This window comes from Podarcis liolepis, assembly GCF_965112155.1.
Source record: "Podarcis liolepis genome assembly, chromosome: 15".
In the NCBI taxonomy this organism is placed as follows: Eukaryota; Metazoa; Chordata; class Lepidosauria; order Squamata; family Lacertidae; genus Podarcis; species Podarcis liolepis.
This window is the reverse complement of record NC_139566.1, coordinates 46,840,914-46,911,734: the sequence shown is the minus strand read 5'-3', so window position 1 is coordinate 46,911,734 and position 70,821 is coordinate 46,840,914.

The following is a 70,821-nucleotide window of genomic DNA, read 5'->3' as shown; positions in this document are numbered from 1 at the left end:
CCCTGGCTCCCTTCCTCTTCCCTGCTTCCTGGCGGTGACGCTGGTCCCGATTTCCAGCTGCTCTCCCCTGAGTCCCCTCTGGCTCTATCTTCCTGGGGTGCCCCCCTAGACTCCCCCCTTGCCCTGGCCACTGGTGCTCCTTTCTGTGAATCCTCTGATTCACTGGAAAGACTAGGAGATCTCGGGTCGTCGTCATCACTCATCTTTTCTTCTGCCTCCTCCCCTTCGCTCTCTGTTTCCTCCCTTGCCCGTGCCTCTGCTCCTAAACCCCTGACACACATTGACACAGAAATCGCAAATTGTGCGCAATGAGAACAAAATAACACAAGACCATCTTTTCGCTCCTATATGCGTAGAAAAAAGACCAATAAGCTTTGATTGGGCTTTTTTCAATTCGCATCGTGTTATTTGTGTGTGCGCCAGAATCACACCAAAACGAAAGCAAAAAGGTTTCTAGGGTTCCATCTACATAAAAAGAAGATAATAAAGCTCTGATTGGGCTTTTTTCAAGTTGGTGTTTTTGGGGTTAGAATGCACATTCAACCAAAAATCGCAGAATGACATGTTTGTTATCAGCCCAAATCAAGCAAAGGTGTCTTGGTTCCATCTCAATAGAAAAAGGATGTATAAGCTTCGATTTCTCTTTCGGTGTTCATTCACCCAGAAATAGCAAGGCGGTGGAACAAGACTAAACAAAGCCAAACAGGTTGTTTTCGTTTCGAACTACATAGATAAAAGAATCTTGGATTGCGCTTACTTCATGTCGTGTTCTTTGCTGTTAATGCACATTGACACTGAAATAGCAAATTGTGCGCAATGAGAACAAAATAACACAAGACCATCTTTTCGCTTCCATATGCGTAGAAAAAAGACCAATAAGCTTTGATTGCCCTTTCATTTGTTCAGCCACATAGCAAAGTAAAGTGTAAGAACCCTAAAGAAAGTCAAAAAGGTTGTTTTGGTTGCGAGCTACATAGAAAGAATAATCTTGGATTGCGCTTACTTCATGTCGTGTTCTTCGCTCTTAATGCACATTGAAACAGAAATCGCAAAGTGTGTGCAATGAGACCAAAATAACACAACACCATCTTTTCGCTTCCATATGCGTAGAAAGCAGACGAATAAGCTTTGATTGGGCTTTTTTCAATTCGCATGGTGTTATTTGGGTGTGCGCCAGAATCACACCAAAACAAAGCAAAAAGGTATTTTGGGTTCCATCTACATAAAAAGAAGATGATAAAGCTCTGATTGGGCTTATTTCAAGTTGGTGTTTTTGGGGTTAGAATGCACATTCAACCAAAAATCGCAGAATGACATGTTTGTTATCAGCCCAAATCAAGCAAAGGTGTCTTGGTTCCATCTCAATAGAAAAAGGATGAATAAGCTTCGATTTCTCTTTCGGTGTTCATTCACCCAGAAATAGCTAGGCGGTGTAACAAGACTAAACCAAGCCAAACAGGTTGTTTTCGTTTCGAACTACATAGATAAAAGAATCTTGGATTGCGCTTACTTCATGTCGTGTTCTTTGCTGTTAATGCACATTGACACAGAAATCTCAAAGTGTGTGCAATGAGACCAAAATAACACAACACCATGTTTTCGCTTCCATATGCGTAGAAAGCAGACGAATAAGCTTTGATTGGGCTTTTTTCAATTCGCATGGTGTTATTTGGGTGTGCGCCAGACTCACACAAACCAAAGCAAAAGATCTTTTGGGTTCCATCTACATAAAAAGAAGATGATAAAGCCCTGATTGTGCTTATTTCAAATTGGTGTTTTTGGTATTAGAATGTACATTCAACCAAAAATCGCAGACATGTTTCTTACCAGCCTAAATCAAGGACAGGTAAACATATGGTAACATCTCAATAAAAAAAGGACGAAGAAGCTTCGATTGCTCTTTCGGTGTTCATTCACCCACAAATATGAAAGCGAAGCGTACGAAACCTAAAAAAAAGGCAGAAACTTTGTTTTGGTTTTCAACTACGTAGAAAGAAGAATCTTGGATTGCACTTACTTCATGTGTTCTTTGCTGTTAATGCACATTGACACAGAAATCGCAAATTGTGCGCAATGAGAACAAAATAACACAAGACCATCTTTTCGCTCCTATATGCGTAGAAAAAAGACCAATAAGCTTTATTGGGCTTTTTTCAATTCGCATCGTGTTATTTGTGTGTGCGCCAGAATCACACCAAAACGAAAGTGTCAGGGGTTTAGGAGCAGAGGCAAGGGCAAGGGAGGAAACAGAGAGCGAAGGGGAGGAGGCAGAAGAAAAGATGAGTGATGACGACGACCCGAGATCTCCGAGTCTTTCTAGTGAATCAGAGGATTCACAGAAAGGAGCACCAGTGGCCAGGGCAAGGGGGGAGTCTAGGGGGGCACCCCAGGAAGATAGAGCCAGAGGGGACTCAGAGGAGAGCAGTTGGAAATCGGGACCAGCGTCACCGCCAGAGAGCAGGGAAGAGGAAAGGAGCTAGGGGGCAAGCGCTGGCAGCTCACCACAGGAGGGAGGGCACGAGTCAGGAGTGGCCACACCTCCATCGGGGAGCGAAGAAACGGTTGAGAGGAAAGTGGAAGGTTGGGCGCGCGCGCCAAGTTCAAATGCAGAGGAAGGTGACGCAGTAAGCAGCCCGGAAAGGGAGCCAGGTCCTAAAGCCCGGCGTAAGGAGACAGGAGGGTCCGGGGGGTCAGCGTCAGAAGAATCCCGGAAGGAAGAGACCCCGGGGGGTAGAGGGACCCAGAGGAGGACAGTCAGGCGGAAAAGGTGGAGCCGGGCTAGGATATTAAGTTGGTGCACACGGGGCGGAGACTCAGACGGAGCCTCGCCGATCTAGCTACTAGACGTAGAGTTGCGCGCAGCAGCGTGAGAATGGAAACTGTAACTCAATAAAGACTTTTACTTAATGATCGCTGGCTAGCGTGATCCTCTGTGAGCTAGGATCTTCAAGCAGCTCTGACAGTAGGCTCCGTCTCATAATTGTGGGCATCTACAGCCTCGAGGAGGGGAGAGAAGCAGGTGCCTACTAGCGAGCTCACGAACGGCAGCCGACATGACGGCTGAGCAGCAGATAGAGGAACTCAGAAAAGCAGTGTCACAACTGAATGCCGAGGCTATCGCATCCAGGAAGAGAGAGGAGGAGGCAGCTGCCGCCTGCAGGGATCTCCAGGTCAGGTTAGACGTGCTGACAAAGCAGACACCCCGGCAGGAGGGAATTGGGTTGGCGAGACGAACAGGCGGTCTGGTCTCTCACTTCGATGGGAACCTGCAACAGTATCCCAACTTTAGAGCCGACGTACTGTGCGCACTGCAACTGCTGAATAAAGACTTTAGAGATGAGCAAGAGAAAGTGGGATTCATCATGTCCCATTTGCATGGGGATGCCAAAGCATGGCTGCGCAATTTATGGAGAGATAAGGATCCGGCGCTCCAAAATGCGGATGCCTTTATTAAAGCGATGGATGGGTGTTTTTTATCAAGCATTGGCGTGGATCTTGCTCGGAAGGAGGTGCATGGACTAAGGCAAGGGAGGGCCAGCGTGAGGCAGTACCATGCCCGCTTTTTCGCTTTGGTCAGTGCCCTGGAATGGGACAGAGATTCGGCCCCTGTAAGAGACCTCTTTTGGGAGGGGCTGCACAGCTCGATTAAAGATGAGATCGCGAGGGGGGAGAGACCCCGGACCACCCAGGAGGTCGTTCAGAGGGCACTGGCAGTGGGGGTGCGGCTGGAAGAACGTCCGTGGAGCAGGGACGAAGGGCGTGGAGGGCGCGAACCAGCCAGGGGCTCCTCCTTCCTTCCCAGAGAAGCAGCGCGTGCGCAATCCACGCCTCCGCCAGGAGGAGGAGTGGAACCTATGGAGGTTGGAGGTGCAAGGGCTCAGTCAGCAACCAGAGCCCTAGCACCGGGAGCAGTGAAAGCGAAGCCTCCTAGAGGGAACAGGAAGTGTTACGTCTGTGAGGAGCCAGGGCATATGGCAAAAGAGTGTCCCCAGAGGCTCCACAAGCTCACTGCAGCCTCAGCAATGGTGCCTGCAGCAACGCAGCAAGGAGGACCACAGCAGGGAAACGACGCAGTCTGGCTGGAGGAAGAGGCCCTGGGGCCCAGCCAGACGTGTTAGTGACGCAGTCCCCAGAGATTTTACAGCCCGTGAACCCCCTCCCGCCCAAACCAGTAGTGAGGCTCACCGCATCTCTCCAGCTGCCCAATGGAATCACCATGGACGTGCCAATCACAGTTGACTCGGGCAGCAATGCGGACTTTATAGGGCAGGACTTTGTCGACAAACACGCTTGTCAGAGCTGCTTGAAGATCCTAGCTCACAGAGGATCACGCTAGCCAGCGATCATTAAGTAAAAGTCTTTATTGAATTACAGTTTCCATTCTCACGCTGCTGCGCGCAACTCTACGTCTAGTAGCTAGATCGGCGAAGCTCCGTCTGAGTCTCCGCCCCGTGTGCACCAACTTAATATCCTAGCCTTGCTCCACCTTTTCCGCCTGACTGTCCTCCTCTGGGTCCCTCTACCCCCCGGGGCTTCTTCCTTCCGGGATTCTTCTGACGCTGACCCGGACCCTCCTGCCTCCTTGCGCCGGGCTTTAGGACCTGGTTCCCTTTCGGGGCTGCTTACTGCGCCGCCTTCCTCTGCATTTGAACTTGGCGCGCGCGCCCAACCTTCCACTTTCCTCTTAACCGTTTCTTCGCTCCCCGATGGAGGTGTGGCCACTCCTGACTCATGCCCTCCCTCCTGTGGTGAGCTGCCAGCGCTTCCCCCCTGGCTCCTTTCCTCTTCCCTGCTTCCTGGCGGTGACGCTGGTCCCGATTTCCAGCTGCTCCCCCCTGAGTCCCCTCTGGCTCTATCTTCCTGGGGTGCCCCCCTAGACTCCCCCCTTGCCCTGGCCACTGGTGCTCCTTTCTGTGAATCCTCTGATTCACTGGAAAGACTAGGAGATCTCGGGTCGTCGTCATCACTCATCTTTTCTTCTGCCTCCTCCCCTTCGCTCTCTGTTTCCTCCCTTGCCCGTGCCTCTGCTCCTAAACCCCTGACATCCATCCCCCCCTCGAAGCCCCCCATTCCCCCCTCCCCTCCTTCCGGTGCTGGAGCTGGGGGCTGCTGTTGCAAAGGGACGAACGTCGGATATCGGTCGCTTCCCATGGCGGGTCTCCATCTGAAGTCTCGCGGGTCTTCCCCCCTGCTCTCGTCGACGACGGTCACCTCCGCTTCCATCTCTGTGCCGCCGTGCTCGAAACCAGGGTCATCCCCGAAAACGTCCATGTCCGTCTCTCCCTCACTTCCTCCTGGCGGCGTTGCTCGTCCTGGGCAGTCCAGCCACTTTCTGCGGAACTGCTCCTCTGGTCTATCGTCCCACCAATACGAGGGTTCTGAGGCAGATCCCGAGGGCGACCCCTCCGGGGAACGGACGTCTCGTGTCGGGTCGTCGTCCGAGTCGAACCCCCGGAACGTGCTGGCCGAAAGCGTGGGCGTGAAGAGCCAGTCGTCGAAAAAGTCTGCTGGCATTGGTCTATGTGGGAAGAGGGCATGAAACTCGTCTTTGAGCAGAGGTTCGTCCAAGGCGTAGCCCGGCACCCAGCTGTTCGCACTGGCCGGGGTGCCCTCCTTGGCGAGAAAGTATTCTACCCCTTCTTCCCCCCATCTGGAGTCCAAAATCTCCGTGACTTCGTTGATGCGCTCCTTCTGTGCCACTCCCGCTTGCCCTGTTCTGTCTCTGACCGGACTCGGCGCCGTTCCGGGTTCCTGGAACCTGTGCGGTGCCTTGTAGGGAGTGAGCACCGATCTGTGGAACACCGGATGCATCCTGGAACCCTCAGGAAGTGCCAGTCTGAAAGCTACCGGGTTGACCTGCTCTTCGACTTGGTAGGGCCCCAGTTGTTTATGCCCTAGTTTCTTCTTGGCCAACGACCTGGCCGGCACTGCGTGGGCTGCTAACCAGACCCAGTCTCCCACGTGGAGCTCTTCGCCAACCCTTCTGTGCTTGTCCGCTTGTACCTTGTATGCGTGCTTGGCCAGCTCCAGGTGGCGCCTCAGCTGATCGTGGACTTCCTGCAGCTCCGACGCGAACGCATCTGCTGTCTGCGGCTCCCCCTCCCCCATTCTTTCCAGTCCCGGGAAGGTTCTGGGGTGCCTCCCGTTGTTGGCGAAGAACGGCGTGACCCCCGTGGACACGTGCTTCGTGTTGTTGTAGGCGAACTCGGCAAGCGGCAGGTAATCCACCCACGTCGCAGGCTGTTGATTTGCATAACATCTCAGGTACTGCTGCATGATGGCATTGACCCGCTCCGCTTGCCCGTTGGTCTGCGGGTGTCTCGCCGACGCCAGGTTGATCTTGACGTTCAGGAAGCCCATCAGCTTCTGCCAGAAATTCGAGATGAACTGCCGCCCCCGGTCGGACAGAATAGACCGTGGCAGACCGTGAACCTTGAACACGTGGTCTATGAACAGTTTGGCGGTTTGCTCCGCCGTGGCCACCTTAGCACACGGAATGAAATGTGCCATCTTGGAAAACAGGTCCACCACCACCAGCACTGCCGTCTTGCCCCTCGAGCTGGGCAGATCCGTGACAAAGTCCAGGGCCACCCTTTCCCAAGGTTCGACCGGAGTTTGCAGCGGTTCCAACAGTCCGGCCGGCGGTCTGTGCAGTGGCTTGGCCCTCTGGCAGGTGTCACACCTCGCCACGTAGTCTGCGACCTCCCCTCTCATTCCAGGCCACCAGAAATCCCTGGCGACTAATTCCACCGTCTTCTCCTTGCCAAAGTGCCCGGCAGTGGGCGCGTCGTGCAGCTGCTGCAGCACCTTGGCGCGAAGGTCGTCTCCCGGCACGTAGATGGCCCCTTTACGGATGAGCAATCCATCTCTTAGCTGGAAACCGTCGGCCGCTGCCTTGCCCCTTTGCACCTCTGCCATCTTTGCTTGCGCGAAGGAGTCATCCTGCAACGCTCGTCGCACCGCCTCCAGGTCCACGGTTGCCGCGGCGCACGCCCACACTGTTGGTGCGAAGATGTGCATGGCGGCCGCTGGCGTTGCGTCCTCCAGATATTGTGGCTTACGGGAGAGAGCGTCCGCCATGATGTTAGTGTCCCCCGGGACATACTCTATGCGGAAGTCGAAGTTCGCAAAGAACTCAGCCCAACGTATCTGCCTCTGGTTTAGGAACTGTGCCGTGCGCCAGTGCTCCAGATTCTTGTGGTCCGTGCAAACCTGCACCGTGTGCTTGGCGCCGATCAGGAAGTGCCTCCACGCTTTGAACGCTGCATGAATGGCCAGCAACTCCCTGTCCCAGATGGTGTAGTTCTGCTCGGACTTGCTGAGCTTCCTGGAGTAAAACGCTCCCGGTCGCCACACCCCCTGCGGGTCCTTCTGCAGCAGGACCGCCCCCACGGCTCTGTCCGAGGCGTCTGTCTCCACCCTCATCGGCCTGCTGGGGTTGACATGAAGCAGCTGCTCTTCCGACGCGAAGAGGCGCTTGAGTGCCTGAAAGGACTGCTCCGCCTGCTCTGTCCAAATGAACTTCTTTTTCTTGGAGCTAAGCGTGTCCGTGATGGCCGCTGTCTGCATAGCGAAGCCCTTGATAAACTTGCGATAGAAGTTCGCAAAGCCGACAAACCGTTGGACCTCCTTCCGGTTGCGCGGGCTCTTCCAATCCAACACCGCTCGAACCTTGGCGCTGTCCATGGCGAGCCCCTTGTCGGACAGCTTGTAGCCCAGAAAATCCACCTCCGTCACGTCAAATTGGCACTTCTCCAGCTTGGCGTAGAGCCTATGTTGCTTTAGCCTGCTCAGCACTTCCTTGACGTGTTTGTCATGCTCCTGCTGCGACTCCGAAAAGATCAGGATGTCATCTAAGAAACAGACGCACGTCTTGTAGAGAAGTCCCGCCAACACGTGATGCATAAATGCTTGAAAAACGTGGGAGCCATTTTGCAATCCAAAAGGCATAACTCTATATTCGTAGGTCCCCAGTGGCGTGAACATGGCTGTCTTCCACTCATCACCCTCCCGCATGCGAATGAGGTTGTACGCCCCCCGCAGGTCCAACTTGGTGAACACTCTGCCCTTCCGTACCTTTGCGAGGAGGTCGTCAATTCGGGGCATGGGGAAGTCCGATGGTCTAGTCACACTGTTCAAAATCCTGTAATCCACTACGAGTCTCTTTTGGGGCGTGTCCCGCTTCTTAACAAAGAATACAGGACTGCCCCCCGCTGCCTTGGACTCCCGGATGAAACCGCGCTGCAAATTATGATCAATGAACTCCTTGAGTTCTTGCAATTCGTCCTCTGACATGGAATACAGTTTCCCTTTAGGCAGCGCCGCCCCCGGCAGCAGGTCAATTTTGCAGTCATATGGTCTGTGAGGGGGTAGCCCGTCTGCCTCCTTCTCGCAGAAAACTTCCAAAAATTCAGCGTACTTGTGGGGAATCGCTTGCAGCGTGCCTAGCAGCAGCTGTGACCCCTCTTCCTCTCCTTCCTGCCTGGGCACGATGCAGTGTTCAGCACAAAAGGAAGAGCCGAAGGTCAGCTGCCTCTGGTACCAAGCCATCGTTGGGCTGTGCTTGTCCAGCCAACTCATGCCCAATACAATGGGCGTGTCAGATAGTTGAGTGACGTTGAAGCTGATGATTTCTTTGTGATTCCCAAGTCGCATCACCATTGGTGGCATCTGCTTCACCACTTGCCCCCCGAGCAGCTCCCTGCCATCCACTGTGACAACCTGCAGGGGCAGTGTGGCCGGCAGCAACTGCACAGCGTGCCTGTCGACAAAGTCCTGCCCTATAAAGTCCGCATTGCTGCCTGAGTCAATGGTGATTGGCACGTCCATGGTGATTCCATTGGGCAGCTGGAGAGATGCGGTGAGCCTCACTACTGGTTTGGGCGGGAGGGGGTTCACGGGCTGTAAAATCTCTGGGGACTGCGTCACTAACATGTCTGGCTGGGCCCCAGTGCCTCTTCCTCCAGCCAGACTGCGTCGTTTCCCTGCTGTGGTCCTCCTTGCTGCGTTGCTGCAGTCACCATTGCTGAGGCTGCAGTGAGCTTGTGGAGCCTCTGGGGACACTCTTTTGCCATATGCCCTGGCTCCTCACAGACGTAACACTTCCTGTTCCCTCTAGGAGGCTTCGCTTTCACTGCTGCCGGTGCTAGGGCTCTGGTTGCTGACTGAGCCCTTGCACCTCCAACCTCCATAGGTTCGGCTCCTCCTCCTGGCGGAGGCGTGGATTGCGCCCGCGCTGCTTCTCTGGGAAGGAAGGAGGGGCCCCTGGCTGGTTCGCGCCCTCCACGCCCTTCGTCCCTGCTCCACGGACGTCCTTCCAGCCTCACCCCCACTGCCAGTGCCCTCTGAACGACCTCCTGGGTGGTTCGGGGTCTCTCCCCCCTCGCGATCTCATCTTTAATCGAGTTGTGCAGCCCCTCCCAAAAGAGGTCTCTTACAGGAGCCGAATCTCTGTCCCATTCCAGGGCACTGACCAAGGCGAAAAAGCGGGCATGATACTGCCTGACGCTGGCCCCCCCTTGTCTCAGCCCATGCACCTCCTTCCGTGCAAGATCCACGTCAATACTTGATAAAAAACACCCATCCATCGCTTTAATAAAGGCATCTGCATTCTGGAGCGCCGGATCCTTATCTCTCCATAAATTGCGTAGCCATGCTCTAGCATCCCCATGCAAATGGGACATGATGAACCCCACTCTCTCTTGTTCATCTCTAAAGTCTTTATGCAGCAGTTGCAGTGCGCACAGTACGTCGGCTCTAAAGTTGGGATACTGTTGCAGGTTCCCATCGAAGTGAGAGACCAGCCCGCCTGTCCGTCTCGCCAACCCAATTCCCTCCTGCCGGGGTGTCTGCTTTGTCAGCACGTCTAACCTGACCTGGAGATCCCTGCAGGCGGCAGCTGCCTCCTCCTCTCTCTTCCTGGATGCGAGAGCCGCTGCATTCAGTTGTGACACTGCTTCTCTGAGTTCCGCTATCTGCTGCTCAGCCGTCATGTCGTCTGCCGTTCGTGAGCTCGCTAGTAGGCACCTGTTTCTCTCCCCTCCTCGAGGCTGTAGATGCCCACAATTGGGAGACGGAGCTTACTGTCAGAGCTGCTTGAAGATCCTAGCTCACAGAGGATCACGCTAGCCAGCGATCATTAAGTAAAAGTCTTTATTGAATTACAGTTTCCATTCTCACGCTGCTGCGCGCAACTCTACGTCTAGTAGCTAGATCGGCGAAGCTCCGTCTGAGTCTCCGCCCCGTGTGCACCAACTTAATATCCTAGCCTTGCTCCACCTTTTCCGCCTGACTGTCCTCCTCTGGGTCCCTCTACCCCCCGGGGCTTCTTCCTTCCGGGATTCTTCTGACGCTGACCCGGACCCTCCTGCCTCCTTGCGCCGGGCTTTAGGACCTGGTTCCCTTTCGGGGCTGCTTACTGCGCCGCCTTCCTCTGCATTTGAACTTGGCGCGCGCGCCCAACCTTCCACTTTCCGCTTAACCGTTTCTTCGCTCCCCGATGGAGGTGTGGCCACTCCTGACTCATGCCCTCCCTCCTGTGGTGAGCTGCCAGCGCTTCCCCCCTGGCTCCTTTCCTCTTCCCTGCTTCCTGGCGGTGACGCTGGTCCCGATTTCCAGCTGCTCCCCCCTGAGTCCCCTCTGGCTCTATCTTCCTGGGGTGCCCCCCTAGACTCCCCCCTTGCCCTGGCCACTGGTGCTCCTTTCTGTGAATCCTCTGATTCACTGGAAAGACTAGGAGATCTCGGGTCGTCGTCATCACTCATCTTTTCTTCTGCCTCCTCCCCTTCGCTCTCTGTTTCCTCCCTTGCCCGTGTCTCTGCTCCTAAACCCCTGACAACGCTATACAGTTGCTACCGGCCACACTGCCCCTGCAGGTTGTCACGGTGGATGGCAGGGAGCTGCTAGGGGGGCAAGTGGTGAAGCAGACGCCACCAATGGTGATGCGACTTGGGAATCACAAAGAAATCATCAGCTTCAATGTCACTCAACTATCGGATACGCCCATTGTATTGGGAATGAGTTGGCTGGACAAGCACAGCCCAACGCTGGCTTGGTACCAGAGGCAGCTGATCTTCGGCTCTTCCTTTTGTGCTGAACACTGCATCGTGCCCCGGCAGGAAGGAGAGGAAGAGGAGTCACAGCTGCTGCTAGGCACGCTGCAAGCGATTCCCCACAAGTACGCAGAATTTTTGGAAGTTTTCTGCGAGAAGGAGGCAGACAGGCTACCCCCTCACAGACCATATGACTGCAAAATTGACCTGCTGCCGGGGGCGGCGCTGCCTAAAGGGAAACTGTATTCCATGTCAGAGGACGAACTGCAGGAACTCAAAGAGTTCATAGATCATAATTTGGAGCGCGGTTTCATCCGAGAGTCCAAGGCAGCGGGGGGCAGTCCTGTATTCTTTGTTAAAAAGCGAGACACGCCCCAAAAAAGACTGGTAGTGGACTATCGCATTTTAAACAATGGGACCAAGCCATCGGACTTCCCCATGCCCCGAATCGACGACCTCCTCGCAAAGGTACGCAAGGGAAAAGTGTTCACCAAGTTAGACCTGCGAGGGGCGTACAACCTCATTCGCATGCGGGAGGGAGATGAGTGGAAGACGGCCATGTTCACGCCACTGGGTACCTACGAATATAGAGTTATGCCTTTTGGATTGCAAAATGGCTCCCACGTTTTTCAAGCTTTCATGCATCACGTGTTGGCGGGACTTCTCTACAAGACGTGCGTCTGTTTCTTAGATGACATCCTGATCTTTTCGGAATCGCAGCAGGAGCATGACGGACACGTCAAGGAAGTGCTGAGCAGGCTAAAGCAGCATAGGCTCTACGCCAAGCTGGAGAAGTGCCAATTTGACGTGACGGAGGTGGATTTTCTGGGCTACAAGCTGTCTGACAAGGGGCTTGCCATGGACAGCGCCAAGGTTCGCGCGGTATTGGATTGGAATAGTCCACGCAACCGGAAGGAGGTCCAACGGTTTGTCGGCTTTGCGAACTTCTATCGCAAGTTTATCAAGGGCTTCGCTATGCAGACAGCGGCCATCACAGACACGCTTAGCTCCAAGAAAAAGAAGTTCGTTTGGACAGAGCAGGCGGAGCAGTCCTTTCAGGCACTCAAGCGCCTCTTCGCGTCGGAAGAGCAGCTGCTTCACGTCAACCCCAGCAGGCCAATGAGGGTGGAGACAGACGCCTCGGACAGAGCCGTGGGGGCGGTCCTGCTGCAAAAGGACCCGCAGGGGGTGTGGCGACCGGGAGCGTTTTACTCCAGGAAGCTCAGCAAGTCCGAGCAGAACTACACCATCTGGGACAGGGAGTTGCTGGCCATTCATGCAGCGTTCAAAGCGTGGAGGCACTTCCTGATCGGCGCCAAGCACACGGTGCAGGTTTGCACGGACCACAAGAATCTGGAGCACTGGCGCACGGCACAGTTCCTAAACCAGAGGCAGATACGTTGGGCTGAGTTCTTTGCGAACTTCGACTTCCGCATAGAGTATGTCCCGGGGGACACCAACATCATGGCGGACGCTCTCTCCCGTAAGCCGCAGTATCTGGAGGACGCAACGCCAGCAGCCGCCATGCACATCTTCGCACCAACAGTGTGGGCGTGCGCCGCGGCAACCGTGGACCTGGAGGCGGTGCGACGAGCGTTGCAGGATGACTCCTTCGCGCAAACAAAGATGGCAGAGGTGCAAAGGGGCAAGGCAGCGGCCGACGGTTTCCAGCTACGAGATGGTTTGCTCATCCGTAAAGGGGCCATCTACGTGCCGGGAGACGACCTTCGCGCCAAGGTGCTGCAGCAGATGCACGACGCGCCCACTGCCGGGCACTTCGGCAAGGAGAAGACGGTGGAATTAGTAGCCAGGGATTTCTGGTGGCCTGGAATGAGAGGGGAGGTCGCAGACTACGTGGCGAGGTGTGACACCTGCCAGAGGGCCAAGCCAGTGCACAGACCACCGGCCGGACTGTTGGAACCGCTGCAAACTCCAGTCGAACCTTGGGAAAGGGTGGCCCTGGACTTTGTCACGGATCTGCCCAGCTCGAGGGGCAAGACGGCAGTGCTGGTGGTGGTGGACCTGTTTTCCAAGATGGCACATTTCATTCCGTGTGCTAAGGTGGCCACGGCGGAGCAAACCGCCAAACTGTTCATAGACCACGTGTTCAAGGTTCACGGTCTGCCACGGTCTATTCTGTCCGACCGGGGGCGGCAGTTCATCTCGAATTTCTGGCAGAAGCTGATGGGCTTCCTGAACGTCAAGATCAACCTGGCGTCGGCGAGACACCCGCAGACCAACGGGCAAGCGGAGCGGGTCAATGCCATCATGCAGCAGTACCTGAGATGTTATGCAAATCAACAGCCTGCGACGTGGGTGGATTACCTGCCGCTTGCCGAGTTCGCCTACAACAACACGAAGCACGTGTCCACGGGGGTCACGCCGTTCTTCGCCAACAACGGGAGGCACCCCAGAACCTTCCCGGGACTGGAAAGAATGGGGGAGGGGGAGCCGCAGACAGCAGATGCGTTCGCGTCGGAGCTGCAGGAAGTCCACGATCAGCTGAGGTGCCACCTGGAGCTGGCCAAGCACGCATACAAGGTAGAAGCGGACAAACACAGAAGGGTTGGCGAAGAGCTCCACGTGGGAGACTGGGTCTGGTTAGCAGCCCACGCAGTGCCGGCCAGGTCGTTGGCCAAGAAGAAGCTAGGGCATAAACAACTGGGGCCCTACCAAGTCGAAGAGCAGGTCAACCTGGTAGCTTTCAGACTGGCACTTCCGGAGGGTTCCAGAATGCATCCGGTATTCCACAGATCGGTGCTCACTCCCTACAAGGCACCGCACAGGTTCCAGGAACCCGGAACGGCGCCGAGTCCGGTCAGAGACAGAACAGGGCACGCGGGAGTGGCACAGAAGGAGCGCATCAACGAAGTCACGGAGATTTTGGACTCCAGATGGGGGGAAGAGGGGGTAGAATACTTTCTTGCCAAGGAGGGCACCCCGGCCAGTGCGAACAGCTGGGTGCCGGGCTACGCCTTGGACGAACCTCTGCTCAAAGACGAGTTTCATGCCCTCTTCCCACATAGACCTATGCCAGCAGACTTTTTCGACGACTGGCTTTTCACGCCCACGCTTTCGGCCAGCACGTTCCGGGGGTTCGACTCGGACGAGGACCCGACACGAGACGTCCGTTCCCCGGAGGGGTCACCCTCGGGATCTGCATCAGAACCCTCGTACTGGTGGGACGATAGGCCAGAGGAGCAGTTCCGCAGAAAGTGGCTGGAATGCTCAGGACGAGCAACGCCGCCAGGAGGAAGTGAGGGAGAGACGGACATGGACATTTTCGGGGACGACCCTGGTTTCGAGCACGGCGGCACAGAGATGGAAGCGGAGGTGACCGTCGTCGACGAGAGCAGGGAGGAAGACCCGGGAGACTTCAGATGGAGACCCGCCACGGGAAGCGAACGATATCCGACGTTCGTCCCTCTGCAACAGCAGCACCCAGCTCCAGCACCGGAAGGAGGGGAGGGGGGAATGGGGGGCTTCGAGGGGGGGATGGATGTCAGGGGTTTAGGAGCAGAGGCAAGGGCAAGGGAGGAAACAGAGAGCGAAGGGGAGGAGGCAGAAGAAAAGATGAGTGATGACGACGACCCGAGATCTCCGAGTCTTTCCAGTGAATCAGAGGATTCACAGAAAGGAGCACCAGTGGCCAGGGCAAGGGGGGAGTCTAGGGGGGCACCCCAGGAAGATAGAGCCAGAGGGGACTCAAAGGAGAGCAGTTGGAAATCGGGACCAGCGTCACCGCCAGAGAGCAGGGAAGAGGAAAGGAGCCAGGGGGCAAGCGCTGGCAGCTCACCACAGGAGGGAGGGCACGAGTCAGGAGTGGCCACACCTCCATCGGGGAGCGAAGAAACGGTTAAGCGGAAAGTGGAAGGTTGGGCGCGCGCGCCAAGTTCAAATGCAGAGGAAGGTGACGCAGTAAGCAGCCCGGAAAGGGAGCCAGGTCCTAAAGCCCGGCGCAAGGAGACAGGAGGGGGTCAGCGTCAGAAGAATCCCGGAAGGAAGAGACCCCGGGGGGTAGAGGGACCCAGAGGAGGACAGTCAGGCGGAAAAGGTGGAGCCGGGCTAGGATATTAAGTTGGTGCACACGGGGCGGAGACTCAGACGGAGCCTCGCCGATCTAGCTACTAGACGTAGAGTTGCGCGCAGCAGCGTGAGAATGGAAACTGTAACTCAATAAAGACTTTTACTTAATGATCGCTGGCTAGCGTGATCCTCTGTGAGCTAGGATCTTCAAGCAGCTCTGACAGAAAGCAAAAAGGTTTCTAGGGTTCCATCTACATAAAAAGAAGATAATAAAGCTCTGATTCGGCTTTTTCAAGTTGGTGTTTTTGGGGTTAGAATGCACATTCAACCAAAAATCGCAGAATGACATGTTTGTTATCAGCCCAAATCAAGCAAAGGTGTCTTGGTTCCATCTCAATAGAAAAAGGATGTATAAGCTTCGATTTCTCTTTCGGTGTTCATTCACCCAGAAATAGCAAGGCGGTGGAACAAGACTAAACAAAGCCAAACAGGTTGTTTTCGTTTCGAACTACATAGATAAAAGAATCTTGGATTGCGCTTACTTCATGTCGTGTTCTTTGCTGTTAATGCACATTGACACTGAAATAGCAAATTGTGCGCAATGAGAACAAAATAACACAAGACCATCTTTTCGCTTCCATATGCGTAGAAAAAAGACCAATAAGCTTTGATTGCCCTTTCATTTGTTCAGCCACATAGCAAAGTAAAGTGTAAGAACCCTAAAGAAAGTCAAAAAGGTTGTTTTGGTTGCGAGCTACATAGAAAGAATAATCTTGGATTGCGCTTACTTCATGTCGTGTTCTTCGCTCTTAATGCACATTGAAACAGAAATCGCAAAGTGTGTGCAATGAGACCAAAATAACACAACACCATCTTTTCGCTTCCATATGCGTAGAAAGCAGACGAATAAGCTTTGATTGGGCTTTTTTCAATTCGCATGGTGTTATTTGGGTGTGCGCCAGAATCACACCAAAACAAAGCAAAAAGTTTTTTGGGTTCTGTCAGGGGTTCAGGAGCAGAGACGCAGAGAAGGGAGGAGACAGAGAGCGAGGGGGAGGAATACGAAGGAAGGATGAGTGGGGATGACGACCCGAGATCACCGAGCCTGTCTAGCGAGTCCGAGGATTCCCAGAAGGGAGCGCCAGCAGCCAGAGCAAGGGGGGAGAGCAGGGGGACACCCCAGGAAGAAGGGTCCAGAGAGGGATCAGAAAGCAGCAGTTGGAGATCGGGACCCACGTGCCCAGCCGGGAGCAGCGGGGAGATAGGGGACCAGATATCGGGCTCCGGAGACTTTCAGAAGGAGGGAGGGCATGAGTCAGGAGTAGTCACGCCCACCTCGGGGAGCGATGAAACGATCAAGAGGAAAGTGGAGAGTTGGGCGCGCGCGCCAAGTTCAAATGTAGCGGAAGCTGGCACAGTCAGCAGCCCAGAGAGTGAGCCGGGTCCCAAAGCCCGCCGCAAGGAGGCGGAAGGGTCAGGGGGGTCTGCGTCAGAAGAGAGTAGGAAGGGAGAGACCCAGGGGGGCAGAAGGACCCAGAGACGGAAGGAAAGGCGCAGGAGGTGGAGCAAGGCTAGGGTATTAAGCTGGTGCGCTAGAGGCGGGGACTCAGACGGGTCTTCGTCGTTCTGACCTAGAAGAAGTAGGGCTGCACATTGCAGTTTGGAAATGGAACCTGTAATCCAATAAAGACTCTTTGAAACTGAACGCTGGCTGACTTGGTCCTATGTGAGCTGGGACTGGGTGGCAGCCCTGACAGTAAGACCCGTCTCTAAGCTTCTGACACCTGATACCTCGCAGCGGAGACAGAAGCAGCTGGAGGAGGAGATCGGTGTTTGGGAGCAAGCTCACGACGGTTGGCAGAGATGACGGAAGCAGAGAAAGTTTCAGCGCTGCAACAGGCAGTTACCCAATTGAATGCGGAGGTACTGGCATCCAAGAAAAGGGAGGAGGATGCGGCAGCCGCCTACCGAGATCTCCACGCCAGGTTTGAAGCATGGGTTAAGCACGGGCAGCCAGGACCCAGACCGGAGGGGGTTGGGTTGGCACGGAGAGCAGGAGGGCTGGTGGCTCACTTCGATGGGAATTTACAACAGTACCCCAACTTTCGAGCAGATGTAATGTGCGCACTGCAACTGCTGGCAAAAGACTTTAGAGATGAGGAAGAGAAAGTGGGGTTTATACTATCCCATTTGCATGGGGATGCTAAAGCGTGGCTACGCAATTTGTGGAGGGATAAAGATCCGGCGCTTCAGAGTGCAGATGCCTTCATCAAAGCGATGGATGCGTGTTTTTTGTCTACCATTGATGTGGATCTTGCCCGACGGGAGATTCATGGACTGAAACAAGGGAGGGCGAGCGTCCGGCAGTACCACGCCCACTTTTTTGCGCTGGTCAGTGCATTGGAATGGGACCGGGATTCGCCCCCAGTCAGGGACCTGTTCTGGGAGGGTCTAAGCTCTGCTGTGAAGGATGAAATTGCGAGGGGGGAGAGGCCCCGAAGCACGCAGGAGGTGGTCCAAAGGGCGCTGACTGTGGGGGTGAGGCTGGAAGAATGTCCATGGTGCAGAGATGAAGGACGCGGAGGGCGCGAAGCAGCGAGAAGTTTCTCTTTCGTTCCAAGGGAAGCAGCGCGTGCGCAATCCACACCTCCGCCAGGAGGGGGAGTGGAACCTATGGAGGTGGGAGGCGCCAGGGCTCAGTCAGCTACCAGAGCCTCTGCACCGACGGCAGTCAAGACTAAACCTCCTAGAGGGACCAGGAAGTGTTACATATGCGACAGCCCTCAACACTTGGCGAAAGAGTGTCCCCAGAGGAGCTCCAAGCACACTGCAGCCTCCGCAACGGTGAAAGCGACCACGCAATGCAGCGAAGCCCAGCAGGGAAACGACGATGTCTGGCTGGAGACAGAGGCACTGGGGCCCAGCCAGACGCATCAGTGAAGCAGTCCCCAGCGATATTGCAACCCACGGACCCCCTCCCACCCAAACCAGTAGTGCAGCTCACAGCGTCTCTCCAGCTACCCAATGGCGTCACTATCGAAGTGCCGCTTTCTGTGGACTCTGGAAGCAACGCAGACTTTATAGCACAGGATTTTGTGGAGCAGCACGCTATACAGCTACTGCCTGCCACTCTGCCCCTGCAAGTCGTCACAGTGGATGGCAGAGAGTTGCTAGGGGGGCAGGTGGTGCAGCAGACGCCACCAATGGTGATGCAACTTGGTAACCACAGGGAAGTCATCAGTTTTAATGTCACCCGACTGTCGGACACGCCCATTGTGTTGGGCATGAGTTGGCTGGACAGGCACAGTCCAACGCTGGCTTGGTACCAGAGACAGCTGATCTTCGGCTCCTCTTACTGCGCAGAACACTGCATCCTGCCCAGGCAGGAGGGGGAGGAGGAGGACTCACAACTGCAGTTGGGAACGTTGCAAGCAGTTCCCCACAAATACGCGGACTTTCTGGAGGTCTTCTGCCAGAAAGAGGCAGACAAGCTACCACCGCACAGGCAATATGACTGCAAGATTGACCTCCTGCCAGGGGCGACGCTGCCGAAGGGGAAGCTATATTCCATGTCTGAGGACGAACTACAGGAACTCAAACAGTTCATCGATCACAATTTGCAGCGCGGTTTCATCCGGGAGTCCAGCGCAGTAGGGGGCAGTCCTGTTTTCTTCGTGAAGAAGAAGGACACGCCCCAAAAAAGATTGGTCGTGGATTACCGCCTCTTAAACAGAATGACCAAGCCCTCCGATTTCCCCATGCCCAGGATTGACAACCTGCTGGCGACGGTGCGCAAGGGACGCGTGTTCACCAAGTTGGACCTGCGAGGAGCGTACAATCTCATCCGCATGAGGGAGGGCGATGAGTGGAAGACAGCCATGTTCACGCCTCTGGGCACCTACGAATACAGAGTGATGCCGTTTGGTTTGCAAAACGGTTCTCACTGTTTTCAAGCTTTCATGCATCACGTGTTGGCGGGACTCCTCTACAAGAAGTGCGTCTGCTTTCTGGATGACATCCTGATATTCTCTGACTCGCAGCAAGCACACGACCAGGACGTTCGGGAGGTGCTGCAGAGGCTGCAGCAGCATAGACTGTACGCCAAACTGGAGAAGTGCCAGTTCGACACGACGGAGGTGGATTTCTTGGGTTACAAGCTGTCGGACAAGGGGCTAGCCATGGACAGCGCCAAGGTTCGTGCGGTGTTGGATTGGAAGAGCCCGCGCAACCGGAAAGAGGTCCAGAGGTTTGTCGGATTCGCCAATTTCTATCGCAAGTTTATCAAGGGGTTCGCGATGCAGACGGCAGCTATTACGGACACGCTAAGCTCCAAGAAAAAGAAATTCATCTGGACGGAGCAGGCGGAGCGGTCCTTTCAGACACTCAAGCGTCTCTTCGCGTCGGAAGAGCAACTGCTGCATATCGACCCCAGCAAACCGCTGCGGGTGGAGACAGACGCGTCCGATAGAGCAGTGGGAGCGGTCCTGCTGCAGAGGGACCCGCAGGGGGTCTGGAGGCCGGGGGCGTTCTACTCCAGAAAGCTCAGCAAGTCGGAGCAGAACTACACCATCTGGGATAGGGAGCTGCTTGCCATTCATGCAGCTTTCAAGGCGTGGAGGCACTTCCTGATCGGCGCCAAGCACACGGTGCAGGTCTGCACGGACCACAAGAATCTGGAGCACTGGCGCACGGCTCGGTTCCTGAACCAGAGGCAGATACGTTGGGCGGAGTTCTTTGCTGACTTCAATTTCCGAATTGAGTACGTCCCGGGCGACACCAACATCATGGCGGATGCACTGTCCCGAAAACCGCAATACCTCGAAGAGGCGACGCCAGCGGCAGCCATGCACATCTTCGCGCCAACATCGTGGGCGTGCGCTTCAGCCACAGTAGACCTGGATGCGGTGCGACGGGCGTTGAAGGACGACTCATTCGCGCAGGCGAAGATGGCAGAGGTGCACAAGGGCACGGCGAAGGGCGACGAGTTCCAGATACGAGACGGCTTGCTCTTACGTAAAGGGGCCGTCTACGTGCCGGGAGACGAACTTCGCGCCCGGGTACTGCAGCAGCTGCACGACGCACCCACGGCCGGGCACTTTGGCACAGAAAAAACGGTGGAATTGGTCGCAAGAGACTTTTGGTGGCCCAGACTGAGGGGGGAAGTCGCGGACTACGTCGCGAGGTGCGACACCTGCCAGAGGGCCAAGCCGGTGCACAAACCACCGGCGGGACTGCTGGAACCGCTGCAAACGCCGTTTGAACCATGGGAGAGAGTGGCCCTGGACTTTGTCACGGATCTACCCAGCTCGAGAGGCAAGACAGCTGTACTAGTGGTGGTGGACTTGTTCACCAAGATGGCACATTTCATACCGTGTGCGAAGGTGGCCACGGCAGAACAAACAGCCAAACTGTTCATAGATCACGTGTTCAAAGTGCACGGGCTGCCGCGGTCTATACTGTCCGACCGCGGACGCCAGTTCATCTCGAATTTCTGGCAAAAGCTGATGGGCTTCCTGAACGTCAAGATCAACCTGACATCAGCAAGGCACCCGCAGACCAACGGGCAAGCGGAGAGGGTCAATGCCATCATGCAGCAGTACCTGAGATGCTATGCCAATCAACAGCCTGCGACGTGGGTGGATTACCTGCCGCTCGCCGAATTCGCCTACAACAACACGAAACACGTATCCACAGGGGTGACGCCGTTCTTCGCCAACAATGGGAGGAATCCCAGAACCTTCCCGGGACTGGACAGAGTGGGGGAAGGGGAACCACAGGCGGCGGACGCTTTCGCATCTGAGTTGCAAGAGGTCCACGATCAACTCAGACGGCAGCTGGAGCTAGCGAAGCACGCATACAAAGTCCAAGCTGACAAGCACAGGCGAGTGGGCGAGGAGATCCGAGTGGGAGACTGGGTCTGGTTAGCAGCCCACGCGGTGCCGACCCGATCGTTAGCCAAGAGGAAGCTGGGGCACAAGCAACTCGGTCCATACCGAGTCGAAGCGCAGATCAACCCGGTGGCTTTCCGGCTGGTGCTACCGGAGGGTTCCAGGATGCATCCGGTGTTCCACAGGTCGGTGCTCACTCCCTACAGGGCACCGCACAGGTTCCAGGAACCAGGAACGGCACCAAGTCAGTCTCCGGAGCGGACGGAGGCGGGAAGCTTGCCACAGCAGGACCCCATCAACGAAGTCACGGAGATTTTGGACTCCAGATGGGGGGAAGACGGAGTAGAATATCTCCTAGCAAGGGAGGGCACCCGGGCCAGTGCTAATAGCTGGGTGCCGGACTACGCCTTGGAGGAACCCCTGCTCAAGGACGAGTTTCATGCCCTTTTCCCACACAGACCTATGCCAGCGGGCTTCTTCGACGACTGGTTGTTCACGCCCACGCTTTCCTACAGCACGTTCCATGGCTTCGACTCGGAAGGGGAACCCGCACCGCGCACACGTTCCCCAGAGGGGTCACCGGAGGGTTCGGCGTCCGACAGCTCGTATTGGTGGGACGATCGGCCAGAGGAGCAGTGGCGCCGGAAGTGGCAGGAGACACCAGGTCCAGCGACAGACGCAGAGACTGACATGGACGTGTGCGGGGAGGACCTTGGTTTCGAGCACGGCGGCACCGAAATGGAGGCAGAGGAGATCACCGTTGACGAACGCGGGGAGGAAGACTCGGAGGTCTTCAGTTGGCGGCCAGCAACGGGGAGCGAACTGTATCCGACATTCACACCCGTGACGACGGAGCACCCACCAACCACCCCTGAAAGCGGGGAGGGGGGAAGGGGGGGCTTCGAGGGGGGGGATGGATGTCAGGGGTTCAGGAGCAGAGACGCAGAGAAGGGAGGAGACAGAGAGCGAGGGGGAGGAATACGAAGGAAGGATGAGTGGGGATGACGACCCGAGATCACCGAGCCTGTCTAGCGAGTCCGAGGATTCCCAGAAGGGAGCGCCAGCAGCCAGAGCAAGGGGGGAGAGCAGGGGGACACCCCAGGAAGAAGGGTCCAGAGAGGGATCAGAAAGCAGCAGTTGGAGATCGGGACCCACGTGCCCAGCCGGGAGCAGCGGGGAGAAAGGGGACCAGATATCGGGCTCCGGAGACTTTCAGAAGGAGGGAGGGCATTAGTCAGGAGTAGTCACGCCCACCTCGGGGAGCGATGAAACGATCAAGAGGAAAGTGGAGAGTTGGGCGCGCGCGCCAAGTTCAAATGTAGCGGAAGCTGGCGCAGTCAGCAGCCCAGAGAGTGAGCCGGGTCCCAAAGCCCGCCGCAAGGAGGCGGAAGGGTCAGGGGGGTCTGCGTCAGAAGAGAGTAGGAAGGGAGAGACCCAGGGGGGCAGAAGGACCCAGAGACGGAAGGAAAGGCGCAGGAGGTGGAGCAAGGCTAGGGTATTAAGCTGGTGCGCTAGAGGCGGGGACTCAGACGGGTCTTCGTCGTTCTGACCTAGAAGAAGTAGGGCTGCACATTGCAGTTTGGAAATGGAACCTGTAATCCAATAAAGACTCTTTGAAACTGAACGCTGGTTGACTTGGTCCTATGTGAGCTGGGACTGGGTGGCAGCCCTGACAATGGTGTTGTGTTATTTTGGTCTCATTGCGCACAATTTGCTATTTCTGTGTCAATGTGCATTAACAGCAAAGAACACGACATGAAGTAAGCGCAATCCAAGATTCTTTTATCTATGTAGTTCGAAACGAAAACAACCTGTTTGGCTTTGTTTAGTCTTGTTCCACCGCCTTGCTATTTCTGGGTGAATGAACACCGAAAGAGAAATCGAAGCTTATAAATCCTTTTTCTATTGAGATGGAACCAAGACACCTTTGCTTGATTTGGGCTGATAACAAACATGTCTGTCAGGGGTTTAGGAGCAGAGGCAAGGGAGGAAACAGAGAGCGAAGGGGAGGAGGCAGAAGAAAAGATGAGTGATGACGACGACCCGAGATCTCCGAGTCTTTCCAGTGAATCAGAGGATTCACAGAAAGGAGCACCAGTGGCCAGGGCAAGGGGGGAGTCTAGGGGGGCACCCCAGGAAGATAGAGCCAGAGGGGACTCAGAGGAGAGCAGTTGGAAATCGGGACCAGCGTCACCGCCAGAGAGCAGGGAAGAGGAAGGGAGCCAGGGGGCAAGCGCTGGCAGCTCACCACAGGAGGGAGGGCACGAGTCAGGAGTGGCCACACCTCCATCGGGGAGCGAAGAAACGGTTAAGCGGAAAGTGGAAGGTTGGGCGCGCGCGCCAAGTTCAAATGCAGAGGAAGGCGGCGCAGTAAGCAGCCCGGAAAGGGAGCCAGGTCCTAAAGCCCGGCGCAAGGAGACAGGAGGGTCCGGGGGGGTCAGCGTCAGAAGAATCCCGGAAGGAAGAGACCCCGGGGGGGTAGAGGGACCCAGAGGAGGACAGTCAGGCGGAAAAGGTGGAGCCGGGCTAGGATATTAAGTTGGTGCACACGGGGTGGAGACTCAGACGGAGCTTCGCCGATCTAGCTACTAGACGTAGAGTTGCACGCAGCAGCGTGAGAATGGAAACTGTAACTCAATAAAGACTTTTACTTAATGATCGCTGGCTAGCGTGATCCTCTGTGAGCTAGGATCTTCAAGCAGCTCTGACAGTAAGCTCCGTCTGCCAATTGTGGGCATCTACAGCCTCGAGGAGGGGAGAGAAGCAGGTGCCTACCAGCGAGCTCACGAACGGCAGCCGACATGACGGCTGAGCAGCAGATAGCGGAACTCAGAGAAGCAGTGTCACAACTGAATGCAGCGGCTCTCGCATCCAGGAAGAGAGAGGAGGAGGCAGCAGCCGCCTCCAGGGATCTCCAGGTCAGGTTAGACGTGCTGACAAAGCAGACACCCAGGCAGGAGGGAATTGGGTTGGCGAGACGAACAGGCGGTCTGGTCTCTCACTTCGATGGGAACCTGCAACAGTATCCCAACTTTAGAGCAGACGTACTGTGCGCACTGCAACTGCTGAATAAAGACTTTAGAGATGAGCAAGAGAAAGTGTGATTCATCATGTCCCATTTGCATGGGGATGCTAAAGCATGGCTGCGCAATTTATGGAGAGATAAGGATCCGGCGCTCCAAAATGCGGATGCCTTTATTAAAGCGATGGATGGGTGTTTTTTATCAAGCATTGACGTTGATCTTGCCCGGAAGGAGGTGCATGGACTAAGGCAAGGGAGGGCCAGCGTGAGGCAGTACCATGCCCGCTTTTTCGCTTTGGTCAGTGCCCTGGAATGGGACAGAGATTCGGCCCCTGTAAGAGACCTCTTTTGGGAGGGGCTGCACAGCTCGATTAAAGATGAGATCGCGAGGGGGGAGAGACCCCGGACCACCCAGGAGGTCGTTCAGAGGGCACTGGCAGTGGGGGTGCGGCTGGAAGAACGTCCGTGGAGCAGGGACGAAGGGCGTGGAGGGCGCGAACCAGCCAGGGGCTCCTCCTTCCTTCCCAGAGAAGCAGCGCGTGCGCAATCCACGCCTCCGCCAGGAGGAGGAGCGGAACCTATGGAGGTTGGAGGTGCAAGGGCTCAGTCAGCAACCAGAGCCCTAGCACCGGCAGCAGTGAAAGCGAAGCCTCCTAGAGGGAACAGGAAGTGTTACGTCTGTGAGGAGCCAGGGCATATGGCGAAAGAGTGTCCCCAGAGGCTCCACAAGCTCACTGCAGCCTCAGCAATGGTGACCGCAGCAACGCAGCAAGGAGGACCACAGCAGGGAAACGACGCAGTCTGGCTGGAGGAAGAGGCCCTGGGGCCCAGCCAGACGTGTTAGTGACGCAGTCCCCAGAGATTTTACAGCCCGTGAACCCCCTCCCGCCCAAACCAGTAGTGAGGCTCACCGCATCTCTCCAGCTGCCCAATGGAATCACCATGGACGTGCCAATCACCGTTGACTCGGGCAGCAATGCGGACTTTATAGGGCAGGACTTTGTCGACAAACACGCTATACAGTTGCTGCCGGCCACACTGCCCCTGCAGGTTGTCACGGTGGATGGCAGGGAGCTGCTCGGGGGGCAAGTGGTGAAGCAGACGCCACCGATGGCGATGCGACTTGGGAATCACAAAGAAATCATCAGCTTCAATGTCACTCAACTATCGGACACGCCCATTGTATTGGAATGAGTTGGCTGGACAAGCACAGCCCAACGCTGGCTTGGTACCAGAGGCAGCTGATCTTCGTCTCTTCCTTTTGTGCTGAACACTGCATCGTGCCCCGGCAGGAAGGAGAGGAAGAGGAGTCACAGCTGCTGCTAGGCACGCTGCAAGCGATTCCCCACAAGTACGCAGAATTTTTGGAAGTTTTCTGCGAGAAGGAGGCAGACAGGCTACCCCCTCACAGACCATATGACTGCAAAATTGACCTGCTGCCGGGAGCGGCGCTGCCTAAAGGGAAACTGTATTCCATGTCAGAGGACGAACTGCAAGAACTCAAGGAGTTCATAGATCATAATTTGGAGCGCGGTTTCATCCGAGAGTCCAAGGCAGCGGGGGGCAGTCCTGTATTCTTTGTTAAAAAGCGGGACACGCCCCAAAAAAGACTGGTAGTGGACTATCGCATTTTAAACAATGGGACCAAGCCATCGGACTTCCCCATGCCCCGAATCGACGACCTCCTGGCGAAGGTGCGGAAGGGAAAAGTGTTCACCAAGTTAGACCTGCGAGGGGCGTACAACCTCATTCGCATGCGGGAGGGAGATGAGTGGAAGACGGCCATGTTCACGCCACTGGGTACCTACGAATATAGAGTTATGCCTTTTGGATTGCAAAATGGCTCCCACGTTTTTCAAGCTTTCATGCATCACGTGTTGGCGGGACTTCTCTACAAGACGTGCGTCTGTTTCTTAGATGACATCCTGATCTTTTCGGAATCGCAGCAGGAGCATGACGGACACGTCAAGGAAGTGCTGAGCAGGCTAAAGCAGCATAGGCTCTACGCCAAGCTGGAGAAGTGCCAATTTGACGTGACGGAGGTGGATTTTCTGGGCTACAAGTTGTCTGACAAGGGGCTCGCCATGGACAGCGCCAAGGTTCGAGCGGTATTGGATTGGAAGAGTCCACGCAACCGGAAGGAGGTCCAACGGTTTGTCGGCTTTGCGAACTTCTATCGCAAGTTTATCAAGGGCTTCGCTATGCAGACAGCGGCCATCACAGACACGCTTAGCTCCAAGAAAAAGAAGTTCGTTTGGACAGAGCAGGCGGAGCAGTCCTTTCAGGCACTCAAGCGTCTCTTCGCGTCGGAAGAGCAGCTGCTTCATGTCAACCCCAGCAGGACGATGAGGGTGGAGACAGACGCCTCGGACAGAGCCGTGGGGGCGGTCCTGCTGCAGAAGGACCCGCAGGGGGTGTGGCGACCGGGAGCGTTTTACTCCAGGAAGCTCAGCAAGTCCGAGCAGAACTACACCATCTGGGACAGGGAGTTGCTGGCCATTCATGCAGCGTTCAAAGCGTGGAGGCACTTCCTGATCGGCGCCAAGCACACGGTGCAGGTTTGCACGGACCACAAGAATCTGGAGCACTGGCGCACGGCACAGTTCCTAAACCAGAGGCAGATACGTTGGGCTGAGTTCTCTGCGAACTTCGACTTCCGCATAGAGTATGTCCCGGGGGACACTAACATCATGGCGGACGCTCTCTCCCGTAAGCCACAGTATCTGGAGGATGCAACGCCAGCGGCCGCCATGCACATCTTCGCACCAACAGTGTGGGCGTGCGCCGCGGCAACCGTGGACCTGGAGGCGGTACGACGAGCGTTGCAGGATGACTCCTTCGCGCAAGCAAAGATGGCAGAGGTGCAAAGGGGCAAGGCAGCGGCCGACGGTTTCCAGCTACGAGATGGATTGCTCATCCGTAAAGGGGCCATCTACGTGCCGGGAGACGACCTTCGCGCCAAGGTGCTGCAGCAGCTGCACGACGCGCCCACTGCCGGGCGCTTCGGCAAGGAGAAGACGGTGGAATTAGTAGCCAGGGATTTCTGGTGGCCGGGAATGAGAGGGGAGGTCGCAGACTACGTGGCGAGGTGTGACATCTGCCAGAGGGCCAAGCCAGTGCACAGACCACCGGCCGGACTGTTGGAACCGCTGCAAACTCCGGTCGAACCTTGGGAAAGGGTGGCCCTGGACTTTGTCACGGATCTGCCCAGCTCGAGGGGCAAGACGGCAGTGCTGGTGGTGGTGGACCTGTTTTCCAAGATGGCACATTTCATTCCGTGTGCTAAGGTGGCCACGGCGGAGCAAACCGCCAAACTGTTCATAGACCACGTGTTCAAGGTTCACGGTCTGCCACGGTCTATTCTGTCCGACCGGGGGCGGCAGTTCATCTCGAATTTCTGGCAGAAGCTGATGGGCTTCCTGAACGTCAAGATCAACCTGGCGTCGGCGAGACACCCGCAGACCAACGGGCAAGCGGAGCGGGTCAATGCCATCATGCAGCAGTACCTGAGATGTTATGCAAATCAACAGCCTGCGACGTGGGTGGATTACCTGCCGCTTGCCGAGTTCGCCTACAACAACACGAAGCACGTGTCCACGGGGGTCACGCCGTTCTTCGCCAACAACGGGAGGCACCCCAGAACCTTCCCGGGACTGGAAAGGATGGGGGAGGGGGAGCCGCAGACAGCAGATGCGTTCGCGTCGGAGCTGCAGGAAGTCCACGATCAGCTGAGGCGCCACCTGGAGCTGGCCAAGCACGCATACAAGGTACAAGCGGACAAACACAGAAGGGTTGGCGAAGCGCTCCACGTGGGAGACTGGGACGGAACGGCGCCGAGTCCGGTCAGAGACAGAACAGGGCACGCGGGAGTGGCACAGAAGGAGCGCATCAACGAAGTCACGGAGATTTTGGACTCCAGATGGGGGGAAGAGGGGGTAGAATACTTTCTCGCCAAGGAGGGCACCCCGGCCAGTGCGAACAGCTGGGTGCCGGGCTACGCCTTGGACGAACCTCTGCTCAAAGACGAGTTTCATGCCCTCTTCCCACATAGACCTATGCCAGCAGACTTTTTCGACGACTGGCTTTTCACGCCCACGCTTTCGGCCAGCACGTTCCGGGGGTTCGACTCGGACGAGGACCCGACACGAGACGTCCGTTCTCCGGAGGGGTCACCCTCGGGATCTGCATCAGAACCATCGTATTGGTGGGACGATAGACCAGAGGAGCAGTTCCGCAGAAAGTGGCTGGAATGCCCAGGACGAGCAACGCCGCCAGGAGGAAGTGAGGGAGAGACGGACATGGACGTTTTCGGGGACGACCCGGGTTTCGAGCACGGCGGCACAGAGATGGAAGCGGAGGTGACCGTCGTCGACGAGAGCAGGGAGGAAGACCCGGGAGACTTCAGATGGAGGCCCGCCACGGGAAGCGACCGATATCCGACGTTCGTCCCTTTGCAACAGCAGCCCCCAGCTCCAGCACCGGAAGGAGGGGAGGGGGGAATGGGGGGCTTCGAGGGGGGGATGGATGTCAGGGGTTTAGGAGCAGAGGCAAGGGCAAGGGAGGAAACAGAGAGCGAAGGGGAGGAGGCAGAAGAAAAGATGAGTGATGACGACGACCCGAGATCTCCGAGTCTTTCCAGTGAATCAGAGGATTCACAGAAAGGAGCACCAGTGGCCAGGGCAAGGGGGGAGTCTAGGGGGGCACCCCAGGAAGATAGAGCCAGAGGGGACTCAGAGGAGAGCAGTTGGAAATCGGGACCAGCGTCACCGCCAGAGAGCAGGGAAGAGGAAGGGAGCCAGGGGGCAAGCGCTGGCAGCTCACCACAGGAGGGAGGGCACGAGTCAGGAGTGGCCACACCTCCATCGGGGAGCGAAGAAACGGTTAAGCGGAAAGTGGAAGGTTGGGCGCGCGCGCCAAGTTCAAATGCAGAGGAAGGCGGCGCAGTAAGCAGCCCGGAAAGGGAGCCAGGTCCTAAAGCCCGGCGCAAGGAGACAGGAGGGTCCGGGGGGTCAGCGTCAGAAGAATCCCGGAAGGAAGAGACCCCGGGGGGTAGAGGGACCCAGAGGAGGACAGTCAGGCGGAAAAGGTGGAGCCGGGCTAGGATATTAAGTTTGTGCACACGGGGTGGAGACTCAGACGGAGCTTCGCCGATCTAGCTACTAGACGTAGAGTTGCACGCAGCAGCGTGAGAATGGAAACTGTAACTCAATAAAGACTTTTACTTAATGATCGCTGGCTAGCGTGATCCTCTGTGAGCTAGGATCTTCAAGCAGCTCTGACAATGTCATTCTGCGATTTTTGGTTGAATGTGCATTCTAACCCCAAAAACACCAGCTTGAAAAAAGCCCAATCAGAGCTTTATTATCTTCTTTTTATGTAGATGGAACCCTAGAAACCTTTTTGCTTTCGTTTTGGTGTGATTCTGGCGCACATACAAATAACACGATGCGAATTGAAAAAAGCCCAATCAAAGCTTATTGGTCTTTTTTCTACGCATATAGGAGCGAAAAGATGGTCTTGTGTTATTTTGTTCTCATTGCGCACAATTTGCGATTTCTGTGTCAATGTGCATTAACAGCAAAGAACACATGAAGTAAGTGCAATCCAAGATTCTTCTTTCTACGTAGTTGAAAACCAAAACAAAGTTTCTGCCTTTTTTTTAGGTTTCGTACTCTTCGCTTTCATATTTGTGGGTGAATGAACACCGAAAGAGCAATCGAAGCTTCTTCGTCCTTTTTTTATTGAGATGTTACCATATGTTTACCTGTCCTTGATTTAGGCTGGTAACAAACATGTCTGCGATTTTTGGTTGAATGTACATTCTAATACCAAAAACACCATCTTGAAATAAGCCCAATCAGAGCTTTATCATCTTCTTTTTATGTAGATGGAACCCAAAAGATCTTTTGCTTTGGTTTTGGTGTGAGTCTGGCGCACACCCAAATAACACCATGCGAATTGAAAAAAGCCCAATCAAAGCTTATTGAATGACATGTTTGTTATCAGCCCAAATCAAGCAAAGGTGTCTTGGTTCCATCTCAATAGAAAAAGGATGTATAAGCTTCGATTTCTCTTTCGGTGTTCATTCACCCAGAAATAGCAAGGCGGTGGAACAAGACTAAACAAAGCCAAACAGGTTGTTTTCGTTTCGAACTACATAGATAAAAGAATCTTGGATTGCGCTCACTTCATGTCGTGTTCCAATACGAGGGTTCTGAAGCAGATCCCGAGGGTGACCCCTCCGGGGAACGGGCGTCTCGTGTCGGTTCCTCGTCCGAGTCGAACCCCCGGAACGTGCTGGCTGAAAGCGTGGGCGTGAAAAGCCAGTCGTCGAAAAAGTCTGCTGGCATGGGCCTGTGTGGGAAGAGGGCATGAAACTCTTCTTTGAGCAGAGGTTCGTCTAAAGCGTAGCCCGGCACCCAGCTGTTGGCACTGGCCGGGGTGCCCTCCTTGGCGAGAAGGTATTCTACCCCCTCTTCCCCCCATCTGGAGTCCAAAATCTCCGTGACTTCGTTGATGCGCACCTCCTGTGCCACTCCCCCTTGCCCGGTTCTCTCTCGGAGCGGACTCGGCGCCGTTCCTGGTTCCTGAAACCTGTGAGGTGCCTTGTAGGGAGTGAGCACCGATGTGTGGAACACCGGATGCATCCTGGAGCCCTCCGGAAGCGCCAGCCTGAAAGCCACCGGGTTGACCTGCTCTTCGACTTGGTAGGGCCCCAGTTGTTTATGCCCTAGTTTCTTCTTCGCCAACGACCTGGCCGGCACTGCGTGGGCTGCTAACCAGACCCAGTCTCCCACATGGATCTCTTCGCCAACCCTTCTGTGTTTGTCCGCTTGTACCTTGTATGCGTGTTTAGCCAGCTCCAGTTGCCGCCGCAGCTGATCGTGGACCTCCTGCAACTCCGACGCGAACGCATCTGCTGTCTGCGGCTCCCCCTCCCCCAGTCTTTCCAGTCCCGGGAAGGTTCTGGGGTGCCTCCCGTTGTTGGCGAAGAACGGCGTGACCCCCGTGGACACGTGCTTCGTGTTGTTGTAGGCGAACTCGGCGAGAGGCAGGTAATCCACCCACGTCGCAGGCTGTTGATTCGCATAGCATCTCAGGTACTGCTGCATGATGGCATTGACCCGCTCCGCTTGCCCGTTGGTCTGCGGGTGTCTAGCCGACGCCAGGTTGATCTTGACGTTCAGGAAGCCCATCAGCTTCTGCCAGAAGTTCGAGATGAACTGTCGCCCTCGGTCGGACAGAATAGACCGCGGCAGACCGTGAACCTTGAACACGTGATCTATGAACAGTTTGGCGGTTTGTTCCGCCGTGGCCACCTTTGCACACGGAATGAAATGTGCCATCTTGGAGAACAAGTCCACCACCACCAGCACAGCCGTCTTGCCCCTCGAGCTGGGCAGATCCGTGACAAAGTCCAGGGCCACTCTCTCCCATGGTTCGCACGGAGTTTGCAGCGGTTCCAGCAGTCCGGCCGGCGGTCTGTGCACTGGTTTGGCCCTCTGGCAGGTGTCACACCTCGCCACGTAGTCCGCGACTTCCCCTCGTATTCCGGGCCACCAGAAGTCTCTGGCGACTAATTCCACCGTCTTCTCCTTGCCAAAGTGCCCGGCAGTGGGCGCGTCGTGCAGCTGCTGCAGTACCTTGGCGCGAAGTTCGTCTCCCGGCACGTAGATGGCCCCTTTACGGAGGAGCAATCCATCTCGCAGCTGGAACTCGTCAGTCGCTGCCGTGCCCCTGTGCACCTCTGCCATCTTTGCTTGCGCGAAGGCGTCATCCTGCAACGCTCGTCGCACCGCCTCTAGGTCAACTGTTGCCGCAGCGCACGCCCACACTGTTGGTGCGAAGATGTGCATGGCGGCCGCTGGCGTTGCCTCCTCCAGATACTGCGGCTTACGGGAGAGAGCGTCCGCCATGATGTTGGTGTCCCCCGGGACATACTCTATTCGGAAGTCAAAGTTCGCAAAGAACTCAGCCCAACGGATCTGCCTCTGGTTCAGGAACTGTGCCGTGCGCCAGTGCTCCAGATTCTTGTGGTCCGTGCAGACCTGCACCGTGTGCTTGGCGCCGATCAGGAAGTGCCTCCACGCTTTGAATGCTGCATGAATGGCCAGCAACTCCCTGTCCCAGATGGTGTAGTTCTGTTCGGACTTGCTGAGCTTCCTGGAGTAAAACGCTCCCGGCCTCCAAACCCCCTGCGGGTCTTTCTGCAGCAGGACTGCTCCCACGGCTCTGTCCGAAGCGTCTGTCTCCACCCTCATCGGCCTGCTGGGGTTGACATGCAACAGCTGCTCTTCCGACGCGAAGAGACGCTTGAGTGCCTGAAAGGACTGCTCCGCCTGCTCTGTCCAGATGAACTTCTTCTTCCTGGAGCTGAGCGTGTCCTTGATGGCCGCTGTCTGCATAGCGAAGCCTTTGATAAACTTGCGATAGAAGTTCGCGAAGCCGACAAACCGTTGGACCTCCTTCCGGTTGCGTGGGCTTTTCCAATCCAACACTGCTCGAATCTTGGCGCTGTCCATGGCGAGCCCCTTGTCCGACAACTTGTAGCCCAGGAAATCCACCTCCGTCACGTCGAATTGGCACTTCTCCAGCTTGGCGTAAAGCCTATGCTGCTGTAGCCTGCTCAGCACTTCCTTGACGTGTCTGTCATGCTCCTGCTGCGATTCCGAAAAGATCAGGATGTCATCCAAGAAACAGACGCACGTTTTGTAGAGGAGCCCCGCCAACACGTGATGCATGAACGCTTGAAAAACGTGGGAGCCATTTTGCAATCCAAAAGGCATAACTCTATATTCGTAGGTGCCCAGGGGCGTGAACATGGCTGTCTTCCACTCATCTCCTTCCCGCATGCGAATGAGGTTGTACGCCCCTCGCAGGTCCAACTTGGTGAACACGCGGCCCTTCCGTACCTTTGCGAGGAGGTCGTCGATTCGGGGCATGGGGAAGTCCGATGGCTTGGTCACACTGTTTAAGATGCGATAGTCCACTACAAGCCTTTTTTGGGGCGTGTCCCGCTTCTTAACAAAGAATACAGGACTGCCCCCCGCTGCCTTGGACTCTCGGATGAAACCGCGCTCCAAATTATGATCTATGAACTCTTTGAGTTCCTGCAGTTCGTCCTCCGACATGGAATACAGCTTCCCTTTGGGCAGCGCCGCCCCCGGCAGCAGGTCAATTTTGCAGTCATATGGTCTGTGGGGGGGTAGCCTGTCTGCCTCCTTCTCGCAGAAAACCTCCAAAAATTCTGCGTACTTGTGGGGAACCGCTTGCAGCGTGCCTAGCTGCAGCTGTGACTCCTCTTCCTCTCCTTCCTGCCGGGGCACGATGCAGTGTTCAGCACAAAAGGAAGAGCCGAAGGTCAGCTGCCTCTGGTACCAAGACAGCGTTGGGCTGTGCTTGTCCAGCCAACTCATGCCCAATACAATGGGCGTGTCCGATAGTTGAGTGACGTTGAAGCTGATGATTTCCCTGTGATTCCCAAGTCGCATCACCATTGGTGGCGTCTGCTTCACCACTTGCCCCCCGAGCAGCTCCCTGCCATCCACCGTGACAACCTGCAGGGGCAGCGTGGCAGGCAGCAACTGTATAGCGTGCCGGTCGACAAAGTCCTGCCCTATAAAGTCCGCATTGCTTCCTGAGTCAATGGTGATTGGCACGTCCATGGTGATTCCATTGGGCAGCTGGAGCGATGCGGTGAGCCTCACTACTGGTTTGGGCGGGAGGGGGTCCATGGGCTGTAAAATCTCTGGGGACTTCTTCACTGACACGTCTGGCTGGGCCCCAGTGCCTCTTCCTCCAGCCAGACTCCGTCGTTTCCCTGCTGTGGTTCTCCTTGCTGCGTTGCTGCAGTTACCATTGCTGAGGCTGCAGTGTGCTTGTGGAGCCTCCGGGGACACTCTTTCGCCATATGCTGTGGATCATCGCAGATATAACACTTCCTGTTCCCTCTAGGAGGCTTCGCTTTCACTTTTGCCGGTGCTAGGGCTCTGGCTGCTGACTGAGCCCTTGCACTTCCAACCTCCATAGGTTCCGCCCCTCCTCCTGGCGGAGGCGTGGATTGCGCACGCGCTGCTTCTCTGGGAAGGAAGGAGGAGCCCCTGGCTGGTTCGCGCCCTCCACGCCCTTCGTCCCTGCTCCACGGACGTTCTTCCAGCCGCACCCCCACCGCCAGCGCCCTCTGAACGATCTCCTGCGTGGTCCGGGGTCTCTCCCCCTCGCAATTTCATCTTTAACCGAGCCGTGCAATCCCTCCCAAAACAGGTCTCTTACAGGAGCCGAATCTCTGTCCCATTCCAGGGCACTGACCAAAGCGAAAAAGCGGGCATGGTAGTGCCTTACGCTGGCCCTCCCTTGCTTTAGTCCATGTATCCGCTGCCGAGCAAGATCCACGTCAATGCTTGATAAAAAGCACCCATCCATCGCTTTAATAAAGGCATCCGCATTTTGGAGCGCTGGATCCTCATCCCTCCACAAAGTGCGCAGCCATGCTTTAGCATCTCCATGCAAATGGGACATGATGAATCCCACTTTCTCTTGCTCATCTCTAAAGTCTTTGTTCAGCAGTTGCAATGCACACATTACATCTGATCTAAAGTTGGGGTACTGTTGCAGATTCCTATCGAAGTGAGAGACCAGACCGCCTGTTCGTCTCCCCAACCCAATCCCCTCTGGTTTGGGTGTCAGTTGCCCTTGCTTCGTAAGCACTTCCAACCTGACCTGGAGATCCCTGTAGGCGGCAGCTGCGTCCTCCTCTCTCTTCCTGGATGCAAGAGCCTCGGCATTCAGTCGTGACACTGCTTCTCTGAGTTCCGCTATCTGCTGTTCAGCCGTCATGTTGTCTGCCGTTCGTGAACTCGCTAGTAGGCACCCGCTTTCTCTCCTCTCCGTGAGGCCGTAGATGCCCACATTTTTTTAGAGACGGAGCTTACTGTCAGAGCTGCTCCCAGATCCTAGCTCACCGAGGATCACGCTAGCCAGCGATCATTAAGTAAAAGTCTTTATTGAGTTACAGTTTCCATTCTTGCGCCGGGCTTTAGGACCTGGCTCCCTCTCCGGGCTGCCTACTGCGTCACTTTCCTCTGCATTTGAACTTGGCGCGCGCGCCCAACCTTCCACTTTCCGTCTGACCGTTTCTTCGCTCCCCGATGGAGGTGTGGCCACTCCTGACTCGTGCCCTCCCTCCTGTTGTGAGCTGCCAGCGCTTGATCCCTGGCGCCCTTCCTCTTCCCTGCTCTCTGGCGGTGACGCTGGTCCCGATTTCCAACTGCTCCCCTCTGAGTCCCCTCTGGCTCTATCTTCCTGGGGTGTCCCCCTAGGCTCCCCCCTTGCCCTGGCCACTGGTGCTCCTTTCTGTGAATCTTCTGATTCACTGGAAAGACTCGGAGATCTCGGGTCGTCGTCATCACTCATCTTTTCTTCTGCCTCCTCCCCCTCGCTCTCTGTTTCCTCCCTTGCCCTTGCCTCTGCTCCTGAACCCCTGACACCAGCCTAAATCAAGGACAGGTAAACATATGGTAACATCTCAATAAAAAAAGGACGAAGAAGCTTCGATTGCTCTTTCGGTGTTCATTCACCCACAAATATGAAAGCGAAGTGTACTAAACCTAAAAAAAGGCAGAAAGGTTGTTTTGGTTTTCAACTACTGTCAGAGCTGCTCCCAGATCCTAGCTCACAGAGGATCACGCTAGCCATCGTTCACTTTATAAAAGTCTTTATTGAGTTACAGTTTCCATTTCCAAGCTGCCGCGTGCAGCTCTACGTCTTATAAGCTAGACCGGCGAAGCTCCGTCTGAGTCCCTGCCTCCTGTACACCAACTTAATACCCTAGCCTTACTCCACCTTTTCCGCCTGACCGTTCTTCTCTGGGTCCCTCTGCCCCCCGTGGTCTCTTCCTTCCTGGACTCTTCTGACGCTGACCCCCGGACCCTTCTGTCTCCTTGCGTCGGGCTTTAGGACCTGGCTCCCTTTCCGGGCTGCTTACTGCGTCGCCTTCCTGTGCATTTGAACTTGGCGCGCGCGCCCAACCTTCCACTTTCCGCTTGACCGTTTCTTCGCTCCCCGATGGAGGTGTGGCCACTCCTGAGTCATGCCCTCCCCCCTGCAGCGCGCTGCCGGAGCTCGATACCTGGCGCCCTTCCTCTCCACTGCGCTCTGTTGGGGATGCTGGCCCCGATTTCCAACTGCTGCCCTCTGAACCGCCTCTGGACCCTTCTTCCTGGGGTGTCCCCCTAGGCTCCCCCCTTGCTCTGGCAACTGGCGCTCCTTTCTGTGAATCTTCTGATTCACTGGAAAGACTCGGAGATCTCGGGTCGTCGTCATCACTCATCTTTTCTTCGGACTCCTCCCCCTCGCTCTCTGTTTCCTCCCTTGCCCTCGCCTCTGCTCCTGAACCCCTGACATCCATCCCCCCTCGAAGCCCCCCCTACCCCCTCCCCTCCTTCAGGTGCGGGTGCTGGGTGCTGCAGTGTCATGGGGGCGAATGCCGGATACAGTTCGCTTCCCGTGGCGGGCCTCCAACTGAAGACTTCCGGTTCTTCCTCCCTGCGCTCGTCGACGACGGTCACCTCCGCTTCCATCTCTGTGCCTCCGTGCTCGAACCCAAGATCCTCCCCGTACATGTCCATGTCCGTCTCCGCCTCAGTCGCTCCCGGGTCCGTCGCTCGACCTGGAACCTCCAGCCACTTCCTGCGCCACTGTTCCTCTGGTCTATCGTCCCACCAATACGAGGCATCCGAGGCCGATCCCGAGGGTGATTCTTCCGGGGAGTGTGTGTCCAGTGAATGTTCCACGTCCGAGTCAAACCCGTGGAACGTGCTGGCTGAAAGCGTCGGTGTAAAAAGCCAGTCGTCGAAAAACTCTGCTGGCATGGGCCTGTGTGGGAAGAGGGCATGAAATTCGTCCTTGAGTAGAGGGTCTTCCAAAGCGTAACCTTGCACCCAGCAATTGGCACTGGCCGGGGTGCCCTCCCTGGCGAGAAGGTATTCTACTCCCTCTTCCCCCCATCTAGAGTCCAAAATCTCTGTGACCTCGTTGATGGGCTCCTCCTGTGGCACTCCCCCTTGCTCGGTCCCCGCTCGGAGCGGACTCGGTGCCGTTCCTGGTTCCTGAAATCTGTGAGGTGTCTTGTAGGGAGTGAGCACCGATCTGTGGAACACCGGATGCATCCTGGATCCCTCTGGAAGCGTCAGCCTGAAGGCCACCGAGTTGACCTGCGCTTCGACTTGGTAGGGCCCTAGTTGTTTATGCCCTAGCTTCTTTTTCGCTAACGACCTGGCCGGCACTGCGTGGGCTGCCAACCAGACCCAGTCTCCCACTTGGATCTCTTCGCCGACCCTCCTGTGTTTGTCCGCTTGCACCTTGTATGCGTGCTTAGCCAGCTCCAGGTGCCGCCGGAGCTGATCGTGGACCTCCTGCAACTCCGACGAGAACGCGTCCGCTGTCTGCGGCTCCCCCTCTCCCATTCTTTCCAGTCCCGGGTAGGTTCTGGGGTGTCTTCCGTTGTTGGCGAAGAATGGCGTCACCCCCGTGGACACGTGCTTCGTGTTGTTGTAGGCGAACTCGGCGAGGGGCAGGTAATCCACCCACATTGCAGGCTGTTGATTCGCATAACATCTCAGGTACTGCTGCATGATGGCATCGACCCTTTCCGCTTGCCCGTTGGTCTGCGGGTGTCTAGCCGAAGCCAGGTTGATCTTGAAGTTCAGGAAGCCCATCAGCTTCTGCCAGAAGTTCGAGATGAACTGCCGCCCCCGGTCGGACAGTATAGACCTCGGCAGACCGTGAACCTTGAACACGTGATCTATGAACAGTTTGGCGGTTTGTTCCGCCGTGGCCACCTTCGCACACGGAATGAAATGTGCCATCTTGGAGAACAAGTCCACCACCACTAGCACTGCTGTCTTGCCCCTCGAGCTGGGCAGATCCGTGACAAAGTCCAGGGCCACTCTCTCCCACGGTTCGAACGGGGTTTGCAGCGGTTCCAGCAGTCCCGCCGGCGGTTTATGCACTGGCTTAGCCCTCTGGCAGGTGTCGCACCTCGCGACGTAATCCGCGACTTCCCCTCTCATTCTGGGCCACCAGAAGTCTCTGACTAATTCTATCGTCTTCTCTGTGCCAAAGTGCCCAGCGGTGGGTGCGCCGTGCAACTGCTGCAGTACCTTAGCGCGGAGTTCGTCTCCCGGCACGTAGAGGGCCCATTTGCGGATGAGCAACCCTTCGCGTATCTGGAACTCTTCGCCCTTCGCCGTGCCACTGTGCACCTCCTCCATCTTCGCTCGTGCGAAGGAGTCTTCCTGCAGCGCGCGACGTACAGCATCCAGGTCTACGGTTGCCGAAGCACACGCCCACGCTTCTAGTGCGAAAATGTGCTTGGCCGCCGCTGGCGTCGCCTCCTCGAGGTATTGCGGCTTCCTGGACAGTGCATCCGCCATGACGTTGTTGTCACCTGGGACGTACTCTATCCTGAAGTCGAAGTCCGCAAAGAACTCCGCCCAACGTATGTGCCTCTGGTTCAGGAACCTCGCCGTGCGCCAGTACTCCAGATTCTTATGGTCCGTGCGGACCTGCACTGTGTGTTTGGCTCCGATCAGGAAGTGCCTCCACGCCTTGAATGCTGCATGAATGGCAAGCAACTCCCTGTCCCAGATGGTGTAGTTCTGCTCCGACTTGCTGAGCTTCCTGGAGTAGAAGGCGCACGGCCTCCAATCCCCATGCGGGTCTTGCTGCAACAGGTCTGCTCCCACGGCCCTGTCTGAGGCGTCTGTTTCAACCCTCATCGGTTTGCTGGGATTTACATGCAGTAGCTGCTCTTCGGACGAGAAGAGACGCTCGAGTTTCTGAAAGGACTGCTCCGCCTGCTCCGTCCAGATGAACCTCTTCTTCTTGGAGCTGAGCGTGTCGGTAATGGCCGCCGTCTGCATCGCGAACCCCTTGATGAACTTGCGATAGAAGTTTGCAAAGCCGACAAACCGCTGGACCTCCTTCCGATTGCGCGGGCTCTTCCAGTCCAACACTGCGCGAACCTTGGCGCTGTCCATGGCGAGCCCCTTGTCCGACAATTTGTAGCCCAGGAAATCCACCTCCGTCATGTCGAACTGGCACTTCTCCAGCTTGGCGTACAGTCTATGCTCCTGTAGTCTTTGCAGAACTTCCTTGACGTCTCTGTCATGAACCGCCTGCGATTCTGAAAATATGAGGATGTCGTCCAGGAAGCAGACACACTTCTTGTAGAGGAGCCCCGCTAACACGTGATGCATGAAAGCTTGAAAACAGTGGGAGCCATTTTGTAATCCAAATGGCATAACTCTGTATACGTAGGTGCCCAGGGGCGTGAACATGGCTGTCTTCCACTCGTCGCCCTCCCGTATGCGAATAAGGTTGTACGCCCCTCGCAGGTCCAACTTGGTGAATACGCGTCCTTTGCGCACCGTCGCGAGGAGGTCGTCGATCTTGGGCATGGGGAAAGCCGTGGGCTTGGTTTTCGAGTTCAAAATTCTATAGTCCACCACAAGTCTTTTTTGGGGCGTGTCCTTTTTCTTCACAAAAAATACGGGACTGCCCCCCACTGCCTTGGACTCCCGGATGAACCCGCGCTCCAAATTATGATCTATGAACTCCCTGAGTTCCTGTAGCTCATCTTCAGACACGGAATACAGTTTCCCTGTCGGCAGCGTCGCCCCTGGCAGGAGGTCAATCTTGCAGTCATAGGGCCTGTGGGGAGGTAGCTTGTCCGCCTCCTTCTCGCAGAAAACCTCCAAAAATTCTGCGTACTTGTGGGGGACTGCTTGCAGTGTGCCTAATTGCAGCTGTGTGTCCTCTTCTTCCCCCTCCGGTTTGGGCAGGATGCAGTGTTCTGCACAGTAAGAGGAGCCAAAAGTTAGTTGCCGCTGGTACCAAGCCAACGTTGGACTGTGCCTGTCCAGCCAACTCATGCCCAATACTACAGGCGTGTCCGACAGTTGGGTGACATTAAAGCTGATGATTTCCCTGTGATTTCCAATTTGCATCACCATCGGTGGCGTTTGCTTCACCACCTGCCCCCCTAGCAATTCCCTGCCATCCACCGTGACAACCTTCAGGGGCAGCGTGGCTGGCAGTAGCGTTATATTGTGCTGCTCGATGAAATCCTGTCCTATAAAGTCCGCGTTGCTACCAGAGTCAATGGTAATTGGCACTTCCATTGTGAGTCCATTGGGTAGCTGGAGCGATGCGGTGCGCTGCACTACTGGTTTGGGCGGGAGGGGGTCTGTGGGCTGCAAAATCTCTGGGGACTGCTTCACTGACTTGTCTGGCTGGGCCCCAGTGCCTCTGTTTACAGCCAGACTCCGTCGTTTCCCTGCTGTGGTTCTCTCTGCTGAGTTGCTTCTGTTACCGTCGCGGAGGCTGCAGTGTGCTTGTGGAGCCTCTGGGGACACTCTTTCGCCATGTGCTGAGGACTGTCACAGAGGTAGCACTTCCTGTTCCCTCTAGGAGGCTTCGCTTTGACTGCTCCCGGTGCTAGGGCTCTGGTTGCTGACTGAGCCCTGGCACCTCCAACCTCCATAGGTTCCCCTCCTCCTCCTGGCGGAGGCGTGGATTGCGCACGCACTGCATCCCTGGGAAAGAAGGAAGGCGCTCTTGCCGACTCGCGTCCTCCACGCCCTTCGTCTCTGCTCCATGGACGTTCTTCTAGACGCACCCCAATCGTCAGCGCCCTCTGAACGATCTCCTGAGTTCTCCGGGGTCTCTCCCCCCTCGCAATTTCGTCTTTTACTGCACTGTTCAACCCTTCCCAGAAAAGGTCTCTGACTGGAGCTGAATCTTTGTCCCATTCCAGGGCACTGACCAGTGCAAAAAAGCGGGAATGATACTGCCTCACACTGGCCCTCCCTTGTTTCAGCCCATGTATCTCTTTTCTGGCGATAGCAACGTCTATATTTGATAAAAAACACAAATCCATCGCTTTAATGAAGGCATCCGCACTTCGGAGCGCCGGATCCTTATCTCTCCACAGATTGCGCAGCCACGCTTTAGCGTCTCCATGCAAATGTGATAGAATAAACGCCACCTTCTCTTGCTCATCTTTAAAGTCTTTGTCCAGCAGTTGCAGCGCAAACTGCACATCTGCTCGGAAGTTGGGGTACTGCTGTAAATTCCCATCGAAATGAGATACAAGGCTGCCTCCTCTTCTCCCCAGCCCAATTCCCTCCGATTTGGGTCCCGGTTGCCCCTGCTTTGTAAGCACTTCCAACCTGACTTGGAGATCCTTGTAGGCGGCAGCTGCTTCCTCCTCCCTCTTCCTGGATGCGAGTATCTCGGCGTTTAGTTGTGTCACTGCCTGTTGCAGGGTTGCTATCTGCTGTTCAGTATTCATCTCGTCCGACTTTCGTGAGCTCGCGAAGCACCAATCTTCACCCCTCGCTGCGCCCACTCACGCTGCGAGGCTTTTGGTGCAAAAGTGAGACGGAGCTTACTGTCAGAGCTGCTTCCAGGTCCCAGCTCACAGAGGACCACGCTAGCCGGCAGTACTGTACAAAAGTCTTTATTGAGTTACAGTTTCCATTTCCAAGCCGCAGCGCGCAGCTCTACGTCTTAGAAGCTAGACCGGCGAAGCTCCGTCTGAGTCTCCGCCTCCTGTACACCAACTTAATACTCTCGCCTTACTCCACCTCTTCCTTCTTTCCTCTCTCCTCTGGGTCCCTCTACCCCCGTGGTCTCTTCCTTTCTGGACTCTTCTGACGCTGACCCCCCGGACTCTTCTCCCTCCTTGGGGCGGGCTTTAGGACCTGGCTCCCTATCCGGGCTGCTTACTGTGCCACCTTCCTGTGCATTTGAACTTGGCGCACGCGCCCAGCCTTCAACCTTCCTCTTGACCGTTTCCTCGCTCCCCGATGGAGGTGTGGCCAATCCTGACTCATGCCCTCCCGCTTGCGGCGAACCGCCTGATCCCGATACCTGGGACCCCTCCCCCTTACTGCGCTCTGGCGGGGAAGCTGGTCCCGATTTCCAACTGCTGCTCTCTGAGTCCCCTCTGGTCCCTTCTTCCTGGGGTGTCCCCCTAGGCGCCCCCCTTGCTCTGACCACTGGCGCCCCTTTCTGTGAATCTTCCGATTCACTGGAAAGACTCAGAGATCTCGGGCCGCTGTCATTGCTCATATTTCCTTCGAATTCCTCCCCCTCGCTCTCTGTTTCCTCCCTTTCCTGTGCCTCTGCTCCTGAACCCCTGACACATATGGTAACATGTCAATAGAAAAAGGACGAATAAGCTTTGATTGCCCTTTCGATGTTCATTCACCCACAAATAGCAAAGCGGTGTAATAAGCCTAAACAAAGCCAAACAGGTTGTTTTGGTTTTGAACTACATAGAAAAAAGAATCTTGGATTGCGATTACTTCATGTCGTGTTCTTAGCTCTTCATGCACATTGACACAGAAATCGCAAAGTGTGTGCAATGAGACCAAAATAACACACCATCTTTTCACTTCCATATGCGTAGAAAGAAGACGAATAAGCTTTGATTGGGCTTTTTTCAATTCATATGGTGTTATTTGGGTGTACGCCTGAATCACACCAAAACCAAAGCAAAAAGGTATTTTGGGTTCCATCTACATAAAAAGAAGATACTAAAGCTCTGATTGGGCTTATTTCAAGTTGGTGTTTTGGGGGTTAGAATGCACATTCACCCAAAAATCGCAGACATGTTTGTTACCAGCCCAAATCAAGCATAGGTAAACATATGGTAACATGTCAATAGAAAAAGGACGAATAAGCTTTGATTGGCCTTTCGGTGTTCATTCACCCACAAATAGCAAAGCGGTGTAATAAGACTAAACAAAGCCAAACAGGTTCTTTTGGTTTCCAACTACGTAGAAAGAGGAATCTTGGATTGCATTTATTTCAAGTTGTGTTTTTTGGTGTTTATGCACATTGACGCAGAAATCGCAGTGTGTGCAATGAGACCAAAATAACACAACACCATCTTTTCGCTTCCATATGCGTAGAAAGAAGACGAATAAGCTTTGATTGGACTTTTTTCAATTCGCATGGTGTTATTTGGGTGTGCTCCAGAATCACCCCAAAGGAAGACAAAAAGATCTTTTGGGTTCCATCTACATAAAAAGAAGATAATAAAGCTCTGATTGGGCTTATTTCAAGTTGGTGTTTTTGGGGTTAGAATGCACATTCAATCAAAAATCGCAGAGACGTTTGTTACCAGCGCAAATCAAGCTTAGGTGTTATGGTTCCATCGCAATAGGTATGGGACGAATAAGCTTCGATTGCTCTTTGGGTGTTCATTCACCCACAAATAGCAAAGTGGTGTAATAAGCCTAAACAAAGCCAAACAGGTTGTTTTGGTTTCAAAGTACATAGAAAGACTAATCTTTGATTGCGCTTACTTCATGTCGTGTTCTGAGCTCTTAATGCACATTGACACAGAAATCGCAAAGTGTGTGCAATGAGACCAAAATAACACAACACCATCTTTTCGCTTCCATATGCATAGAAAGAAGACGAATAAGCTTTGATTGGGCTTTTTTCAATTCGCATGGTGTTATTTGGTTGTGCGCCAGAATCACACCAAAACCAAAGTGTCAGAGCTGCCCTATGTCCCAGCTCACAAAGGACCAACGGCAGTTCGTTGTTATATACAAAAGTCTTTATTGAAGTTCATTTAGGTTTTTACATCTGCAGCGTGCAGCTCTACGTCTGAAACTCTAGACCGCTGAAGCTCCGTCTGAGTCTCCTCCCCCCAGACACCAGTTTAAGACTCTAGCCTTGCTCCACCTCTTCCTCTGCTCTTTCCTCCTCTGGGTCCGCCTGTCAGCTGGGGTCTCGCCCTTCCTAGACTCTTCTGATGCTGAGTCCCCTGAGTCTTCCCCCTGCCTCCGGTGGGCTTTAGGTCCTGGTTCCCAATCTGGGCTTTCTGCTGTCCCGCGCGCCTGTACATTTGAACTTGGCGCGCGCGCCCAGCCACCAACCTTCCTTCTAACCGTTACACTGCTCTTGTCACTGCTTCCCCCTTCGGGGAGGCTAGCTGGACTTGACCTCCCCTCCGTTCCCCCACTCTCTGACGGAGGCGTGGTCAGTCTCGACTCATCTTCTCTCCCTGCTGGAGGAGACGCTGGCTCTGACACCTGGGACCCTTCCCCCCCACTACGCTCTGGTGGGGAAGCTGGTCCTGATCTCCAGCTGCTGCTTTGGGAGTCCCCGCTGGCCCCCCTTGCCCTGACCATCGGCGCCTCCTTCTGGGAATCTTCTGATTCGCTGGAGAAGCTCATGGAATCTCTCGGGTCACTGCTATACTCCCCTACGCTGCCCTCCGATTCTTCCCCTTCGCTCTCCATTTCCTCTCTCCCCTGTGCCTCTGTTCCTGAGGCCCTGACATCCATCCCCCCTTGAAGCCCCCCTTCCCCCCTCCCCCTCTTCGGGTGCGGGTTCCAGGTGCTCCAGTGCTGTAGGGGTGAGTGCGGGATACCGTTCTTTCACCCGTCGTGCAGCTGGGCTCGTCGACGTCGATCTCCTCTGCTTCCATCTCTCTGCATTCGTGCTCGAACCCAGGATCCTCCCCCAACCCGTCCATGTCCTCCCCTCCCCCTGTTACTTCGGGTGATGCTGCGTGTAGGGGTTCCCTTAGTAGTTCCCTGCTCCACCCCACCTCCGGTTGATTGTCCCACCAATAAGAGCGGTCTGTGCCAAACCCCGAGAGTGATCCCTCTGGGGAGCTTGTTTCTGGCGCCGTTTCCTCAGCTGACGAGAACCCCTGGAACGTGCTGGCTGAAAGTGTGGGTGTGAAAAGCCAGTCGTCGAAAAAATCTGCCGGCATAGGTCTGTGTGGGAAGAGTGCATGGAACTCGTCTTTGAGGTAGTGCTCCTCCAGGGCATAGTCCGGTACCCACCTGTTGGCGCTGGCCGGGGTACCTTCCCTGGCGAGGACATATTCAACTCCCTCTTCCCCCCATCTCGAGTCCAAAATCTCCGTGACCTCGTTGATTGGCGCCGCCCTCGGTGACTCCCCCCCTGTTGGCGATTTCCTGAGTGGGTCTGGTGCGGTCCCTGGCACCTGAAACCTTTGGCGTTCCTTGTAGGGTGTGAGCACTGACCTATGAAAGACCGGGTCATTCTGGAGCCCTCCGGAAGCATCAACCGGAAGGCCACTGGATTGATTTGTGCCTCGACTTGGTAAGGCCCTAGCTGCTTGTGTCCGAGCTTCTTCTTAGCTAACCATCTGGCCGGCACTGCCAGAGCCGCTAACCAGACCCAGTCCCCCACCTGGATGTCTTCCCCAACTCTCCTGTGCTTGTCTGCCTGCATTTTGCAGGCGTGTTTCGCTAGTTCCAAGTGCCTTTGGAGTTGCTCGTGGACTTCCTGTAACTCTGCTGCCAAGTGCTCTGCTCCCCGTGGTTCCCCCTCCCCCTTTGTCTCAAACCCTGGGAAGGTTCTGGGATGCCACCCATTGTTGGCGAAGAATGGTGTCACCCCTGTAGACCCGTGCTTCGTGTTGTTGTAGGCAAACTCGGCCAGCGGTAGGTAGTCCACCCAGGTCGAGGGCTGTTGATTCGCGTAGCATCGCAGGTCTGCATGATGGCATTGACCCTCTCCGCTTGTCCGTTGGTCTGCGGGTGTCGTGCCGACGCTAAGTTGATCTTGACGTTCAGGATGCCCAGCAGCTTCTGCCAGAAGCTCAAGACGAATTGGCGACCCCGGTCGGACAGGATGGACCGTGGCAAGCCGTGAACTTTGAACACGTGGTCTATGAACAGCTTGGCGGTCTGTTCCGCTGTGGCCACCTTCGCGCAAGGAATGAAGTGCGCCATCTTGGTGAACAGGTCTACGACCACGAGTACCGCTGTTTTGCCTTGCGAGCTGGGCAGATCTGTGTCAAAGTCCAGGGCCACTTTCTCCCACGGTTCGAGCGGCGTCTGTAGCGGTTCCAGCAGTCCCGCCGGCTTCCTGTGCACTGGTTTGGCTCTTTGGCAAGTGTCACACCTGGCGACGTAATCCGCGACTTCTCCATGCATCTGGGCCCACCAAAGGTCTCTGGCCACTTATTCCGCCATATTGTCCTTGCCGAATTGCCCAGCGCTGGGCGCGTCGTGTAACTGCTGCAGGACTTTCGTGCGGAGGTCGTCTCCCGGTACGTAGAGAGCCCCTTTGCGGGTGAGCAGTCCGTCTTGTATATGGAACTCGTCGTCCTTCGCTGTGCCTCTTCGCACCTCCTCCATCTTGGATTGTGCGAACGGGTCCGTCTGCAGCGCGCGACGCACCGCGTCCAGGTCCACCGTGGCTGAAGCGCATGCCCACACTTTCGGTGTGAAAATGTGTTTGGCCGCCACCGGTGCCGCTTCCTCGAGATACTGCGGTTTCCTGGAGAGTGCATCCGCCATGACGTTGTTGTCTCCTGGGATGTATTCTATCCTGAAGTCGAAATCCGCAAAAAACTCCGCCCAGTGTATGTGTCTCTGGTTCAGGAACCTCGCCGTGCGCCAATACTCCAGGTTCTTGTGGTCTGTGCGGACCTGCACGGTGTGTCTGGCTCCGATGAGGAAGTGCCGCCACGCCTTGAAGGCCGTATGAATGGCCAGCAACTCCCTATCCCAGATGGTGTAGTTCTGTTCCGATTTGCTGAGCTTCCTGGAGTAGAATGTGCAGGGCCTCTAGTTCGCTTGCGGATCTTTCTGCAACAGGATCGCCCCCACCGCTCTGTCTGAGGCGTCAGTCTCAACCCGCATTGGTTTGCCGGGATGCACGTGTAGCAGCTGTTTTTCGGACGCGAAGAGGCGCTTGAGTCTTCGAAAAGACTGTTCCGCCTGGTCCGTCCAGGTGAACTTCTTCTTCTTCGAGCTGAGGGTGTCTGTGATAGCCGCCGTCTACTTCGCGAAACCCCTGATGAACTTGCGGTAAAAGTTGGCGAAGCCGACTAACTTCTGGACCTCCTTCCGATTGCGCGGGCTCTTCCAGTCCAACACCGCGCGGACCTTGGCGCTGTCCATGGCGAGTCCCTTGTCGGACAGCTTGTAGCCCAGGAAATCCACCTCCGTCACGTCGAATTGGCACTTCTCCAGTTTGGCGTAAAGTCTGTGCTCCCGTAATCTCTGCAGGACCTCCTTTACGTCACTCTCGTGAGCCTCCTGCGATTCCGAGAAGATCAGGATGTCGTCAAGGAAGCATACGCACTTTTTGTAGGGGAGCCCCGCTAACACGTGGTGCATAAATGCTTGGAAACAGTGGGATCCATTGTGGAGACCAAACGGCATAACTTTGTATTCATAGGTGCCGAGCGGCGTGAACATGGTCGTTGTCAGGGGTTCAGGAGCAGAGGCACAGGAAAGGGAGGAAACAGAGAGCGAGCGGGAGGAATCCGAAGGAAATATGAGCGATGACAGCGGCCCGAGATCTCTGAGTCTTTCCAGTGAATCGGAAGATTCACAGAAAGGGGCGCCAGTGGTCAGAGCAAGGGGGGCGCCTAGGGGGACACCCCAGGAAGAAGGGACCAGAGGGGACTCAGAGAGCAGCAGTTGGAAATCGGGACCAGCTTCCCCGCCAGAGCGCAGTAAGGGGGAGGGGTCCCAGGTATCGGGATCAGGCGGCTCGCCGCAAGCGGGAGTGCATGAGTCAGGATTGGCCACACCTCCATCGGGGAGCTTGGAAACGGTCAAGAGGAAGGTTGAAGGCTGGGCGCGCGCGCCAAGTTCAAATGCACAGGAAGGCGGCACAGTAAGCAGCCCGGATAGGGAGCCAGGTCCTAAAGCCCGCCGCAAGGAGGGAGAAGAGTCCGGGGGGTCAGCGTCAGAAGAGTCCAGAAAGGAAGAGACCACGGGGGGCAGAGGGACCCAGAGGAGGAAGGAAAGACGGAAGAGGTGGAGTAAGGCTAGAGTATTAAGTTGGTGTACAGGAGGCGGAGACTCAGACGGAGCTTCGCCGGTCTAGCTTCTAAGACGTAGAGCTGCGTGCTGCGGCTTGGAAATGGAAACTGTAACTCAATAAAGACTTTTGTACATTACTGCCGGCTAGCGTGGTCCTCTGTGGGCTGGGACCTAGAAGCAGCTCTGACAGTAAGCTCCGTCTCCCTTTTGCACCAAAAGCCTCGCAGCGTGAGTGGGCGTAGCGAGGGGTGAAGATTGGTGGTTCGCAAGCTCACGAAGGTCGGACGAGATGAATACTGAACAGCAGATAGCAACCCTGCAACAGGCAGTGACACAACTAAACGCCGAGATACTAGCATCCCGGAAGAGGGAGGAGGAAGCGGCTGCCGCCTACAAGGATCTCCAAGTCAGGTTGGAAGTGCTTACAAAGCAGGGGCAACCGGGACCCAAATCGGAGGGAATTGCGCTGGGGAGAAGAGGAGGCAGCCTTGTATCTCATTTCGATGGGAATTTACAGCAGTACCCCAACTTCCGAGCAGATGTGCAGTTTGCGCTGCAACTGCTGGACAAAGACTTTAGAGATGAGCAAGAGAAGGTGGGGTTTATTCTATCACATTTGCATGGAGACGCTAAAGCGTGGCTGCGCAATCTGTGGAGAGATCAGGATCCGGCGCTCCGAAGTGCGGATGCCTTCATTAAAGCGATGGATTCGTGTTTTTTATCAAATATAGACGTTGATATCGCTAGAAAAGAGATACACGGGCTGAAACAAGGGAGGGCCAGTGTGAGGCAGTATCATTCCCGCTTTTTTGCACTGGTCAGTGCCCTGGAATGGGACAAAGATTCAGCTCCAGTCAGAGACCTTTTCTGGGAAGGGTTGAACGGGGCGGTAAAAGACGAAATTGCGAGGGTGGAGAGACCCCGGAGCACTCAGGAGATCGTTCAGAGGGCGCTGACGATTGGGGTGCATCTAGAAGAACGTCCATGGAGCAGAGACGAAGGGCGTGGAGGACGCGAGTCGGCAAGAGCGCCTTCCTTCTTTCCCAGGGAGGCAGCGCGTGCGCACTCCACGCCTCCGCCAGGAGGAGGAGGGGAACCTATGGAGGTTGGAGGTGCCAGGGCTCAGTCAGCAACCAGAGCCCTAGCACCGGGAGCAGTCAAAGCGAAGCCTCCTAGAGGGAACAGGAAGTGCTACCTCTGTGACAGTCCTCAGCACATGGCGAAAGAGTGTCCCCAGAGGCTCCACAAGCACACTGCAGCCTCCGCGACGGTAACAGAAGCAACTCAGCAGAGAGAACCACAGCAGGGAAACGACGGAGTCTGGCTGGAAACAGAGGCACTGGGGCCCAGCCAGACAAGTCAGTGAAGCAGTCCCCAGAGATTTTGCAGCCCACAGACCCCCTCCCGCCCAAACCAGTAGTGCAGCTCACCGCATCGCTCCAGCTACCCAATGGACTCACAATGGAAGTGCCAATTACCATTGACTCTGGTAGCAACGCAGACTTTATAGGACAGGATTTCATCGAGCAGCACAACATAACGCTACTGCCAGCCACACTGCCCCTGAAGGTTGTCACGGTGGATGGCAGGGAATTGCTAGGGGGGCAGGTGGTGAAGCAAACGCCACCGATGGTGATGCAAATTGGAAATCACAGGGAAGTCATCAGCTTTAATGTCACCCAACTGTCGGACACGCCTGTAGTATTGGGCATGAGTTGGCTGGACAGGCACAGTCCAACGTTGGCTTGGTACCAGCGGCAACTAACTTTCGGCTCCTCTTACTGTGCAGAACACTGCATCCTGCCCAGACCGGAGGGGGAAGAAGAGGACGCGCAGCTGCAATTAGGCACACTGCAAGCAGTCCCCCACAAGTACGCAGAATTTTTGGAGGTTTTCTGCGAGAAGGAGGCGGACAAGCTACCTCCCCACAGGCCCTATGACTGCAAGATTGACCTCCTGCCAGGGGCGACGCTGCCGACAGGGAAACTGTATTCCATGTCTGAAGATGAGCTACAGGAACTCAGGGAGTTCATAGATCATAATTTGAAGCGCGGATTCATCCGGGAGTCCAAGGCAGTGGGGGGCAGTCCTGTATTCTTTGTGAAGAAAAAGGACATGCCCCAAAAAAGACTTGTGGTGGACTATAGAATTTTGAACTCGAAAACCAAGCCCACGGCTTTCCCCATGCCCAAGATCGACGACCTCCTCGCGACGGTGCGCAAAGGACGCGTATTCACCAAGTTGGATCTGCGAGGGGCGTACAACCTTATTCGCATACGGGAGGGCGACGAGTGGAAGACGGCCATGTTCACGCCCCTGGGCACCTACGAATACAGAGTTATGCCATTTGGATTGCAAAATGGCTCCCACTGTTTTCAAGCTTTCATGCATCACGTGTTAGCGGGGCTCCTCTACAAGAAGTGTGTCTGCTTCCTGGACGACATCCTGATATTTTCAGAATCGCAGGAGGTTCACGACAGAGACGTCAAGGAAGTTCTGCAAAGGCTACAGGAGCATAGACTGTACGCCAAGCTAGAGAAGTGCCAGTTCGACATGACGGATGTGGATTTCCTGGGCTACAAATTGTCGGACAAGGGGCTCGCCATGGACAGCGCCAAGGTTCGCTCAGTGTTGGACTGGAAGAGCCCGCGCAATCGGAAGGAGGTCCAGCGGTTTGTCGGCTTTGCAAACTTCTATCGCAAGTTCATCAAGGGGTTCGCTATGCAGACGGCGGCCATTACCAACACGCTCAGCTCCAAGAAGAAGAAATTCATCTGGACGGAGCAGGCGGAGCAGTCCTTTCAGAAACTCAAGCGTCTCTTCGCGTCCGAAGAGCAGCTACTGCATGTAAATCCCAGCAGACCGATGAGGGTTGAAACAGACGCCTCAGACAGGGCCGTGGGAGCAGTCCTGTTGCAGCAAGACCCGCATGGGGATTGGAGGCCGTGCGCCTTCTACTCCAGGAAGCTCAGCAAGTCGGAGCAGAACTACACCATCTGGGACAGGGAGTTGCTTGCCATCCATGTAGCATTCAAGGCGTGGAGGCACTTCCTGATTGGAGCCAAACACACAGTGCAGGTCCGCACGGACCATAAGAACCTGGAGTACTGGCGCACGGCGAGGTTCCTGAACCAGAGGCACATACGTTGGGCGGAGTTCTTTGCGGACTTCGACTTCAGAATAGAGTACGTCCCTGGTGACAACAACGTCATGGCGGATGCACTGTCCAGGAAGCCGCAATACCTCATAGAATCATAGAATCATAGAATCATAGAGTTGGAAGAGATCACAAGGGCCATCGAGTCCAACCCCCTGCCAAGCAGGAAACACCATCAGAGCACTCCTGACATATGGTTGTCAAGCCTCTGCTTAAAGACCTCCAAAGAAGGAGACTCCACCACACTCCTGGGCAGCAAATTCCACTGTCGAACAGCTCGAGGAGGCGACGCCAGCGGCGGCCAAGCACATTTTCGCACCAGAAGCGTGGGCGTGCGCTTCGGCAACCGTGGACCTGGATGCTTTACGTCGTGCGTTGCAGGAAGACTCCTTCGCACGAGCGAAGATGGAGGAGGTGCACAGAGGCACGGTGAAGGGCGACGAGTTCCAGATACGCGAAGGGTTGCTCATCCGCAAAGGGGCCCTCTACGTGCCGGGAGACGAACTCCGCGCTAAGGTGCTGCAGCAGTTGCACGACGCACCCACCGCCGGGCACTTTGGCACAGAGAAGATGATAGAATTAGTCGCCAGAGACTTCTGGTGGCCCAAGATGCGGGGGGAAGTCGCGGATTACGTCGCGAGGTGCGACACCTGCCAGAGGGCTAAGCCAGTGCATAAACAGCCGGCGGGACTGCTGGAACCGCTGCAAACTCCGCTCGAACCGTGGGAGAGGGTGGCCCTGGACTTTGTCACGGATCTGCCCAGCTCAAGGGGCAAGACAGCAGTGCTAGTGGTGGTGGACTTGTTAACCAAAATGGCACATTTCATTCCGTGTGCGAAGGTGGCCACGGCGGAACAGACCGCCAAACTGTTCATAGATCACGTGTTCAAGGTTCACGGTCTGCCACGGTCTATACTGTCCGACCTGGGACGACAGTTCATCTCGACCTTCTGGCAGAAGCTGATGGGCATCCTGAACGTCAAGATCAACCTAGCGTCGGCGAGACACCCGCAGACCAACGGACAAGCGGAGCGGGTCAATGCCATCATGCAGCAGTACCTGAGATGTTACGCAAATCAGCAGCCTGCAACGTGGGTGGACTACCTGCCACTCGCCGAGTTCGCCTACAACAACACGAAGCACGTGTCCACGGGGGTGACGCCGTTCTTCACCAACAATGGGAGGCATCCCAGAACCTTCCCGGGATTAGAGAGAGTGGGGGAGGGGGAGCCACAGGCAGCGGACGCCTTCGCGTCAGAGTTGCAGGAGGTCCACGAACAGCTTCGAAGGCAGTTAGAGCTAGCTAAGCACGCATACAAACTGCAGGCTGACAGACACAGGAGGGTTGGGGAAGAAATACAGGTGGGAGACTGGGTTTGGTTGGCAGCCCAGGCAGTGCCGGCCAGATCGTTAGCGAAAAAGAAGCTCGGACATAAGCAGCTAGGGCCCTACCAAGTCGAGGCACAGGTCAATCCGGTGGCTTTCCGGCTGACACTTCCGGAGGGATCCAGGATGCATCCGGTATTCCATAGATCAGTGCTCACTCCCTACAAGGCGCCTCACAGATTTCAGGAGCCAGGGACGGCACCGAGCCCGCTCAGGGAAAGGACCACGCAGGGGGGGTCGCCAAAGGGGGAGCCCATCAACGAGGTCACAGAGATTTTAAACTCAAGATGGGGGGAAGAGGGAGTAGAATATCTTCTCGCCAGAGAGGGCACCCCAGCCAGTGCCAACAGCTGGGTGCCGGGCTATGCTTTGGAGGAACCTCTGCTCAAAGACGAGTTTCATGCCCTCTTCCCACACAGGCCCATGCCAGCCGAGTATTTCGACGACTGGCTTTTCACACCCACGCTTTCAGCCAGCACGTTCCAGGGGTTCGAATCGGACGAGGAACCGCCACTGGACACACGTTCCCCGGAGGGGTCACCCTCGGGATCTGCCTCAGAACCCTCGTATTGGTGGGATGATCGACGAGAGGAGCAGTGGTGCAGGAAGTGGCTGGAGGGGCCCGGGCGAGCAACGTACCCGGAAGAGACCGAGGGAGAGACGGACATGGACGTGTTCGGGGAGGACCTTGGGTTCGAGCACGGCGGCACAGAGATGGAAGCAGAGGAGATCGACGTCGGCGAGTGCAAGGAGGAAGAGCCGGACTTATCCAGTTGGATGTACGCCACGGGAAACGAACTGTATCCGGCACTCACCTCCATAACAACGGAGCACCCAGCACCCACACCTGAAGGAGGGGAGGGGGAAGGGCGGGCTTCGAGGGGGGGATGGATGTCAGGGGTTCAGGAGCAGAGGCACAGGAAAGGGAGGAAACAGAGAGCGAGGGGGAGGAATCCGAAGGAAATATGAGCGATGACAGCGGCCCGAGATCTCTGAGTCTTTCCAGTGAATCGGAAGATTCACAGAAAGGGGCGCCAGTGGTCAGAGCAAGGGGGGCGCCTAGGGGGACACCCCAGGAAGAAGGGACCAGAGGGGACTCAGAGAGCAGCAGTTGGAAATCGGGACCAGCTTCCCCGCCAGAGCGCAGTAAGGGGGAGGGGTCCCAGGTACCGGGATCAGGCGGCTCGCCGCAAGCGGGAGGGCATGAGTCAGGATTGGCCACACCTCCATCGGGGAGCTTGGAAACGGTCAAGAGGAAGGTTGAAGGCTGGGCGCGCGCGCCAAGTTCAAATGCACAGGAAGGCGGCACAGTAAGCAGCCCGGATAGGGAGCCAGGTCCTAAAGCCCGCCGCAAGGAGGGAGAAGAGTCCGGGGGGTCAGCGTCAGAAGAGTCCAGAAAGGAAGAGACCACGGGGGGCAGAGGGACCCAGAGGAGGAAGGAAAGACGGAAGAGGTGGAGTAAGGCTAGAGTATTAAGTTGGTGTACAGGAGGCGGAGACTCAGACGGAGCTTCGCCGGTCTAGCTTCTAAGACGTAGAGCTGCGCGCTGCGGCTTGGAAATGGAAACTGTAACTCAATAAAGACTTTTGTACATTACTGCCGGCTAGCGTGGTCCTCTGTGAGCTGGGACCTAGAAGCAGCTCTGACAGCCGTCTTCCACTCATTGCCCTCCCGCATGCGTATAAGGTTGTATGCTCCGCGTAGATCCAACTTGGTGAAGATTCTCCCCTTCCTCACCGTCGCGAGCAGGTCGTCGATCTTGGGCATGGGAAAGGCTGTGGGCTTTGTCCTCGAATTTATGAGCCTATAATCTATGATCAGCCTCTTTTGGGGCATGTCCTTCTTCACGAAAAACACAGGACTGCCCCCCACTGCCTTGGATTCTTGGATGAATTCCCGCTTCAAGTTGTGCTCTATGAACTCCCTGAGTTCCTGCATCTCGTCCTTGGACATGGAATACAGCTTCCCAGTCGGCAGCGTCGCCCCTGGTATTAGGTCAATCGCGCAGTAGTAGGGCCGGTGGGGGGGGGGCAGCTGGTCAGCTTCCTTCTCGCAGAAGACCTCCAAAAACGCCTTGTACTTGCGGGGCACCACCTGCACCATGCCTAGGTGTAGCTGCTGTCCATCCTCCTGACCCTCCTCTTCCTGGCCGGTCTGGATGCAGTGTTCTGCACAGTAGGAGGAGCCGAAGGTCAGCTGCCGCTAGTACCACGCTAATGCCGTGCTGTGCCTATCCAGCCAACTCATGCCCAACACTATGGGCGTGTCTGACAGGTGGGTGACGTTGAAGCTGATGACTTCGCGGTGATTTCCAATTTGCATCACCATAGGTGGTGTTTGCTGTACCACCTGTCTGCCCAGCAGCTTCCTGCCATGACTGTGATGACGTTTAGTGGCAGCGTGGCCGGCAGAAGCGCTATGCGATGCTGCTTGATGAACTCCACCCCCACAAAGTCTGCGTTACTACCGGAGTCAATGGTAATAGGGACTTCCAGGGTGAATCCATTTGGCAGCTGGAGTGATGCGGTGAGCTGCACCACTGGTTTGGGTGGGAGGGGGTCTGTGGGCTGTAAGATCTCTGGGGACTGCTTCACTGACTTGCCTGGCTGGGCCCCAGTGCCTCTGCTTCCAGCCAGGCATTGTCGTTTCCCTGAAGCTGCTCCCCCTGTTGCACTGCTTCTTTTACTGTTGCCAAGGCTGCAGTGTGCTTCTGGATCCTCTGGGGACACTCTTTGGCCATGTGTTGTGCACTGTCGCAGATGTAACACTTCCTGCTCCCTCTAGGAGTCTTCGTCTTGACTGCTTCTGGCGCTAGGGCTCTGGTTGCTGTCTGAGCCTTGGCACCACCTATCTCCATTGGTTCTTCTCCCTCCCCCAGCGGAGGCGTGGAGTGCGCGCGCCCTAGGTCCCTGGGTAGAAAGGGAGGCGCTCTGGCGGGTGCACGCGCCAGACGACCCTCATCCCTGTTCCAAGGGCGTTCTTCCTGGCGTACTCCTATCATGAACACTCTCTGTACTACCTCTGCGGTGGTGCTAGGTCTGTCCCCTCTTGCCAGCTCATCTTTCACGGAGCCATTGAGCCCCTCCCAGAATAGATCCCTCACTGCCGCGGAGTCCTTTTCCCAGCCCAGCACATTCAGTAACGCAAAAAAGCGAGAGTGGTATTGTCTCACCATGGCTTTGCCCTGCCGTAATCCATGCATTTCCCGCCTGGCCACGTCTACGTCCACAGTAGATTGAAAACAAGCGTCCATGGCCGCGATAAACGCGTCTGAATTCCTGAGGGCGGGGTCATCTTCGCGCCATAAATTGCGCAGCCAGGCTTTAGCTTCCCCATGCAAGTGGGTTATTATGAAGCCCACTTTCTCCTCCTCATCTCTAAAGTCTTTCCGAAGCAAATTTAGCGCATAAACGATGTCTGCTCTGAAGATGGGATAGTGTTTCAGGTCCCCATCGAAGTGGGCTACTATGCTGCCCCCCCCCCCACTTTCCGAGGCCAATCCCCTCCTGCCGGGATCCCGGGAACCCTTCCTTGCACACACGTTCCCACCTAGCTTGCAGGTCTCTGAAGCGCGCTTCTGCCTCTTCTTCCTTCTGTCTGGAGGTCGCTACTTCTGCGTAAAGTTTTGAGACTGCCTCCTGCAGTGCTGCCAGCTGCGCCTCCGTAGTCATGTCCGCCTATCTTCGTGAGCTCGCAAATTTTTTTTTACTGAGACGGAGCTTACTGTCAGGGCTGCCTCAGGTCCCAGCTCACAAAGGACCAACGCCAGTTTCTCTTTATATACAGAAGTCTTTATTGAAGTCCATTTTTGTTTTGACAGCCGTGGCGCGCAGCCCTACGTCTGAAACCCTAGACCATTGTAGCTCCGTCTGAGTCCGTCCCTCCCTGGCACCAGTTTAAGACCCTTCCCTTGCTCCACCTCCTTCTTTGTTCTCTCTTCCACTGGGTCCTCCTGCCCGCTGGGGTTTCGCCCTTCCTAGACTCTTCCGACGCTGATTCCCCGGATTGTTCTCCCTCCCTCCGGCGGGCTTTAGGACCTGGTTCCCAATCCGGACTCTCTGCTGTCCCGCGCGCCTGTACATTTGAACTTGGCGCGCGCGCCCAGCTCCCAACCTTCCTTCTGATCGTTACACTACTCCTGTCACTGCTCCCCCCCCCCTTCCGGGAGGTTAGCTGGTTCTGACCTCCCCTCCATTCCCCCCTTCTCCGATGGAGGCGTGGTCAGCCCTGACTCATCTCCTCTCCCTGCTGGAGGAGACGCTGGCCCTGACACACGGGAACCTTCCCCCCCCGCTACGCTCTGGTGGGGAAGCTGCTCCTGATCTCCAGCTGCCGCTTTGGGAGTCCCCGCTGGCCCCTTGCTTCTGGTGCGTCTCCCCTGGGACCCCCCTTTTCCTGACCACCGGCGCCCCCTTCTGGGAATCCTCTGATTCGCTGGAGAGGCTCATGGAATCCCTCGGATCACTGTCATTCTCCTCCCCGCTGTCCTCAGATTCTTCCCATTCGCTCTCCATCTCCTGTCTCCGCTGTGCCTCTGTCCCTGAGCCCCTGACACTAACCCTAACTGTCAGGGGTTTAGGAGCAGAGGCAAGGGCAAGGGAGGAAACAGAGAGCGAAGGGGAGGAGGCAGAAGAAAAGATGAGTGATGACGACGACCCGAGATCTCCGAGTCTTTCCAGTGAATCAGAGGATTCACAGAAAGGAGCACCAGTGGCCAGGGCAAGGGGGGAGTCTAGGGGGGCACCCCAGGAAGATAGAGCCAGAGGGGACTCAGAGGAGAGCAGTTGGAAATCGGGACCAGCGTCACCGCCAGAGAGCAGGGAAGAGGAAGGGAGCCAGGGGGCAAGCGCCGGCAGCTCACAACAGGAGGGAGGACACGAGTCAGGAGTGGCCACACCTCCATCGGGGAGCGAAGAGACGGTTAGACGGAAGGTGGAAGGTTGGGCGCGCGCGCCAAGTTCAAATGCAACGGAAGGCGGCGCAGGAGGCAGCCCGGAAAGGGAGCCAGGTCCTAAAGCCCGGCGCAAGGAGACAGGAGGGTCCGGGGGGTCAGCGTCAGAAGAATCCCAGAGGGAGGAGACCCCGGGGGGCAGAGGGACCCAGAGGAGAATAGTCAGGCGGAAAAGGTGGAGCAGGGCGAGGATATTAAGTTGGTGCACAAGGGGCGGAGACTCAGACGGAGCTTCGCCGATCTAGCTACTAGACGTAGAGTTGCACGCAGCAGCTTGAGAATGGAAACTGTAACTCAATAAAGACTTTTACTTAATTGTCAGGGCTGCCGCCCAGTCCCAGCTCACATAGGACCAAGTCAGCCAGCGTTCAGTTTCAAAGAGTCTTTATTGGATTACAGGTTCCATTTCCAAACTGCAACGTGCAGCCCTACTTCTTCTAGGTCAGAACGACGAAGACCCGTCTGAGTCTCCGCCTCTAGCGCACCAGCTTAATACCCTAGCCTTGCTCCACCTCCTGCGCCTTTCCTTCCGTCTCTGGGTCCTCCTGCCCCCCTGGGTCTCTCCCTTCCTACTCTCTTCTGACGCGGACCCCCCTGACCCTTCCGCCTCCTTGCGGCGGGCTTTGGGACCCGGTTCACTCTCTGGGCTGCTGACTGCGCCAGCTTCCGTTACATTTGAACTTGGCGCGCGCGCCCAACTCTCCACTTTCCTCTTGATCGTTTCCTCGCTCCCCGAGGTGGGCGTGACTACTCCTGACTCATGCCCTCCCTCCTTCTGAAAGTCTCCGGAGCCCGATATCTGGTCCCCTTTCTCCCCGCTGCTCCCGGCTGGGAACGTGGGTCCCGATCTCCAACTGCTGCTTTCTGATCCCTCTCTGGACCCTTCTTCCTGGGGTGTCCCCCTGCTCTCCCCCCTTGCTCTGGCTGCTGGCGCTCCCTTCTGGGAATCCTCGGACTCGCTAGACAGGCTCGGTGATCTCGGGTCGTCATCCCCACTCATCCTTCCTTCGTATTCCTCCCCCTCGCTCTCTGTCTCCTCCCTTCTCTGCGTCTCTGCTCCTGAACCCCTGACATCCATCCCCCCCTCGAAGCCCCCCCTTCCCCCCTCCCCGCTTTCAAGGGTGGTTGGTGGGTGCTCCGTCATCACGGGAGTGAATGTCGGATACAGTTCGCTCCCCGTTGCTGGCCGCCAACTGAAGACCTCCGAGTCTTCCTCCCCGCGTTCGTCAACGGTGGTCTCCTCCGCCTCCATTTCGGTGCCGCCGTGCTCGAAACCAAGGTCCTCCCCGCAAACGTCCATGTCCGTCTCTGCGTCTGTCGCTGGACCTGGTGTCTCCTGCCACTTCCGGCGCCACTGCTCCTCTGGCCGATCGTCCCACCAATACGAGTTGTCGGACGCCGAACCCTCCGGTGACCCCTCTGGGGAACGTGTGCGCGGTGCGGGTTCCCCTTCCGAGTCGAAGCCATGGAACGTGCTGGAGGAAAGCGTGGGCGTGAACAACCAGTCGTCGAAGAAGTCCGCTGGCACAGGTCTGTGTGGGAAAAGGGCATGAAACTCATCCTTGAGCAGGGGTTCCTCCAAGGCGTAGTCCGGCACCCAGCTATTAGTACTGGCCCGGGTGCCCTCCCTTGCTAGTAGATATTCTACTCCGTCTTCCCCCCATCTGGAGTCCAAAATCTCCGTGACTTCGTTGATGGGGTCCTGCTGTGGCAATCTTCCCACCTCCGTCCGCTCCGGAGACTGACTCGGTGCCGTTCCTGGTTCCTGGAACCTGTGCGGTGCCCTGTAGGGAGTGAGCACCGACCTGTGGAACACCGGATGCATCCTGGAACCCTCTGGTAGCACCAGCCGGAAAGCCACCGGGTTGATCTGCGCTTCGACTCGGTATGGACCGAGTTGCTTGTGCCCTAGCTTCCTCTTGGCTAATGATCGGGTCGGCACCGCGTGGGCTGCCAACCAGACCCAGTCTCCCACTCGGATCTCCTCGCCAACTCGCCTGTGCTTGTCAGCTTGGACCTTGTATGCGTGCTTCGCCAGCTCCAGCTGCCGTCTGAGTTGATCGTGGACCTCTTGCAACTCAGATGCGAAAGCGTCCGCCGTCTGTGGTTCCCCTTCCCCCACTCTGTCCAGTCCCGGGAAGGTTCTGGGATTCCTCCCATTGTTGGCGAAGAACGGCGTCACCCCTGTGGATACGTGTTTCGTGTTGTTGTAGGCGAATTCGGCGAGCGGCAGGTAATCCACCCACGTCGCAGGCTGTTGATTGGCATAGCATCTCAGGTACTGCTGCATGATGGCATTGACCCTCTCCGCTTGCCCGTTGGTCTGCGGGTGCCTTGCCGATGTCAGGTTGATCTTGACGTTCAGGAAGCCCATCAGCTTTTGCCAGAAATTCGAGATGAACTGGCGTCCGCGGTCGGACAGTATAGACCGCGGCAGCCCGTGCACTTTGAACACGTGATCTATGAACAATTTGGCTGTTTGTTCTGCCGTGGCCACCTTCGCACACGGTATGAAATGTGCCATCTTGGTGAACAAGTCCACCACCACTAGTACAGCTGTCTTGCCTCTCGAGCTGGGGAGATCCGTGACAAAGTCCAGGGCCACTCTCTCCCAAGGTTCAAACGGCGTTTGCAGCAGTTCCAGCAGTCCCGCCGGTGGTTTGTGCACCGGCTTGGCCCTCTGGCAGGTGTCGCACCTCGCGACGTAGTCCGCGACTTCCCCCCTCAGTCTGGGCCACCAAAAGTCTCTTGCGACCAATTCCACCGTTTTTTCTGTGCCAAAGTGCCCGGCCGTGGGTGCGTCGTGCAGCTGCTGCAGTACCCGGGCGCGAAGTTCGTCTCCCGGCACGTAGACGGCCCCTTTACGTAAGAGCAAGCCGTCTCGTATCTGGAACTCGTCGCCCTTCGCCGTGCCCTTGTGCACCTCTGCCATCTTCGCCTGCGCGAATGAGTCGTCCGTCAACGCCCGTCGCACCGCATCCAGGTCTACTGTGGCTGAAGCGCACGCCCACGCTGTTGGCGCGAAGATGTGCATGGCCGCCGCTGGCGTCGCCTCTTCGAGGTACTGCGGTTTTCGGGACAGGGCATCCGCCATGATGTTGGTGTCGCCCGGGACGTACTCAATTCGGAAATTGAAGTCAGCAAAGAACTCCGCCCAACGGATCTGCCTCTGGTTCAGGAACCGAGCCGTGCGCCAGTGCTCCAGATTCTTGTGGTCCGTGCAGACCTGCACCGTGTGCTTGGCGCCGATCAGGAAGTGCCTCCACGCCTTGAAAGCTGCATGAATGGCAAGCAGCTCCCTATCCTAGATGGTGTAGTTCTGTTCCGACTTGCTGAGCTTCCTGGAGTAGAACGCCCCCGGCCTCCAGACCCCCTGCGGGTCCCTCTGCAGCAGTACCGCTCCCACTGCTCTATCGGACGCGTCTGTCTCCACCCTCAGCGGTCTGCTGGGGTCGATATGCAGCAGTTGCTCTTCCGACGCGAAGAGACGCTTGAGTGTCTGAAAGGACCGCTCCGCCTGCTCCGTCCAGATGAATTTCTTTTTCTTGGAGCTTAGCGTGTCCGTAATAGCTGCCGTCTGCATCGCGAACCCCTTGATAAACTTGCGATAGAAATTGGCGAATCCGACAAACCTCTGGACCTCTTTCCGGTTGCGCGGGCTCTTCCAATCCAACACCGCACGAACCTTGGCGCTGTCCATGGCTAGCCCCTTGTCCGACAGCTTGTAACCCAAGAAATCCACCTCCGTCGTGTCGAACTGGCACTTCTCCAGTTTGGCGTACAGTCTATGCTGCTGCAGCCTCTTCAGCACCTCCCAAACGTCCTGGTCGTGTGCTTGCTGCGAGTCAGAGAATATCAGGATGTCATCCAGAAAGCAGACGCACTTCTTGTAGAGGAGTCCCGCCAACACGTGATGCATAAAAGCTTGAAAACAGTGAGAACCGTTTTGCAAACCAAACGGCATCACTCTGTATTCGTAGGTGCCCAGAGGCGTGAACATGGCTGTCTTCCACTCATCGCCCTCCCTCATGCGGATGAGATTGTACGCTCCTCGCAGGTCCAACTTGGTGAACACGCGTCCCTTGCGCACCGTCGCCAGCAGGTCGTCAATCCTGGGCATAGGGAAATCGGAGGGCTTGGTCATTCTGTTTAAGAGGCGGTAATCCACGACCAATCTTTTTTGGGGCGTGTCCTTTTTCTTCACGAAGAAAACAGGACTGTCCCCTACTGCGCTGGACTCCCGGATGAAACCGCGCTGCAAATTGTGATCAATGAACTGTTTGAGTTCCTGTAGTTCGTCCTCAGACATGGAATATAGCTTCCCCTTCGGCAGCGTCGCCCCTGGCAGGAGGTCAATCTTGCAGTCATATTGCCTGTGCGGTGGTAGCTTGTCTGCCTCTTTCTCGCAGAAGACCTCTAGAAAGTCCGCGTATTTGTGGGGAACTGCTTGCAACGTTCCCAACTGCAGTTGTGAGTCCTCCTCCTCCCCCTCCTGCCTGGGCAGGATGCAGTGTTCTGCGCAGTAAGAGGAGCCGAAGATCAGCTGTCTCTGGTACCAAGCGAGCGTTGGACTGTGCCTGTCCAGCCAACTCATGCCCAACACAATGGGCGTGTCCGACAGTCGGGTGACATTAAAACTGATGACTTCCCTGTGGTTACCGAGTTGCATCACCATTGGTGGCGTCTGCTTCACCACCTGCCCCCCTAGCAACTCTCTGCCATCCACTGTGACGACTTGCAGGGGCAGAGTGGCAGGCAGCAGCTTTATAGCGTGCTGCTCCACAAAATCCTGTGCTATAAAGTCTGCGTTGCTTCCAGAATCCACAGAAAGCGGCACTTCGATGGTGACTCCATTGGGTAGCTGGAGAGACGCTGTGAGTTGCACTACTGGTTTGGGTGGGAGGGGGTCCGTGGGTTGCAATATCGCTGGGGACTGCTTCACTGATGCGTCTGGCTGGGCCCCAGTGCCTCTGTCTCCAGCCAGACATCGTCGTTTCCCTGCTGAGCTTCGCTGCATTGCGTGGCCACTTTCACCGTTGCGGAGGCTGCAGTGTGCTTGGAGCTCCTCTGGGGACACTCTTTCTCCAAGTGTTGAGGGCTCTCGCATATGTAACACTTCCTGGTCCCTCTAGGAGGTTTAGTCTTGACTGCTGTCGGTGCAGAGGCTCTGCTAGTTGACTGAGCCCTGGCGCCTCCCACTTCCATAGGTTCCACTCCCCCTCCTGGCGGAGGTGTGGATTGCGCACGCGCTGCTTCCCTTGGAACGAAAGAGAAACTTCTCGCTGCTTCGCGCCCTCCACGTCCTTCATCTCTGCACCATGGACGTTCTTCCAGCCTCACCCCCACAGTCAGCGCCCTTTGGACCACCTCCTGCGTGCTTCGGGGCCTCTCCCCCCTCGCAATTTCATCCTTCACAGCAGAGCTGAGACCCTCCCAGAACAGGTCCCTGACTGGGGGCGAGTCCCGGTCCCATTCCAATGCACTGACCAGCGCAAAAAAGCGGGCGTGGTACTGCCGGACGCTCGCCCTCCCTTGTTTCAGTCCATGAATCTCCCGTCGGGCAAGATCCACATCAATGGTAGACAAAAAACATGCATCCATCGCTTTGATAAAGGCATCTGCACTCTGAAGCGCCGGATCTTTATCCCTCCACAAATTGCGCAGCCACGCTTTCGCATCCCCATGCAAATGGGACAGTATAAACCCCACTTTCTCTTGCTCATCTCTAAAGTCTTTTGCCAGCAGTTGCAGTGCGCACATCACATCTGCTCGAAAGTTGGGGTACTGTTGTAAATTCCCATCGAAGTGAGCCACCAGCCCTCCTGCTCTCCGTGCCAACCCAACCCCCTCCGGTCTGGGTCCTGGCTGCCCATGCTTAACCCATGCTTCAAACCTGGCGTGGAGATCTCGGTAGGCGGCTGCCGCATCCTCCTCCCTTTTCTTGGATGCCAGTACCTCCGCATTCAATTGGGTAACTGCCTGTTGCAGCGCTGAAACTTTCTCTGCTTCCGTCATCTTTGCCAACCGTCGTGAGCTTGCTCCCACACACCGATCCCCTCCTCCAGCTGCTTCTGTCTCCGCTGCGAGGTATCAGGTGTCAGAAGCTTGAGAGACGGGTCTTACTGTCAGGGCTGCCGCCCAGTCCCAGCTCACATAGGACCAAGTCAGCCAGCGTTCAGTTTCAAAGAGTCTTTATTGGATTACAGGTTCCATTTCCAAACTGCAACGTGCAGCCCTACTTCTTCTAGGTCAGAACGACGAAGACCCGTCTGAGTCTCCGCCTCTAGCGCACCAGCTTAATACCCTAGCCTTGCTCCACCTCCTGCGCCTTTCCTTCCGTCTCTGGGTCCTCCTGCCCCCCTGGGTCTCTCCCTTCCTACTCTCTTCTGACGCGGACCCCCCTGACCCTTCCGCCTCCTTGCGGCGGGCTTTGGGACCCGGTTCACTCTCTGGGCTGCTGACTGCGCCAGCTTCCGTTACATTTGAACTTGGCGCGCGCGCCCAACTCTCCACTTTCCTCTTGATTGTTTCCTCGCTCCCCGAGGTGGGCGTGACTACTCCTGACTCATGCCCTCCCTCCTTCTGAAAGTCTCCGGAGCCCGATATCTGGTCCCCTTTCTCCCCGCTGCTCCCGGCTGGGAACGTGGGTCCCGATCTCCAACTGCTGCTTTCTGATCCCTCTCTGGACCCTTCTTCCTGGGGTGTCCCCCTGCTCTCCCCCCTTGCTCTGGCTGCTGGCGCTCCCTTCTGGGAATCCTCGGACTCGCTAGACAGGCTCGGTGATCTCGGGTCGTCATCCCCACTCATCCTTCCTTCGTATTCCTCCCCCTCGCTCTCTGTCTCCTCCCTTCTCTGCGTCTCTGCTCCTGAACCCCTGACATTAATGATCGCTGGCTAGCGTGATCCTCTGTGAGCTAGGATCTTCAAGCAGCTCTGACAGTAAGCCCCGTCTCACAATTGTGGGCATCTACAGCCTCGAGGAGAGGAGAGATGCAGGTGCCTACCAGCGAGCTCACGAACGGCAGCCGACATGACGGCTGAGCAGCAGATAGCGGAACTCAGAGAAGCAGTGTCACAACTGAATGCAGCGGCTCTCGCATCCAGGAAGAGAGAGGAGGAGGCAGCTGCCGCCTGCAGGGATCTCCAGGTCAGGTTAGACGTGCTTACAAAGCAGACACCCAGGCAGGAGGGAATTGGGTTGGCGAGACGAACAGGCGGTCTGGTCTCTCACTTCGATGGGAACCTGCAACAGTATCCCAACTTTAGAGCAGACGTACTGTGCGCACTGCAACTGCTGAATAAAGACTTTAGAGATGAGCAAGAGAAAGTGGGATTCATCATGTCCCATTTGCATGGGGATGCTAAAGCATGGCTGCGCAATTTATGGAGAGATAAGGATCCGGCGCTCCAAAATGCGGATGCCTTTATTAAAGCGATGGATGGGTGTTTTTTATCAAGCATTGACGTGGATCTTGCCCGGAAGGAGGTGCATGGACTAAGGCAAGGGAGGGCCAGCATGAGGCAGTACCATGCCCGCTTTTTCGCTTTGGTCAGTGCCCTGGAATGGGACAGAGATTCGGCCCCTGTAAGAGACCTCTTTTGGGAGGGGTTGCACAGATCGATTAAAGATGAAATCGCGAGGGGGGAGAGACCCCGGACCACCCAGGAGGTCGTTCAGAGGGCACTGGCAGTGGGGGTGCGGCTGGAAGAGCGTCCGTGGAGCAGGGACGAAGGGCGTGGAGGGCGCGAACCAGCCAGAGGCTCCTCCTTCCTTCCCAGAGAAGCAGCGCGTGCGCAATCCACGCCTCCGCCAGGAGGAGGAGCGGAACCTATGGAGGTTGGAGGTGCAAGGGCTCAGTCAGCAACCAGAGCCCTAGCACCGGCAGCAGTGAAAGCGAAGCCTCCTAGAGGGAACAGGAAGTGTTACGTCTGTGAGGAGCCAGGGCATATGGCGAAAGAGTGTCCCCAGAGGCTCCACAAGCTCACTGCAGCCTCAGCAATGGTGACTGCAGCAACGCAGCAAGGAGGACCACAGCAGGGAAACGACGCAGTCTGGCTGGAGGAAGAGGCCCTGGGGCCCAGCCAGACGTGTTAGTGACGCAGTCCCTAGAGATTTTACAGCCCGTGAACCCCCTCCCGCCCAAACCAGTAGTGAGGCTCACCGCATCTCTCCAGCTGCCCAATGGAATCACCATGGACGTGCCAATCACCATTGACTCAGGCAGCAATGCGGACTTTATAGGGCAGGACTTTGTCGACAAACACGCTATACAGTTGCTGCCGGCCACACTGCCCTGCAGGTTGTCACGGTGGATGGCAGGGAGCTGCTCGGGGGGCAAGTGGTGAAGCAGACGCCACCAATGGTGATGCGACTTGGGAATCACAAAGAAATCATCAGCTTCAATGTCACTCAACTATCGGATACGCCCATTGTATTGGGAATGAGTTGGCTGGACAAGCACAGCCCAACGCTGGCTTGGTACCAGAGGCAGCTGACCTTCGGCTCTTCCTTTTGTGCTGAACACTGCATCGTGCCCCGGCAGGAAGGAGAGGAAGAGGAGTCACAGCTGCTGCTAGGCACGCTGCAAGCGATTCCCCACAAGTACGCAGAATTTTTGGAAGTTTTCTGCGAGAAGGAGGCAGACAGGCTACCCCCTCACAGACCATATGACTGCAAAATTGACCTGCTGCCGGGGGCGGCGCTGCCTAAAGGGAAACTGTATTCCATGTCAGAGGACGAACTGCAAGAACTCAAAGAGTTCATAGATCATAATTTGGAGCGCGGGTTCATCCGAGAGTCCAAGGCAGCGGGGGGCAGTCCTGTATTCTTTGTTAAAATGCGGGACACGCCCCAAAAAAGACTGGTAGTGGACTATCGCATTTTAAACAATGGGACCAAGCCATCGGACTTCCCCATGCCCCGAATCGACGACCTCCTAGCGAAGGTGCGGAAGGGAAAAGTGTTCACCAAGTTAGACCTGCGAGGGGCGTACAACCTCATTCACATGCGGGAAGGAGATGAGTGGAAGACAGCCATGTTCACGCCACTGGGTACCTACGAATATAGAGTTATGCCTTTTGGATTGCAAAATGGCTCTCACGTTTTTCAAGCTTTCATGCATCACGTGTTGGCGGGACTTCTCTACAAGACGTGCGTCTGTTTCTTAGATGACATCCTGATCTTTTCGGAATCGTAGCAGGAGCATGACGGACACGTCAAGGAAGTGCTGAGCAGGCTAAAGCAACATAGGCTCTACGCCAAGCTGGAGAAGTGCCAATTTGACGTGACGGAGGTGGATTTTCTGGGCTACAAGCTGTCTGACAAGGTGCTCGCCATGGACAGCGCCAAGGTTCGAGCGGTGTTGGATTGGAAGAGCCCACGCAACCGGAAGGAGGTCCAACGGTTTGTCGGCTTTGCGAACTTCTATCGCAAGTTTATCAAGGGCTTCGCTATGCAGACAGCGGCCATCACGGACACGCTTAGCTCCAAGAAAAAGAAGTTCATTTGGACAGAGCAGGCGGAGCAGTCCTTTCAGGCACTCAAGCGTCTCTTCGCGTCGGAAGAGCAGCTGCTTCATGTCAACCCCAGCAGGCCGATGAGGGTGGAGACAGACGCCTCGGACAGAGCCGTGGGGGCGGTCCTGCTGCAGAAGGACCCGCAGGGGGTGTGGCGACCGGGAGCGTTTTACTCCAGGAAGCTCAGCAAGTCCGAGCAGAACTACACCATCTGGGACAGGGAGTTGCTGGCCATTCATGCAGCGTTCAAAGCGTGGACGCACTTCCTGATCGGCGCCAAGCACACGGTGCAGGTTTGCACGGACCACAAGAATCTGGAGCACTGGCGCACGGCACAGTTCCTGAACCAGAGGCAGATACGTTGGGCTGAGTTCTTTGCGAACTTCGACTTCCGCATAGAGTATGTCCCGGGGGACAATAACATCATGGCGGACGCCCTCTCCCGTAAGCCACAGTATCTGGAGGACGCAACGCCAGCGGCCGCCATGCACATCTTCGCACCAACAGTGTGGGCGTGCGCCGTGGCAACCGTGGACCTGGAGGCGGTGCGACGAGCGTTGCAGGATGACTCCTTCGCGCGAGCAAAAATGGCAGAGGTGCAAAGGGGCAAGGCAGCGGCCGACGGTTTCCAGCTAAGAGATGGATTGCTCATCCGTAAAGGGGCCATCTACGTGCCGGGAGACGACCTTCGCGCCAAGGTGCTGCAGCAGCTGCACGACGCGCCCACTGCCGGGCACTTTGGCAAGGAGAAGACGGTGGAATTAGTCGCCAGGGATTTCTGGTGGCCGGGAATGAGAGGGGAGGTCGCAGACTACGTGGCGAGGTGTGACACCTGCCAGAGGGCCAAGCCACTGCACAGACCGCCGGCCGGACTGTTGGAACCGCTGCAAACTCCGGTCGAACCTTGGGAAAGGGTGGCCCTGGACTTTGTCACGGATCTGCCCAGCTCGAGGGGCAAGACGGCAGTGCTGGTGGTGGTGGACCTGTTTTCCAAGATGGCACATTTCATTCCGTGTGCTAAGGTGGCCACGGCGGAGCAAACCGCCAAACTGTTCATAGACCACGTGTTCAAGGTTCACGGTCTGCCACGGTCTATTCTGTCCGACCGGGGGCGGCGGTTCATCTCGAATTTCTGGCAGAAGCTGATGGGCTTCCTGAACGTCAAGATCAACCTGGCGTCGGCGAGACACCCGCAGACCAACGGGCAAGCGGAGCGGGTCAATGCCATCATGCAGCAGTACCTGAGATGTTATGCAAATCAACAGCCTGCGACGTGGGTGGATTACCTGCCGCTTGCCGAGTTCGCCTACAACAACACGAAGCACGTGTCCACGGGGGTCATGCCGTTCTTCGCCAACAACGGGAGGCACCCCAGAACCTTCCCGGGACTGGAAAGAATGGGGGAGGGGGAGCCGCAGACAGCAGATGCGTTCGCGTCGGAGCTGCAGGAAGTCCACGATCAGCTGAGGCGCCACCTGGAGCTGGCCAAGCACGCATACAAGGTACAAGCGGACAAACACAGAAGGGTTGGCGAAGAGCTCCACGTGGGAGACTGGGTCTGGTTAGCAGCCCACGCAGTGCCGGCCAGGTCGTTGGCCAAGAAGAAACTAGGGCATAAGCAACTGGGGCCCTACCAAGTCGAAGAGCAGGTCAACCCGGTAGCTTTCAGACTGGCACTTCCGGAGGGTTCCAGAATGCATCCGGTGTTCCACAGATCGGTGCTCACTCCCTACAAGGCACCGCACAGGTTCCAGGAACCCGGAACGGCGCCGAGTCCGGTCAGAGACAGAACAGGGCACGTGGGAGTGGCACAGAAGGAGCGCATCAACGAAGTCACGGAGATTTTGGACTCCAGATGGGGGGAAGAGGGGGTAGAATACTTTCTCGCCAAGGAGGGCACCCCGGCCAGTGCGAACAGCTGGGTGCCGGGCTACGCCTTGGACGAACCTCTGCTCAAAGACGAGTTTCATGCCCTCTTCCCACATAGACCAATGCCAGCAGACTTTTTCGACGACTGGCTTTTCACGCCCACGCTTTCGGCCAGCACGTTCCGGGGGTTCGACTTGGACGAGGACCCGACACGAGACGTCCGTTCCCCGGAGGGGTCACCCTCGGGATCTGCCTCAGAACCCTCGTATTGGTGGGACGATAGACCAGAGGAGCAGTTCCGCAGAAAGTGGCTGGAATGCCCAGGACGAGCAACGCCGCCAGGAGGAAGTGAGGGAGAGACGGACATGGACGTTTTCGGGGACGACCCTGGTTTCGAGCACGGCGGCACAGAGATGGAAGCGGAGGTGACCGTCGTCGACGAGAGCAGGGAGGAAGACCCGGGAGACTTCAGATGGAGGCCCGCCACGGGAAGCGAACGATATCCGACGTTCGTCCCTTTGACACAGCAGCACCCAGCTCCAGCACCGGAAGGAGGGGAGGGGGGAATGGGGGGCTTCGAGGGGGGGATGGATGTCAGGGGTTTAGGAGCAGAGGCAAGGGCAAGGGAGGAAACAGAGAGCGAAGGAGAGGAGGCAGAAGAAAAGATGAGTGATGACGACGACCCGAGATCTCCGAGTCTTTCCAGTGAATCAGAGGATTCACAGAAAGGAGCACCAGTGGCCAGGGCAAGGGGGGAGTCTAGGGGGGCACCCCAGGAAGATAGAGCCAGAGGGGACTCAGAGGAGAGCAGTTGGAAATCGGGACCAGCGTCACCGCCAGAGAGCAGGGAAGAGGAAGGGAGCCAGGGGGCAAGCGCCGGCAGCTCACAACAGGAGGGAGGACACGAGTCAGGAGTGGCCACACCTCCATCGGGGAGCGAAGAGACGGTTAGACGGAAGGTGGAAGGTTGGGCGCGCGCGCCAAGTTCAAATGCACCGGAAGGCGGCGCAGGAGGCAGCTCGGAAAGGGAGCCAGGTCCTAAAGCCCGGCGCAAGGAGACAGGAGGGTCCGGGGGGTCAGCGTCAGAAGAATCCCGGAGGGAGGAGACCCCGGGGGGCAGAGGGACCCAGAGGAGAATAGTCAGGCGGAAAAGGTGGAGCAGGGCGAGGATATTAAGTTGGTGCACAAGGGGCGGAGACTCAGACGGAGCTTCGCCGATCTAGCTACTAGACGTAGAGTTGCACGCAGCAGCTTGAGAATGGAAACTGTAACTCAATAAAGACTTTTACTTAATGATCGCTGGCTAGCGTGATCCTCTGTGAGCTAGGATCTTCAAGCAGCTCTGACACTAACCTTAACCCTAACCCTAACAGTAACCCTAACCCTAACCTTAACCCAAACCCAAACCCAAACCCAAACCCTAACCCTAACAGTAACCCTAACCCTAACCCTATCCCTAACCCTAACCGAAATGCTAACCCTAACCCTAACCCTAACCCTAACCCTAACCCTAACCCTAACTCTAACTCTAACCCTAACCCTAACCCTAACCCTAACTCTAACCCTAACCCTAACCCTAACCCTAACCCTAACCCTAACCCCATCCCCATCCCCATCCATGACCCTTACCCTAACCCTAACCCTAACCCTAACCCTAACCCTAACCCTAACCCTAACCCTAACCCTAACCCCAACCCTAACCATAACCCCAACCCTAACCCTAACCGCAATCCTAACCCTAACCCTAACCCTAACCCTAACTGTCAGGGGTTCAGAGACAGAGGCACAGGTGAGGGAGGAGACGGAGAGCGACGAGGAAGAATCCCAGGACAGTGAGGAAGAGGATGACAATGACTTGAGATCTTCCATGAGTCTCTCAAGTGAATCGGAGGATTCTCAGGAGGGGGCGCCCCTAGTCAGGACAAGGGGGGTCACAGGGGGGACCTGCCAGGAGCAGGGAAGCAGCAGGGAAACCCCGAGCGGGAGTGGAAGATCGGGGCCGGCTTCCCAGCAGGAATGAAGGGAAGAGAGGGGAGTTCCCAGTGTGACACACGGAGCGGAGCAGGAAAGAGACAGGGGAAGGAGATCGGGGCAGGACGTCCTGCCGGAAGA